The sequence below is a fragment of the Lissotriton vulgaris genome, chromosome 5, assembly GCF_964263255.1.
Source record: "Lissotriton vulgaris chromosome 5, aLisVul1.2, whole genome shotgun sequence".
Lineage (NCBI taxonomy): Eukaryota > Metazoa > Chordata > Amphibia > Caudata > Salamandridae > Lissotriton > Lissotriton vulgaris.
The window spans coordinates 1,781,362,157-1,781,433,309 of NC_141693.1; the positions used below are offsets into that span (position 1 = coordinate 1,781,362,157).

At 44.4% G+C, this 71,153-nt stretch overlaps 1 protein-coding gene across 1 annotated transcript; it reads right to left on the bottom strand.

Moving 5' to 3' along the window:
- Positions 1 to 28,518: 28,518 nt before the first annotated feature.
- LOC147717165 (uncharacterized) lies at positions 28,519 to 34,487 on the bottom strand. The gene is made up of 3 exons (XM_086920486.1): positions 33,869 to 34,487; positions 30,318 to 30,533; positions 28,519 to 28,836 (listed from the first exon to the last, which is right to left on the bottom strand). The coding sequence occupies exons 1-3, from the start codon at positions 34,304 to 34,306 to the stop codon at positions 28,552 to 28,554; spliced, it is 939 nt and encodes a 312-aa protein (XP_086776612.1). The 5' UTR covers positions 34,307 to 34,487; the 3' UTR covers positions 28,519 to 28,551.
- Between the last annotated feature and the right edge of the window lie 36,666 nt (positions 34,488 to 71,153).

Here is a 71,153-nt window from a genome sequence, read left to right on the forward strand (position 1 = left end):
TAATAAAATAATGTCAACTAGCAGCGACACACATATCGCTCACTCCTCAGAAAGCTGCTATGCCACCACCCTCTTCTTTAGTGAAAATTATAGATGGTCTGACAGCGTAACACCATGCCTCTTCATCTCTTAGAGCTGCCCCCAGGGCACAAGTCCTAAAAAGAGAAGTGGGGGGATTATTCGTGTTAGGCAGTATGCACGTGACATCATGGCGCGTGACATCTGAGCCGCATGACATCACGATGCGTGACATCGCACGAGACCACAGGATGACATCACAGGAAATGGCATCGAAACCCATGACCTCAGAGGAAGTGACATTACAAGAAGTGACATCAGATCTTAAGACCTCACACATATGTTTAGCAGGTCTAGCATGAGTATATTTGTGCACATTGCAAGATTTAAAAACTGAGATTTTGCGTCAGGTCGTACCAAAAATCAGACACAACCCCAGCGCAAAATCTGGGCTTCAACTTCAATATTTATGCTTTTAAATACTCGGCCACAAAGAAATTGGCAACACAGAGAAACTTGGCAGAAAATCTGTTCTGCTTAACTGGTTGCAAAGTCTGCATTTTAAAATATCTTATGGAGTTAAGGCACCTGTTGCAGATATTTGTTTATACAGGGAATAATAATAATGAAGATGAGATATCTCTGCAGGTAAATACATTTGCTGGAAGATCTGTGTTTTATCTAGTTTTAGTTTTGAATCAAAGTAGCATAGAGTACATCATGTAACATGCAGATGATAGAATTATGTTTTATGTAGATAGGTATGTAGATTGCTGCTTTGAACACATAAATCATTTTGTTACTTGCAGTTCATAAATTATAATCATTCTAATATAGCACAGTTGGCTATGAAGGACATTTGACTTACACCTTGTAACCCTCAAGGTCTTATGTAATACATCATATACATTGATTTTCATACTTAATATAATTGATTGTCAATGTATAATGTGTACTTGTGATGTGAAGCGCTCTGACACCCTACATTGGGATGAGAAGCGCTATCAAATAAATAAAACAAAATAGCGGTATTTCAATTGTTATTTGCGTAAATACTAGGACAGACCAACACATCTGACATTGTTACCGTGCAGGCATACCTCTTATATAGAGGGACTGTACAAAAGTATGCCTCGCTTAAGTACTTTTGAAGTGATAAGATGAGGGCCTTGTTTCTCCTCCATTGCATGTGCATTTAGGCATGAGGCCCCAAATAGCTCACAAACTGATACTCCAGCAATAGGCCTTTGTTATGGGCCCAGGTGGAATCTGATAAGCTCCCTTTCCCCTGCATGTTGCTGCTCAGAACGAAAGCAGACAATGTTAAGGCACTGCTGAATGTGTTGGAAAGGTACACCAGAACCAATTTAGTGTATTTCAATGGGGCCCAACTTCTTAACAGAGTGGAGGCCATCTACCCGCATGTACCGCTGACTTGTGCCCTGCCCACTCTCAATAGAATCAAGCAATGGTCAGCCTTCAAAGCATTGTCTATCCCAGACCTCATTGACACACTCAACTCCCTCAAAGCCACTTTTCTTTTGAAGAGGTCTTACCATCATACTTCATCAAAGCTCTTGCTGGGAATGCTCTCAAGATTTCAAGATTTTTAATAAAGTTTTAGATCTTCAAAGAGATCAACAGTAAAATAACATATAGGAATTAGAGACATATTACTTTAAATTAGATACATCTATGAAAATATTTTTTGTGAATGGATCTGCGTAATACAAGACTTAATACATCTTTTAAAAACGTTTACAAAATAAAATAATTCTATAGCACTTGATTTCATTAACTGGGCTGTATAACAACTGGGCAGCTGCTCCAGCGGATTCAAAGAAAGGGGCTTTAAAAACGGCATCTGGGGGATTTTAAAACAGGGCAAACAAATAGAACACAATCAACTGTCTGTACAGCACTCATGCAAAGATTACACCTCCTATCTGCCCAACTTATTCGCCGCCAATCATCTGTAACACAACTTCAAGGGAGGCAATTCAGTGTAAACATCAGCACACAGTGGCAGACACCTTGCTCTAAATCCCATCTTAAGTAGGGCTGCATGGCCGAAACTCTACCTGTCCGTATTAGTTCCCCCAGCCTCTTTAATCTTCCACAGAGGTGAATATCGTGTTCCATGGAGCTATGTTTCAAAAAGGATTTTAAAAGGCCTCTGAGAGTATGATAACTAATGATCTCAAATCTACCACTTTTTGAATAAAGTGCTCAAGCACATATAAAAGATTAGACATCAAAATATGATCACCCCTTGCAGAAGAAAAACATTCAACACTCACTAGCTTCTTCAAGGAGTTCTCCTTTAAATGAATAAGATGATAGCCCCAGCGTATTATACCTGCAAATCCCCTTACAAAGGTGCTCACCAGCCCCATTTCAATGCGTAATGCCTCAATTAGTGCCATTGCATTTAAGTTACAGATTGTATGCAGAATCTTCTCTTTTACTCTATGTATAAAGTGGCAGTAGTCAACTTTTATAATTTCTACAACAAATAGTATTGTAGGGGGGATTTTCATCTTGTATACAGTCAGTAAATGGATAAAGAGCCTTCAGCCTGTAGTGCAATAAAGTGCTTTAAATGCGTTTACATTCAACAGTGCATTATTGGTCAGGTGTGCAATATGTTCTTGGTCTGTTAAATCAGCCAAAAATTGTTCTCCTAAGTAGGGGTATGATTTAAGTGTTTCTATAAGTATACACAGGCGCGGTGCGTCCATTGGGGCGTAGGGGCGTAGCCCCACTAAGCCCCATGGACCCACCGCGTCGTCACTAAAATACAAATCAAAATATTAAAATAATCGCGCTACCCGCCGGCCGGGAATCCGGGAGACACACGACTTTTCCGGAGCGCGCGGGGGAGGTTGGTGGGGGAGAGGGGGGGAGGCTGGGCCTGCTGCAGCTGCGCAAATGGATTTTTGGGCAGAAACTAGCCCGCGCATGCGCAGATTGTTTTCCCTGTGCAGTTCCCCTTAGCGAGAGGACCAGGGGGCGGGTCGCAGCCCCGTGGTATAAGTATACGCAGGCGCGGTGCGTCCATTGGGGCGTAGGGGTGTAGCCCCACTAACCCCCTTTGCGTAGTGCCTTCCACTGTGCAGAAACGCATGTCGTCTCTTGTAAAAAAAAAAAATATTTAAGTAACTATTTATCCGTTTGAGCTAGAACACATTTTGTTTTGTTAAACCTGGAGGATTAGGATGCGGATAATAGATAATATGGCAAATGTGACAAATCCATAATTTATGCCAAAAAGCAGCTACTACAGAATTATATAATACATCTCCCTGCTGGGATTATTCTTCCCCTTGCCCCTCCACAGCCACTCCTGGCACACCTTTGCCACCTGACTTAAAAAGGTTGTAAACTGTGTGTTAAGCCCCTCGGAATAGGGAACACCATGTGGAATTCTGAATGGTAATTCAGTGTCTGCGCAGTTGTTGCCTATTTCGAGAGTGAAATTCCATGAGGGGATAAAACTCGGAAACGGTCATTCCAACCACCAACCGGAACTACCTCTTGGAATTGTGCCTAACTCGTAATAGAACTTTCAATGATTCTAACTTAATCAACTTCGCAGGTATGACGGTTAATACCACTTTATTATGGGATTTCAAATACAGAATGGGAAATCACTGTGAAACTAGATGTTTATAAAAGGATTTTTCCTCAGATATAGTCTGTCAAATAGTCCTTGGCGAAATGTGTCAAGTTGAAATCCCAAAGGTGTGGTTTTACTCACATTCCCGATTTTGGGGGGGGAGAAACCTGTTCAGACTGAGCTTCGATTACCGAGAAACCAGTAATGAGGGGAAAACTACCTGATTTGCCTGTAAGCCAGTCTGGCCAAAGTCACCAAAGTCAGATGTTCCGACATTTCAGAGGTTCGTTTCTTTGTTCCATCAGAGGCAAACAGCAGGAGTTGTGGCCAGCTTGTCATCCTTGCACACTCATGCGTTCCAGTTATGATGGCCCTTATTCAGCACTTTTTCTCAAAGCGCTTTAGCAAGCGGCCTCCCAACGAGAGACAATAACAGTGTCATGATAAGTAACGCTGATGGGTAATGTTTTTCCTAGAGAGAGATCAGTGTTTTGTGTTTTGTCTAATGGAAGTTTTGACTCATGGAAAGGTAGGGCAGAAGGTTATTGTGCATGCTGCAAATAACATTTACCTGATGCAGATCACAAAACGCACATGATGTAAAAAAATGCACTTTCACAATTGCTCTGCTCTCCCAAATTTGCTTGAAAATGCACAATTTTTCCACTCTTTTTTTCAAAATTTTCTCTAGGCCACCCTTAGGTTGATTGGGTTCGCTCGCTACGCATTCTCGCTACGGTGCAATATGACAATCATTTTACGCCCACCACTTTCAAATGTCACCATCCGCCCCTGGCCGTGAGGAAACTAATTAAGTGATTTGTACTATGTGGCTGTGGGGTGTATGGAAAGTTCTATTTGACTGCCCTGTGTAGGTATAGAGTGTAGAACAATTGCCGTGTTAGATGGACTGCGGGACGGAGGCTGTATGCCATAGTTCCCTCATATGCCTCAGGAGCCTTCTCAGGTATGGCTCAGAGGATCTGGAACTCCCTTACAAACCTCGAAGTCAGGGTGAACCCTTCCATGGTCCTCTTCAAAAAAGAAATCAAAGGGCTCCTGATGAAGACATTTTTACCTCAGTCAGGCTTCTCCATTTGATTCTGGGGCCATAGCCATTGATTTGTGGCCCAGCTGCTTGGCTCACGAGAATGTTCATTATAAGACTGTGAATTTTTCGTTTTGTTTATTTTGTTTTGTTTGCTTTTACCCTGCTTGATGCATAAACTGTAAAGCGCACTGATACTCTCGGTGGTCATGTTTGCGCTATATACAACTTACTAAATTAAAAAATAAAATACCATCTATGGTTCGTGTTCAAATGACAGCCTTCCTATGAAACATCATGATTTTACTTTTATTTATATTAACTTTTAAATAATGGTTATCAGCATAATTTGTTAGAAAGTTATGATATTTCTGCAAACCTTTAGGAGTCAGGTCAAGTAACACAATATTGTCTGCATAAAGAACTGTCCCAATTGGTTAAGACAATATCGTCCGCATAAAGAATTGTCCCCATCGGTTAAGACCCTTCTTTTGGTGGATCCCCCCTAAATGGTTAATTAACCCCGGCAGATCAGCAATGTATAAAGAAAAGAGAAGGGGCTCTAATAGACAGCCTTGTTTTAGGCCATTTTTAGTTTCAATTTTTCACGTGAGGCCATGAATACCACCAAACATTACATGACACCTCATGGCCATGTGCAAGGCTATTATCAATTTAAGTAGACCTTCTGGAATGCCCAAATACTTAAGTTACCTCCAAAGGGTATGACTGTCCACATGGGCGAAGGGGGGTAGAAAAATCAATAAATACCACGTAAACAGGCATACCCCGTTTCTGGACATACTTTTCCACAATAAGGTGCAGTGTAGTTATGTTATCCAAGGTGGAACAATTTGGTCATAAGCCAGCCTGTTCCAGGGGCATAATATTATTTTCTTCTACCCAGTCCTGTAGCTGATTTAATACACTCTTCGCAAAAATGTTCCCAGTTACATTCAGGAGTGTGATTTGCCTATAATTAGTAAGGATGTTAATTGGGCCTTTTTTAAGCAGTGGAAGTACGATACTGCCCCTCCAGGGGTCAGGTATCTCCCGAAATAGGTAGCAGAATTGGAACAAAGCCGCCAAATAAATGGGGCATAGATCAGCCTCTAACTTAATGACTGTAATAGGCAACTGGTCAGGACCTCTTGATCCTGTATACTTGGCACCCAGGAGAATCTCCTTAATTTGTTGGATAAGGAGGAGTAGTACAATCCATACCACTAAGCCTAGAATTCGACAAACTACAGCCCATTAGATTATTCTCTGAATTATTCTAAGCATATATTGAGGAGATGTAGTTGCGCAATTCTACATTAGAACTGTTATTAATTTTAGGCTTACATGTAGTACCACTACATTACCCAATAATTTTCAAGAAAGATCTATAATTTTTTTGTTAACATCTTTCGTGATGGGGGAGATGCTCACTTAAAAATACTTAACCATTGCCTCCTTCAATCAAGGCATCTTCCTAGAATCTCTCAAGACAAGCCAAATGCTCCCTCTTCTAAAGAAACCTACACTCGACCCTGATGACATCACTCAGTGATTGGGAGGGCGGGGTGCTCTCTTAGACCTACTTAACCATTGCCTCCTTTACTCAAGGCATCTTCCAAGAATCTCTCAAGACATACCAAATCCTCCCTCTTATAAAGAAACCTACACTAGACCCTGATGACCTCACCCACTACAAGCCCAAAACCCACCTACAATTTATTGGCAAGATTATGGAAAACAAAATTTATGTTCAAATCCAATTTCATATTAATGCTAACCATCACCTAGATGAGTACCAGACTGGATTCAGCTCAAGCAGTAATATGGAGACAGATATCATACATATTGGAGACAATGCCCTTTTGCCCACTGATAAAGATGACCACTACCTTTTGATATTGCTGAACCTCTGAGCTGTCTGCACCACAGTCGACCATTCCACCTTTGTATGCACCCTAGGGGCTCAAATGGGATCCACTGGAAATGTCCTTCACTGATTCTCCTCCGATCTTTCTAAGTGATACCAGTTTGTTCTCATGGGCACCTCCAGTTCACCAAGAGCCATGTCACCTGTTTACTCCCCCAGGGTTCCATAGCATCAACATTCACTGATCTGCCTCTGATACACAACTCCTCTCTGCAAATCTCCTCTGCTTCAGACTGCGTATGCCTCAAACAATGCTTGCACATCATCCAGACCTGGATGTAAACACTTACCTAAAGCTCAAACCAGCCAAGACAGAACTCCTATTTGCTAAGAGCAACAAACAGTACAAATCTGCTTCAGTGACATGAGCCTTGACTGCTTCAAACCCAAACGTTCACTGAAAGCCAAGTCACTTGGATTCATCCTGGACACCAACCTCACTCACATGGAACACACGGCAAAAAAGCACAAAGACAGCCTGGAATCAGCTCTTTCTTCTGAAGTCAAATCATTTTTTTTACAGAAAGCGTAATCAGAACTGCTGTTCAAGCTCCTCACTTCGGGCAGGCTGCGACACCATCGCTCCTTTAAAGCGCATCTCGTCCAAACGCCCCAAAGATGCTAACCGATGGTTCTCTGACGATCTGAAGACCCTAAAACTTAATCTCCGCCAAGCAGAACGCCAGTGGAGGCGGAACTATTCTCCGGTTTCTAAAACCCGTTATACTGACCTTTTAGTACAATACAAAAAATCCATATTGGAAACCAAAAACACCTACTTTTCATCCAAAATCCAGCTCGCGGAGAACCGGCCAAGAGAAATATTCTCCATTGTTCAAGACCTCGCTTATTCCGATAGAGCATCACTCAAATCTTCTCCCTCACAACCACTATGCGACTCCCTTAACTCCTTCTTTCTCGATAAAATCAGTAAGATCAAAGCTAAGATCCCCCCCCCTCTTCCCCGGCTTTCACTGACCCTTGCTGTCCTCCAGCTACAGCACGTCTTGATTCAATTCCTCCCCTCACGACCGATTCACTTTTCTCCATTCTCCCGCTGGTTAAATCCGGCTCCCCGTTAGATCCCTGCCCTGCTTACATTTTGAAGCAGATCTACTCTCACTGCCCCTCACCGCCCCTTACGCTTCTTAACAGCTCACTGTCCCAGGGTATTGTTACCCCAGCACTCAAATCGGCAGTGATCGTTCCGATCTTAAAAAAACCTGGGGCGGACCTCTCGGATCCAGCCAATTACCGCCCCATTTCTCTTCTGCCTTTCTTGGCAAAGGTACTGGAACGTCATGTAGTCAAAACCTTGAGCGACTTTGTGGAAAGAAATAGTGTCCTGGCTCCTAGACAGGCCGGTTTCCGCCCAGCTCATTCAACTGAGTCCGTAGTTATATCCGTCCTGGATAACCTACGACAGGGAATGGACACTAATCAACCTCAGGCCCTGGTCTTTCTGGATCTTTCCGCCGCATTCGACATGGTAGACCATACCATCTTACTTTCACGTGTCGAGGCGGCGGGAATCGGAGGGACAGCCCTGTTATGGTTATCCTCCTTCTTGAGCGGTCGGACTCAGGCGGTTCGCCTGGGTGAGTACTCAGCGGACTTTCGGCCCATCCAGTGCGGGGTCCCACAAGGAACCTCTTTGTACCCCCTTTTATTTAACCTTTACATTGCCCCCCTTATTTTTGCTTTACAGCAGATGGAGGTCTCTGTGTACAACTACGCAGACGATCTCCAGCTTATTTTCTCCCTCTCTTCCTCCCCGAGTCAATTTCTAATTTTCAATTCATCATGGCCTTCATCCAGGACTGGATTAACTTCAACCACCTGAAACTCAATCCTGATAAAACGGAATTGGTGTTGACAGGTGGTTGCTCCAGTCCCTGGTTCTCTTCTTTTTGGCCCTCTTCCTTAGGCTCCCCACCCATTCCTGTTCCTTCCGTCAAAACTCTTGGGTTTAAAATTAACAATCAACTCTCCCTACACTCTCAAGTTTCTGCCGTTGTTTCTTCAGCCTTTCTTTCTCTGAGGACAATACGCAAAGTTTCGCGATTCTTCTCCTCAGATGCGCTCAAGCTAATACTTCTGGCCATGGTAACATCTCGCCTGGATTACGGCAATGCCCTTTATCATGGCATGCCTGACTACCTCATGAGGCGTCTCCAATTGGTCAAAAACCAAGCCGCTCGGCTGGTTTTTAATTTACCAAAATCCCACCCCTCCTCGTCTCCCTGCACTGGCTCCCTGTCCGGCAGCGCGCCTTATTCAAGCTTGGCTGCACCATCTTTAAAGCCCGGACAGGCTCTGCCCCTTCTTTCATTAACACAGCCATTCAAGACTACTTTCCATCGAGAAATCTCCGTTCTTCCTCCCACCACCTTCTCGTGGTCCCTCGCTTCAAACGGAAGAAGTGGGGGGGCTCCAAATTCTCGACCACGGCCCCAGTTTTTTGGAACTCCCTCCCAATCTACTTGAGAACCTGCTCCCAGTACCCTCTGTTCCGTAAAGGCCTCAAGACCTTTCTCTTTACCCAAGACTTCCCCTCTTAAACAGTCACTTCCCCTAATCTTCCTGCCCCCTGAGTAGCAGTAGCCATTTAGCGCCAAGAAACCGCTAGGTGTACGAGCGCTCTACAAAACCCTTAAACTCAAACTCAAACTCACATCTGGATCGTAGTAATGCCCTACTCTATAGCCTCCCAGTCTCGACACTAGTACCACTTAGGGGCTTACTGCATTACACATTGTGTCTCATTCAGGGCCCAAAGAAATATGGTCACATTCAGATGGAACTCCATTGACTCCCCTTGCCGGCCCGCGCCATCTAAAAAACCAGCTGCATCATTTACAAAGTCTTCATTACTGCACTGCTGTTTATCTTTCAGACAAACTCACCATATCTGGTGGTTTTGGCACTGGTTCTCTGCACACCTGCAGTCAGGACACCAACAGACTGCACACTAAAAAAGAACAAAACAATGCAGGAGGTCTTTTCCATTTATACACCAAGGATCTTGAAGAAATCTCTGTATCCATTAGGACTACCCCAATGCTTCTCCAATTTAGGAAAAAGTTGAAAACTCACATCTTTAAACAGCACAACATCGCAATGCATTAACCATCCATAACCAGCTGCCTATCCTATCACCCGTTGTTATTATGCTAGTCTTTTACCGTGTACAGCTCTTGCTGCCTTCTGGCTAGGTTTGCCCTATTGAAATACCATGTTTATTCATACATGAAACATACATGCATAAATATATACATACAGTGTTCATTGATGCTTTCTAAACTCTGTAAGAAGGTGGGTACACAAGGAAAGGTATTCTGAGATACCGAAGCACATTTCAACATGCTAGATGAAAAGGTGAATATGTGTTCCTATAGAGCGCTTGCCTCTGCATATGTTGCTTTTTTGTAGCATCATCAATCACTGGTGTCAGCAATCAGAGATGTTTCTTTTATTAGGCTTGTATGAATGCAAGGATGAGCTGGCCATGCCAAGATACAGACCTCTGGATTCAGGTTAGGCACAGATCGCATACTGATAATAGATGTTCTTTCGTTCAGAAAAAAGACTTGGACAAGTACAAATTATCTCCTCCTTCCTACCTAAATATACTATCACTCAATGCAAGTGATGTGCGAATACAAATCTCTCTTTTGTCTGCCACAGAATCTCTCTGTTGGGTCTTTCTAATGGAGACACTTTACCCATTCTTCATTATGCATGTAGAGACGTGTCAGAACATGGTCTAGGATGGTGTCGCCAGTGCTAGCAAGCCGCAAGTAAGGATGGAGTTATTATTGGTGCAGAAGGTACAGAGCATCAAGAGACCAGGAATTCGAGAGGCCCACTGCACCCCAGTTATGGATGTATTTTACTATCCGCCTTCTCAGGCCGGTGGGAAAAGTCCCTTGATTCCATTATCACGTATGTCATCATGCTACTCCATTGGATCGGCCTCTACTTTCCTGAAGGTTCCCTGTCGGGCATCCTGCGGCTGTCAGTGCCTTGGCTGCCCTCATTGAGCAGTGGGTATTGGGCAGTGTCTGCCCAGCTGTGAGGTGTGCAGGAGATTGATGAAGCCCTCTGTCATGAACGGAAGATCCTCAGACCTTCCAGCTTTGGAATCATTTCCACAATCTGATTGTACGAAAAACAAGGGTTGGCGCCTTGGAGGGGAGTAGGTTAATGGAGAGGCAGAGGGGTTGCAGACACCCAGCGGTGTCCGAAAAGTCACACCCATCCTCTGCAATACCCGTGACACCCAATAATGAAGTACTCTGAAGTAGCTTCCCTTTCCCTGGATTCCTGCATTATAGAGATTGCACACACGAGCTGGAAACCTACTAAATGAAATGTTTTCCACCTTGCTTTACAGCTCATTATGTAATATTTGCTCCTTACTAGGTGACCATGTGTATAAGTCCCTCAACCATGTGCCTCATAGCAGCAATGTGTGAGGTGGCATGTATGGATCCTACAAAGGCAATTTTCAATGGCGAGGTCCATCAGGATCCCGAGACTTGCAAGTTAGCAGGCAAAGGATAGCACGCCCGTATAGCTCATCCTCAATAACAGAAGCTGGGACCTGCACATGCCCATTATTTGAGGCACTAACTTTATAACTACTAGTTGAGGACACCTCCATTTATCAAAATATATTAACTTGCAGTCAAAGACCATACTGCTTCGCACTGGTCTTGTGTCTCCAACGTTCTTTTGTTTTACCCTACCTGTTTATTCCCGTGCATCCTACACCACTCTGGAATGCTTGTCTTGATTCTTAGATTCTTATTTTCCAGTTCTTCAACATTGTCTCCAGTTGTTCATGTTCCACCGTTCCTCCTTTTTTTGGACTGATGAGTGCAGTGTTCAGTTGTATATTTTCCAGTACAAGTGGTTGGATATCGTTAGATAATTGTTTGTAGGATAGTTGTTTACGGGTACTATGAATAAATCCTTCCTCACGTCTACCTTGCCTAACACACAGGAATGTCTCATTGTTCAGCAAAACACACTGGGCATCAATCATTATTAGCCCATGAGAGTTTAAAGTCCAGCAGGTATCTGAAACTCAATCAAGCCTAAACAGAGGCCCAAATTAACCAAACTTTTGTTGATATTTACAAACTAACACAAATGGTGATTTGCATTGGTTTGTAACCAAAAGTAATGCAATGCAGTGCAATTCCTTGCATAACTTTGTTTCAAAGGGCCGTTGCATGAGTGGTGCATGGGCATTCCTGTGCATCCACCCATGGATATTTAATGCAAATCCATAGCTACAAAAGAAATGTAGACATGGATTTGCGACAAAATCATGTGCCTAACTGAAGATGGCCTCACAAAGAGAAACATATTTTTTTCCTTTTTTTCTCATTAGGAAAAAAGTAAATTACTTTAAATCATTGTTTATGTGCATGAAGGTACCCCTTCCTTCACAAAAACTAAGCTGACCATAATAATTGCCAAATATACACTTCATACATAATTCATAGATCCATTGATAAAAATAACCCAGTATTGGTACGTATAGAGCAGATCAGCTGTCCCAAAGTTTGGAAACCTGTATATAAATAGAGGGGTCAGGCTCACAACATGGTGTGGTAGAGTGAACAGAAAATGTGATGATTATCAAAAATAGGTAAAGTGAAAGACCAAGGGGGTAAGAAAGTTATAACAAAAATGGAAGGATATAATCACATTTCAAAATTCATGTGACAAGCAGACCCAATGGAATGGATTGCGACTAAATTCCACTGATAACAAGCATTAGAAATGCAATAGGTCTCGCAGCATTAGAGTTAGTGCTTTTAGAATTGTTTATAGTTTTTTTGTTGTAAATCTTTTGCATTTTATTTTTTTGTAGGCAATGCAAAAGAATTACAAATCAAAAAAGCAATAAGCAAATGTAAAAGCTTTAACTAAAAATCCTGCGAGACCTATTGCACTGTGTGAGGGTGAGGGGTTGAGGGTGAGTGAGGGTGGGGGTGAGTGAGGAGTTGAGTGTGAGTGAGGTGTTGAGGGTGAGTGAGGTGTTGAGGGTGAGTGTGAGTGAGAGTGAGTGAGGGTGAGGGTGAGAGAGTGTTTTTGTGAGTTAGGGTGAGGGGTTGAGGGTGGATGAGGGTGAGGTGTTGAGGATGAGTGAGGATGAGTGAGGGTGAGTGAGGGGTCGAGGGTGAGTGAGGGTGAGTGAGGGTGACTGAGTGTGAGTGATTGTGAGTGAGGATGAGTGAGGGTGAGTGAGGGTGAGGGTGAGTCAGAGTGAGTGAGGGTGATGTGTTGAGGGTGAGGTGTTGAGGGTGAGGTGTTGATGGTGAGGTGTTGAGGGTGAGGTGTTGAGGGTGAGGTGTTGAGAGTTATTGAGTGTGAGTGAGTGAGGGTGAGGTGTTGAGGGTGAGTGAGTGAGGGTGAGGTGTTGAGAGTGAGTGAGGTTGAGGTGTTGAGGGTGAGGATTTGAGGGTGAGGGTGTGAGGTGTTGAGGGTGAGTGTTTGAGGGTGAGGGCGAGTGAGGTTGAGGGGGTGAGGTGTTGAGGGGGTGAGGGTGAGGTGTTGAGGGTGTGTCATTGAGCGTGAGGCTGAGGTGTAGAGTGTGAGTGAGAGTAAGAGTGAGGGTGATTGAGTGTTTTAGTGTTAGTGAGGGTGAGGTATTGAGTGTGAGTGAGGGGAAGGGTGATTGTGGGATTGAGAGTTAGTGAGGGTGAGGTGTTCAGTGTTAGTGATGGTGAGGTGTTGAGGGTGAGTGAGGGTGAGGGTGAGTGAGGGGGAGGGGGAGGCGTTGAGGATGAGTGAGGTGTTTAGGGTGAAGTGTTGAGGGTGTGGGTGAGGAATTGAGGGTGAGGGAGGGTGAGTGTGGGTGAATGTTTGAGGGTGAGTGATTGAGGGTGAGGTGTTGAGGCTGATGTTTTGTGGGTGAGTGAGGGTGAGATGTTGATGGTGATTGAAGGTGAGGCGTTGAGGGTGAGTGAAGTTGAGGGTTGTTGAGTGAGGATGAGTGAGAGTGAGGGTGAGTGAGGAGTTGCGGGTGAGGTGTTGAGGGTGAGTGAGTGAGGGTGAGATGTTGATGGTGAGTGAGGGAGAGTGAGTGTGTGGTGTTGAGGCTGAGTGAGGATGAGTGAGAGTGAGGGTGAGTGAGCATTTGAGGGTGAGGCGTTGAGTGTGAGGCGTTGCGGGTGAGTGAGGGTGAGAGTGATTGAGTGTGAGTGAGTGTCAGTGAGGGTGAGGTGTTGAGTGTGAGTGAGGATGAGTGTGAGTGATGGTGAGTCAGGTGTTGAGGGTGAGTGAGGTGTTGAGGGTGAGTGAGGAGTTGAGGGTGATTGATGTTCAGGGTAACTGAGGGTGAGGGTGGATGAGGTGTTGAGGGTGAGGTGTTGAGTGTGAGTGAGGGGTTGAGGGTGACTGAGGGTGAGTGAGGGTGTGCAGTTGAAGGGGAGGCGTTGAAGGTGAGTGAGGGTGAGTGAGTGAGGGTAAGGTGTTGTGGGTGAGTGAGTGATGGTAAGGCGTTGAGGGTGGGTGAGTGAGGTTGAGTTTTTGAGTGTGAGGCATTGAGCGTGAGTGAGTGAGGGTGGGGTGTTGACGGTGAGGTGTTGAGTGTGAGGTGTTGAGGGTGAGCTGTTGAGGGTGAGTGTTGTTGATAGTTGTTGAGTGCGGATGATTGAGAGTGAGTGTGAGTGAGGTGTTGAGGGTGAGGTGTTGAAGGTGAGGGGTTGAGGGCGAGGCGTTGAGGGTGAGTGAGGGTGAGGGTGAGTGAGGGTGATGTGTTGAGGGTGAGTGAGGGTGAGTGAGGGTGAGGGTGAGTGATGGTGAGTAAGTGTGAGGATGAGTGAGGGTAGGGGTGAGAGTTTGAGGGTGAGTGAGGGTGAGTGAGGGTGAGTGAGGGTGAGTGTTTGAGTCTTAGTGAGGGTGAGATGTTGAGGGTGGGTGAGGGGGGTGTGTGAGAGTGTGTGGGTGAGTGGTGTGAGTGTTAAGGGTGTTGTGTATGAGGGGTGTTAGTATGAGGGATTTGAGGGTGAGGGGGTGAGGGTGAGTGTGATGGGAGGGTAGGCATAGTGAGTGATGTTGAGGGGGTAAGGGAGTGTAAGGGAGAGTGAGGGTGAGACTGAGCGGGTGTGAGCGGGTGAGTGAGGGAGTGTTTGAGAGTGTGAGTGAGGGAGTGTGTGAGGTGTTGTGTGAGAGCGTGAGTGATGGTGTGTGTGAGGGGTGTGTGAGAGGGTGTGTGAGAATGTGAGTGTGTGTGAGGGTGAATGAGGGGGTGTGAGGGGGGTGAGGGTGGGGTGTTGAGGGAGTGAGTGTGAGTGTGTGAGGGGTGATGTAGAGGGGATGAGTGTGAGGGTGTGAGTGTTAGGGGGTGTGAGGGGGTGAGGATGAGTGAAGTTGTTTGCGTTAGAGAGTGTGTGAAGTGTTGTGAGTGTGAGAGTGTTGTGATGATTTTTAGGGGAGCGTGTTTGTGTGAGGGTACGTTGTTTGAGGCTGAGGGGGTGTGTGTGTGTGAGGGTCATTGAGGGTGTGTGAGGAGTTGTTTTTTAGAGTGTATCTGAAGGTGTTTGACGGTGTGTGAGGGTGAGGTTGTATGAGTGTGAATTTGAGTCATTGGGAGTGAGTGGGGGTGTGAGGGTGATGGGGTGTGAGGGTGAGGGGGTGTGAGTGTGTGGGTGTGTGAGTGTGAGGGTGAGTAAGTGTGTGTGAGGCTGAAGGTGTGTGATGGTGTATGAGGGAGATGTTGTGTTAGCGTTATTGAGCGGGTGTGAAAGAGTGTGATGGTTTTGTTGTGTGAGGGTGATGTTATGAGTGTGTGTCTATGTTAATATTAAAAAAGTAATGTGCTGTTTTTAATAAAAGGTGTCACATGTCCCCTTTGTATGACTTCTGTCTAATGTGTATATTAGTATGTAATGTACGTGTGTATGTTTTGTAGTAAGTGTGTTATTTTTTGTTAACGTGTATGTGGAGTCCCTTTTTTATTTTTATGTTAAAATGGCCGACGTATTGCGTCACGTCGACGTCTGCTATGTTTAGCGGTCTAGTTTTTTTTTGAGTTGTGTGTGTTTTTTGTTTACGTTTTTTTTTAGCCAATCGGAGCGCGACGTTTTTGACGTAGCGTTCCGATTTGCATACGTCAACTGTGGAATTCCCCATAGTTCGAGAATGTTGGTGCGCGGAAGGCGTGTTCTTGTTCCTGTGGGGTTGCTGCGTCGTTTGACAGGTAAGAATGTAATCCTAAGTTTCTTTTAATGTAATGTACTGTAGTATATATACTATGTTAAAGTTAATTACTTGCGAAATGTATTTATTTAGCTGGTAATATTTGAAAATGTTTGTAATGTAACGTAAAGTTTTGTTTTTTATTGGCGATATGTAAAGCATATGTATTGTTAAACTGTAATGTAAAGTATTAATTTGTTTTTTGTGGTAATTCGACGTACAAAAGGTGTTTGTTTAATTTTCACGTGCTAAAAGTGTTTTATAATATATTGATGTAAGTTGTGTTTGCATTATCTATTTGATATGTTTTGTTAAACTGTAATGGAATGTATTATTTTGCTTTTTTGGGTAATTTGACGTACAAAAGGTGTTTGTTTAATTTCGAAGTGCTAAATGTGTTTTAATATATTGATGTAAGTTGTGTTTGCATTATCTATTTATGTGATGCTGAAGTAGTCGGATAATTTGTTATTGACGTACTTGAAGTATGAAATGAAAGTTTGTGTATTTGCTTACTGTAGTATTTTTAGCAATGTATGAACGACATGTACAGTGAAGTAATGTGTTATTCGTTTGCTTTTTGTGACTAAATAGTTCTATGTTCGTAATATGTTTTTTCTATTCGAACAAATTCTGTCTGGATAAATGCTATTGTGTTATGCGTATCTCTTTTTGTGTAAGTGTAGACTATTGTATTCAATGCGTCCCATTTTCCGGATGAATCGTTCTTGTTTGTTTCCCTCCGAAAAATTTGACTGTTTCCGAAATTTTTTTTTTTCGTCATATTTTATTTATATTACATGGAATTCCGTGTGAAGAAGTGCTATTGTTGTATGCGTCCGGTTTTTTGTGTAACTGTTGACTATTGTCTTTAATCCGTCCCATTCTCCGGATGAATAGTGCTTGTTTATTGGCCGGCGAAAAAGTTGCCTGTTTCACTGGTGTCTTTGTACATCCTCGTCCTCGCTTACTGACACATATTTATAATTCTTTCTTTTGTGTATTATTGTTGTAATATCGTACGAATTAGATGTACTTTTTGGCCCGAAGACTCATGAACATTGTTGCATCCTTTTAGGTCAATTATGTTAAGTTTTTTTTGTGTCTAACGTATCTGCTGCAGTACTCGGTCGACCCCTTTGTTTTCCGTTCTGAAATTTCTTTATGTGTAAGAAAATGGGCTAACATTCGTAAAATTGCAGAGTGGGTGAATGCTGCAGAGTGGGTGAATGCTGCAGAGTGGGTGAATGATGCAGATGGGTGAGGAGTTGAGGGTGATTGAGGATGAGGGTTGAATGAGTAGTTGAGGATGAGGTGTTGATGGTGAGTGATGTTGAGGGTGAGTTAGTGTTACGGGATGATGGTGTGATGGTTAGGGTGAATGATGGTGGGCGAGTGTGAGTTTGTGAGACTTTTTGAGAATGTGTGTGGGTGTGTGCGGAAGTGTAATTCTTTGTGAGGCCGTGTGTGTGTGAGGGTGGGGGTGTGTGAGTGTTGGAGCATGTGCAGGTGTTTTTTAGTGGTCATGAAGGTGAGTGTGGGTGAGTGTGAAAGAGGGTGAGGTGTTGAGGGTGAGTGAGCGTGAGTGAATTTGAGGGTGATAGTGAGTGTAGATGAGTGTGAAGTGTTGAGGGTGAGTGAGGGTGAGGGTAAGGTGTTGTGGATGAGTGAGGGTGAGGTGTTGAGTGTTATTGAGGGTGAGTTGTTGAGGTTGATTGAAGTTGAGCGTGATTGTGGGTGAGATGTTGAGGGTGAGTGTGTGTGACTGAGGGTGAGGGCTTGATGTTGAGTGAGGGTGAGTGATGGTGAGGGTGATTGAGGGTGTGGAATTGTGGGTGAGGTGTTGAGGGTGAAGTTAGTGTGGGTGAGGTGTTGAGGGTGAGGGTATGAGGGTGAATGAGGGTGAGGTGTTGAGGGTGAGTGAGGGTGATGTAGTGAGTTTGCACTATGATGTTTTTTTTTAGTCTGACTTGGCATAGTTTTGTGTTTGTTTGAACCGTATGTGACTTTTTTCGCCGTGATGCATTTTTTTGTGTGTGTGTCTTGTTGTAGTGAAAATTTTTATGTATGCACTGTTTATGTTCTCTTTGTGTGTTTTCTTTTTTATATTTTCTTCATTTCAGGAAATGAGCTGCTACGATCGACAGGTAATGACAATTAAATTTTCAAATTATGAAAGAGTGTTTTTGTGACTTTGATACTTGTGTTTATGCATTTGCTTATTGTAAAGCTAATGTAATTATAGTTTTAGGTCTTTGTGCTCGCATTTACTTTCTGAGTGGCTTCTTGCATTAGAGTGTTTTTGTGCATTTTCTCAATGGCTGCTATTTCGGTGTATTTGTTGCCATGGATTGAGTTCCGTTTTGCCGTACGTGTTTTTTGGTCGCACTTGGCGTGTATTTAGTATTTTTCTCGTCCAAGGGATCCCTGAAGTCCATTTCTGCAGCACACAGCAATCGCACATTATTAACATTCGGCACCCCCACAGTACCATTGAGCAACATCACATTATCACTTTTGCCCACTAGAGCCGTATTTAGTACACCCCCAGTGTCATTTAGATATAGTACTGCATTACTGTACAGCTGCAAAGCATGCTTCTTTTGCTGTAATTGTGTGTGGAAGGTAAAAAAAGTTGTCCTAAAGCGTGCACTTCTGGCTGGTGGTGTGTGTGACTGTTGAAAGCGTGGACTGATGCCTGTTTGTGTGCGTGTATGCATGTTGAAAGGATGCACTGCTGACTGATGTGTGTGTACGCCTGGTGAAAGTGGCCATTGCTATCTATTGGTGTATGTGCCTGTTAAAAGAGCACATGTTTTTATTGTATGACATTTGCCTGCTGAGTAATGCTGTAGTGGTAATGAGTGGTGCTTTGGTGTTAAATGTTTGTGTGTGGTTGTAGTGTGATAGTGTGTTTTTGTTGAATGATACTGTTTTGTTGGTCTAGAGTGATGTTGGTGTGTTGCTGAGTGATGTTAGTGTGGTGCTTAGTAATGCTGTTGTTGTGATGTGGTGTTCTGTGGTAGTGATGAGTGGTGCTGTGTTGGTGTTTAATAATTACCAGCACAGCATATCTCAGCACCACAACAGTTGCACTTCTCCCAACAATAGCATCACTGATGTCCACAAATGCAACACGCAGCAATTCCAATTTATCATTCTGCACCACCACAGTACCATTGAGCAACAATACAGCATCACTCTGCACCACCACAGCCCCATTTAGCTCCCGAACAGTGTCATTCATACATACTACAGCAGTACCGATGACTGTTGTGTATATACGCCTGGTGATAGAGTCCATTGATGTGTGTGTGTGTGTGCTTCTTAAAAGAATCCATTTTTTTATTGTATGAAGTTTGTCTGCTGAGTAATGCTGTAGTGGTGATGAGTGGTGCTGTTGTGGTAAGTGTTTTTGTGTGTAGTTGTAGTGTGATAGTGTGTTGTTGTTGAATGATGCTGTTGTGGTGGGGCAGAGTGATGTTGGTGTGTTGCTGAGTGATGTTAGTGTGGTGCTTAGTAATGCTGTTGTTGTGATGTGTTTTTCTGTGCTAGTGATGAGTGGTGCTGTGTTGGTGTTTAATAATTACCAGTACAGCATAACTCATCACCCCAACAGTTGAACTTCTCCCAACAACGCATTCACTGATGTCCACGAATGCAACACGCAGCAATACCACTTTATCTTTCTGCACCCCCACAGTACCATTGAGCAACAACTCAGCATCACCCTGCACTACCACATCCGTCTTTCACACAACAACAGTCTCATTTATACCTACTACAGCAGTACTGATGACTGTTATGTGTGTATGCCTGGTGAAAGTTCCCATTGATAGCTGTTGTTGTGTGTGACTGTTAAAAGCGTTCAAGTTTTTATTGTTTGACCTTTGTCTGCTGAGTCATGCTGTGGTGGTGATAAGTGGTGCTGTGGTGGTAAGTGTTTGTGTGGTTGTAGTGTGATAGTGTGTTGATGGTGAGTGTGGGTGAGGTGTTGAGGGTGAGGGGATGATGGTGTGAGGGTGACGGTGTGAGGGTGAGGGTGAGTTGTTGAGGTTGATTGAAGTTGAGCGTGATTGCGGGTAAGATGTTGAGGGTGAGTGTGTGTGACTGAGGGTGAGGGCTTGATGTTGAGTGAGGGTGAGTGATGGTGAGGGTGAGTGAGGGTGTGGAATTGTGGGTGAGGTGTTGAGTGTGAAGTTAGTGAGGGTGAGGTGTTGAGGGTGAGGGTATGAGGGTGAATGAGGGTGAGGTGTTGAGGGTGAGTGAGGGTGATGTAGTGAGTTTGCACTATGATGTTTTTTTTTAGTCTGACTTGGCTTAGTTTTGTGTTTGTTTGAACCGTATGTGACTTTTTCCGCCGTGAAGCATTTTTTTGTGTGTGTGTCTTGTTGTAGTGAAAATTTTTATGTATGCACTGTTTATGTTCTCTTTGTGTGTTTTCTTTTTTATATTTTCTTCATTTCAGGAAATGAGCTGCTACGATCGACAGGTAATGACAATTAAATTTTCAAATTATGAAAGAGTGTTTTTGTGACTTTGATACTTGTGTTTATGCATTTGCTTATTGTAAAGCTAATGTAATTATAGTTTTAGGTCTTTGTGCTCGCATTTACTTTCTGAGTGGCTTCTTGCATTAGAGTGTTTTTGTGCATTTTCTCAATGGCTGCTATTTCGGTGTATTTGTTGCCATGGATTGAGTTCCGTTTTGCCGTACGTGTTTTTTGGTCGCACTTGGGTTGTATTTAGTATTTTTCTCGTCCAAGGGATCCCTGAAGTCCATTTCTGCAGCACACAGCAATCGCACATTATTAACATTCGGCACCCCCACAGTACCATTGAGCAACATCACATTATCACTTTTGCCCACTAGAGCCGTATTTAGTAAACCCACGGTGTCATTTAGATATAGTACTGCATTACTGTACAGCTGCAAAGCATGCTTCTTTTGCTGTAATTGTGTGTGGAAGGTAAAAAAAGTTGTCCTAAAGCGTGCACTTCTGGCTGGTGGTGTGTGTGACTGTTGAAAGCGTGGAATGATGCCTGTTTGTGTGCGTGTATGCATGTTGAAAGGATGCACTGCTGACTGATGTGTGTGTACGCCTGGTGAAAGTGGCCATTGCTATCTATTGGTGTATGTGCCTGTTAAAAGAGCACATATTTTTATTGTATGACATTTGCCTGCTGAGTAATGCTGTAGTGGTAATGAGTGGTGCTTTGGTGTTAAATGTTTGTGTGTGGTTGTAGTGTGATAGTGTGTTTTTGTTGAATGATACTGTTTTGTTGGTCTAGAGTGATGTTGGTGTGTTGCTGAGTGATGTTAGTGTGGTGCTTAGTAATGCTGTTGTTGTGATGTGGTGTTCTGTGCTAGTGATGAGTGGTGCTGTGTTGGTGTTTAATAATTACCAGCACAGCATATCTCAGCACCACAACAGTTGCACTTCTCCCAACAATGGCATCACTGATGTCCACGAATGCAACACGCAGCAATTCCACTTTATCATTCTGCACCCCCACAGTACCATTGAGCAACAATACAGCATCACTCTGCACCACCACAGCCCCATTTAGCTCCCGAACAGTGTCATTCATACATACTACAGCAGTACTGATGACTTGTGTATATACGCCTGGTGATAGAGTCCATTGATGTGTGTGTGTGTGCTTCTTAAAAGAATCCATTTTTTTATTGTATGAAGTTTGTCTGCTGAGTAATGCTGTAGTGGTGATGAGTGTTGCTGTTGTGGTAAGTGTTTTTGTGTGTAGTTGTAGTGTGATAGTGTGTTGTTGTTGAATGATGGTGTTGTGGTGGGGCAGAGTGATGTTGGTGTGTTGCTGAGTGATGTTAGTGTGGTGCTTAGTAATGCTGTTGTTGTGATGTGTTTTTCTGTGCTAGTGATGAGTGGTGCTGTGTTGGTGTTTAATAATTACCAGTACAGCATAACTCATCACCCCAACAGTTGCACTTCTCCCAACAACGCCATCACTGATGTCCACGAATGCAACACGCAGCAATACCACTTTATCTTTTTGCACCCCCACAGTACCATTGAGCAACAACTCAGCATCACCCTGCACTACCACATCCGTCTTTCACACAACAACAATCTCATTTATACCTACTACAGCAGTACTGATGACTGTTATGTGTGTATGCCTGGTGAAAGTTCCCATTGATAGCTGTTGTTGTGTGTGACTGTTAAAAGCGTTCAAGTTTTTATTGTATGACCTTTGTCTGCTGAGTCATGCTGTGGTGGTGATGAGTGGTGCTGTGGTGGTAAGTTTTTGTGTTGTTGTAGTGTGATAGTGTGTTGATGGTGAGTGTGGGTGAGGTGTTGAGGGTGAGGGGATGATGGTGTGAGGGTGACGGTGTGAGGGTGAGGGTGAGTGATTGTTGGCGAGGGTGAGGCTCTGAGGCTTATTGAGAATGTGAGTGGGTGTGCGAGGATGTGTGAGACTGTGTGAGTGTGGATGTGTGTGAGGGTGGGGGTGTGTGAGCGTGTGGGCATGTGAGTGTGTGGTAGAGGTTATGAAGTTGATTGAGGGTGTGTGAGGGTGTGAGGGTGAGTGAGGATGTGTGATGTTGAGGATGTGAAGGTGTGTGAAGGTGGGGGTGGGTGAGGGTGCCTGAGTGTGATTGAGGGTGAAGCGTTGAGGGTGAGTGAGGGTGAGGTGTTGAGGCTCAGTAAGGGTGAGGGTGGGTGAGCGTTAGTGAGTGAGGGTGATTGAGTTGATGAGGGTGAGGTGTTGATGTTGAGTGAGGGTGATGTGTTGTGGGTGAGTCAGGGTGAGTAGTTGAGGGTGAGTGAGGGTGAGGGTGAGTAAGGGTGAGGTGTTGAGGGTGAGGGGCTGAGGGTGAATGAGGGTGAGGTGTTGAGGGTCAGTGAGTGTGAGGTATTGAGGGTGAGTGAGGGTGTATTTTGAGGGTGAGTGAGGATGAGTGAGAGTGAGTGATTGCGGTGTTGAGGGTGAGGTGTTGAGGGTGAATGAGGGTGAAGGTGAGTAAAGGTGAGGGTGAGGTGTTGAGTGTGAGTGTGAGTGGGGGTGAGTGAGAGTTTGTTGAGGGTGAGTGAGGGTGAGGGTGAGTGAGCATGAGGTGTTGAGGAAGAGGTGCTGAGTGCGAGTGAGTTGGTGAGGGTGAGTGAGGGTGAGGTATTGTGGGTGAGTGAGGGTGAGGTATTGAGGGTGAGTGAGGGTGTATTTTGAGGGTGAGTGAGGGTGAGTTGTTAAGGGTGAGTGAGGGTGAGGTGCTGAGGGTGAGTGAGCTTGAGTGAATGGGAGTGAGGGTGACTGAGGGTGTGATTGGCATATGTGAGTCTCGACCATGTGTTAATGTTGATTCTAATGTAAAAAAAAAAAATTTTCGTATGTGTATACGTTTGTAAAAGTATTTAGTGTATGTACTTAAAATGTGTTATATTTCTGTTGTAGTAAAGGGTATTACGCAATGTATTCCCTTTACGTTTGTTACGTAAGGGATGTTAGCGTTCTATTTTTTAGTTGATGGTGATGTAATGTTGAGCGCTACGTAATTTTTAGCCAATCGCAGCTCTACGTTGTGTGACGTAGCGTTGCATTTGACGTGCGTTAACGGGGCGTTTTCTACATTGGTGTGAATGTTCGTGCGTTAAAGGTGTGTTATTCCTCCGTGGTTGTTGCTGCGTCGTCTGACTGGTAAGATGTACATTTATTAACATTGAGTACATGAATTTGAATGTATTAATACTTGTGTGTATATACGTATTATTTATAATGTTTTATTAGGATGTATGAGTGTTTTATTTGTATTGTGCCTTGTGTATTTTCGATTTTCGAGTTACAATATTCTTTAGTACTGTTTTCAAAGATATATGTTTGATAAATGTTTTTTTTTCGAAATGTTACATAAAGCAATGTTTATTTTTGTATGTGTTATGTCTTTGACATTGCGTCCGTTGTGATTTCGCGCTCACTTTCCTTGTGTTTTGAATTTTTCTTGATCTTTATGCGACTGTTGGCTCGTGTTTAAGTTGATAGTTCGGGATGCATTGAGTAATCTTTGCTAGTGTCTTCCTGGAATGTAGTTTCCGGAGTTTCGTTTCGCCTGAGGTGGCACTGTGATGTTTATTTTTCCTCTGACTTAGCTTTTTCTTGTGTCATTTGTACCCGTATGTGACTTGTTTCGCCGCTATTCATTTATTTTGTTTGTTGCTTGTTGTAGTTAAAAGTATTATGTATGCACTGTGTATGTTCTCTTTTTTGTGTGTTTCTTTTATAATTTCTACATTTCAGGGAATGAGCTGCTACGATCGACAGGTAATGACAATTTTATTTCCTTATTATGAAAGAGTGCCTTTGTGAGTTCTTATACATTTGTTTATGCATTTCCTTTTCTTGATGTTACTGTAATTATTGTTTTCGGTCTTGCTTTGCTAGCACGTATTTCCTGTCTGGCTCCTCTCATTAGAGTGTGTTTAGTATTTTTATCAATGGCTGCTATTTAGTTTTATTCTTTGACATGGATTGAGTTTCGTTTTGCCGTACGTGTTTTTCGGTCGCACTTGCCTTGTGTGTAGTAATTTCCTCTTGCACGGCCTCCCTTATGTCCATTTCGCCAGCAATAGCACATTATTAACATTCGGCACCCCCACACTACAATTGAGCAACATGAGATCATCACTCTTTGCCAGTAGAGCTGTATTTAGAACTCCCCCAGTCTCATTTAGACATAGAACTGCAGTACTGTACAGCACCAAAGCATGCTTGTATAGCTGTGATTGTGTGTGCAACGTACAAAAAGTTGTTCTAAAGCGTGCACTTTGGGCTGTTGGTGTGTGTGACTGTTGAAAGCGTGGATTGATGGCTGTTTGTGTGGGTGTATGCATGGTGAAAGGATGCACTGATGACTGTTGTGTGTGTACGGCTTGTGAAAGTGTCCATTGCTAGTTATTAGTGTGTGTGCCTGTTAAAAGCGCACATGTTTGGATTGTATGTAGTTTGTCTGCTGAGTAATGCTGTAGTGGTAATGAGTGGTGCTGTGGTGCTGTGGCTGTAAGTGTTTGTGTGTAGTTGTAGTGTGATAGTGTGTTGATGGTGAGTGAGGGTGAGGTGTTGAGGGTGAGAGGATGATGGTGTGAGGGTGACGGTGTGAGGGTGAGGGTGAGTGATTGTTGGCGAGCGTGAGGCTATGAGGCTTATTGAGAATGTGAGTGGGTGTGCGAGGATGTGTGTGAGGGTGGGGGTGTGTGAGCGTGTGGGCATGTGAGTGTGTGGTGCTTAGTAATGCTGTAGTTGTGATGTGGTGTTCTGTGCTAGTGATGAGTGGTGCTGTGTTGATGTTTAATAATTACCACCACAGCATAACTTAGCACCACAACAGTTGCACTTCTCCCAACAATGGCATCACTGATGTCCACGAATGCAACATGCAGCAATACCACTTTATCTTTCTGCAGCCCCACAGTACCATTGAGCAACAACACTGCATTACTCTGCACTTCCACATCCGTATTTTGCACACCAACAGTCTCATTTAGATATAGTACTGCAGTACTGATGACTGTTGTGTGTGTATGCCTGGTGAAAGTGGCCATTGATAGCTGTTGTTGTGTGTGTGACTGTTAAAAGGGTACATGTTTTGATTGTATGACCTTTGTTTGCTGCAGTGGTGATGAGTGGTGTTGTGGTGGTAATTGTTTTTTTGTGTGGTTGTAGTGTGATAGTGTGTTGAGGGTGAGTGAGGGTGAGGTGTTGAGGGTGAGTGAGGATGAGGCTGAGTGAGGGTGAGTGATTGATGTTGAGTGTGAGGCTGAGGTATTGAGGTGTTGGTGAGGTGTTGAGGGTGGGTGAGGCTATGAGGGTGAGTGAGGCGTTGAGGGTGAGTGAGGGTGAGGTGTTGAGGGTGATTGTTGATGAGTGAGAGTGAGGGCAAGTAAGGTGTTGATGGGGAGGTGTTGAGCGTGATTGAAGTGGTGTTGTGGTGGTAAGTCTTTGTGTGTGGTTGTAGTGTGATAGTGTGTTGAGGTGTGTGTGAGGTGTTGAGGCTGAGGGTGAGGAGCTGAGGGTGAGGCATTGTGTGTGGTTGTAGTGTGATAGTGTGTTGAGGGTGAGTGAGTATGAGGGTGAGTGAGGGTGAGAGTGAGTGAGAATGAGGGGGAGGTGTTGATGGTGAGTGAGGATGAGTGAGGGTGAGGAGTTGAGTGTGAGTGAGGGTGAGAGGCTGAGGGTGAGTGAGGTGTTGAGGGTGAGGTGTTGAGTGTGATTGAGGATGAGTGATAGTGAGGGTGAGTGATGTGTTGAGGTTGACTGAGGGTGAGGCGTTGAGGGTGAGTGAGGGTGAGGTGTTGAGGCTGAGGGTGAGGAGCTGAGGGTGAGTGTGGGTGAGGCGTTGAGGGTGAGGCATTGTGTGTGGTTGTAGTGTGATAGTGTGTTGAGGGTGAGTGAGTATGAGGGTGAGTGAGGGTGAGAGTGAGTGAGAATGAGGGGGAGGTGTTGATGGTGAGTAAGGATGAGTGAGGGTGAGGAGTTGAGTGTGAGTGAGGGTGAGAGGCTGAGGGTGAGTGAGGTGTTGAGGGTGAGGTGTTGAGTGTGATTGAGGATGAGTGATAGTGAGGGTGAGTGATGTGTTGAGGTTGACTGAGGGTGAGGCGTTGAGGGTGAGTGAGGGTGAGGTGTTGAGGCTGAGGGTGAGGAGCTGAGGGTGAGTGTGGGTGAGGCGTTGAGGGTGAGGCATTGTGTGCGGTTGTAGTGTGATAGTGTGTTGACGGTGAGTGAGTATGAGGGTGAGTGAGGGTGAGAGGGAGTGAGAATGAGGGGGAGGTGTTGATGGTGAGTGAGGGTGAGAAGTTGAGGGTGAGTGAGGGTGAGAGGCTGAGGGTGAGTGAGGTGTTGAGTGTGATTGAGGATGAGTGATAGTGAGGGTGAGTGATGTGTTGAGGTTGACTGAGGGTGAGGCGTTGAGGGTGAGTGAGGGTGAGGTGTTGAGGCTGAGGGTGAGGAGCTGAGGGTGAGTGTGGGTGAGGCGTTGAGGGTGAGGCATTGAGGATGAGAGAGAGTGAGGTGCTGAGGGTGAGGGTGTGAGGGTGAGTGTGGGTGAGTCGTTGAGGGTGAGTGAGGCTGAGGTGTTGAGGGTGATTGAGGATGAGTGAGAGTGAGTGTGAGTGAGGAGTTAAGGGTGAGGTGTTTAGGGTGAGTGAAGTGTTGCTGTGGTGGTAAGTGTTTGTTTGTAGTTGTAGTGTGATAGTGTGTTGACGATGAGTGAGGGTGAATGAGGGTGAGTGAGGGTGAGTGAGGGTGAGTGAGTATGAGAGTGAGGTGTTGAGTGTGAGGTGTAGAGGGTGATTGATGATGATTGAGATTGAGGGTGAGTGAGGAGTTAAGGGTGAGGTGTTGAGGGTGAGAAGTGTTGCTGTAGTGGTAAGTATTTGTTTGTTGTTGTAGTGTGATAGTGTGTTGACGGTGAGTGAGGGTGAATGAGGGTGAGGTGTTGAGGGTGAGTGAGTATGAGGGTGAGGTGTTGATGGTGAGTTGTTGAGGGTGAGTGAGGATGAGTGTGGGTGAGGTGTTGAGGGTGAGGAGTTGAGGGTGAGTGAGGGTGAGGGACTGAGGGTGAGTGAGGTATTGAGGGTGAGGTGTTGAGAGTATTGAGGATGAGTGAGAGTGAGGGTGAGTGATGTGTTGATGATGAGTTGTTGAGGGTGAGGTGTTGAGGGTGAGTGAGAGTGACGTGTTGTAGCTGAGGGTGAGGGGCTGAGGGTGAGTGTTGGTGAGGCGTTGAGGGTGATGTGTTGATGGTGATTGAGGATGGTTAAGCGTGAGGGTGAGTGAGGGGTTAAGGGTGAGGCGTTGAGGGAGAGGTGTTGAGAGTGAGGGTGATTGAGTGTTTGAGGGTGCAGTGTTGAGGGTGAGTGAGGGTGAGGTGTTGATGGTGAGTGAAGGTGGGTGAGGGTGATGGTGATGTGTTGAGGGTGAGTGAGGGTGAGGTGTTGAGGGAGAGTGAGGGTGAGGTGTTGAGGGTGAGTGAGTGTAATTCAGGGTGGGTGATGAGTTGAGGGTGAGTGAGTGTGAGTGAGGGTGTGATTGGCAAATGTGAGTGTTTTGCATGTGTGACTCGTTATTTTAAAGTAAAGTGTGTTTGTGTTTTTGTATGTTGTTGTTGTAGAATGATGCTGTTGTGGTGGTGTAGAGTGATGTTGGTGTGTTGATGAGTGTTGTTAGTGTGGTGCTTCCTAATGCTGTTGTTGTGATGTGTTGATGATGAGTTGTGCTGTGTTAGTGTTCAACTATTACCACCACAGCATAACTCATCCCAACAACAGTTGCACTTCTCCCAACAACCTAATTTGTGATGTCCACCAATGCAACACGCAGCAATACCACCTTAACATTCGGCCCCCCACAGTAACATTGCTCAACAACACAGCATAACTCAGCACCAGCACAGGCGTATTTAGCTCAACAGTCTCATTCATACATAATACTGTAGTGCGTGCAAGCTACAAAGTATGTGTATTTTGTATATGTTTTTGTAATGTCAAATGGATTGGCTGAATGTTGTATGTGGGTGTGACTATGTTGTATAAATTGAGTGTATTAGTTATAATTTGCCTTTTGTATAGAAAAAATTACCATAGAAGTTGTAAAATTTGTATTCCACACTTTTTTATTTTTTTAAAAAAAACACAAATATTTATTGTTTAACTTTGTACAAAAAAAAGATATCCTGGCAACATGCAAAATTTAGTCAGAACATATTTCATCGTCTTTTTCTTTCAGAATCTTTATGATTTGCCCATTACAAAAGACAACTTCAAAAGTTTGTGGCAAAAAATGGACAAGGGCATCTCCGATGTTGTCAACTTCCTCATCTAACATAAACCATTTAATTAAGATCTCGTTTTCGATGGGCATCGATTGATATTCGTCTGTGTTTGTCACTTTTATTGTGATAATACTCGTTTGCTCAGTAGAGCTTTCAACACCATAAATTAGAATGTCCATCTTTTCCTCTGGTGGGGCTGTTACCTGTTGAGAGAAAACAAAAGCAACAATTATTTTTTAAATTTGTATACTTTATTTTTGTGTAAGGCCTATAGTGGGTGAAAGGGACAGAGTGGTTGAAAGGGACACATTGGGTGAAATGGACTGAGTAGGTGAAAGGGTCACAGTTGTTGATAGGGTTTGAGTGGGTGATAGGTCGAGAGTGGGTGATAGATGGTGGTAATAGTTTTTTTGTGTGGTTGTAGTGTGATAGTGTGTTGAGGGTGAGTGAGGGTGAGGTGTTGAGGGTGAGTGAGGGTGAGGCGTTGAGGGTGAGTGAGATTGAGGGTGAGTCAGTGCTTGAGGATGAGTGAGAGTGAGGGTAAGTAAGGGGCTGATGGGGAGGTGTTGAGGGTGATTGAAATGGTGTTGTGGTGGTACGTTTTTGTGTGGTTGTAGTGTGATAGTGTGTTGAGGGTGAGTGAGTATGAGGGTGAGTGAGAGTGAGAGTGAGTGAGAATGAGGGGGAGGTGTTGAGGGTGAGTGAGGATGAGTGAGGGTGAGGAGTTGAGGGTAAGTGAGGGTGAGGGGCTGAGGGTGAGTGAGGTGTTGAGGGTGAGGTGTTGAGTGTGATTGAGGTTGAGTGAGAGTGAGGGTGAGTGATGTGTTGAGGTTGACTGAGGGTGAGGCGTTGAGGGTGAGTGAGAGTGAGGTGTTGAGGCTGAGGGTGAGAAGCTGAGTGTGAGGGTGAGTGTGGGTGAGGCGTTGAGGGTGAGTGAGGGTGAGGTGTTGAGGGTGATTGAGGATGAGTGAGAGTGAGGAGTTAAGGGTGAAGTTTTTAGGGTGAGTGAAGTGTTGCTGTGGTGGTAAGTGTTTGTTTGTAGTTGTAGTGTGATAGTGTGTTGACGGTAAGTGAGGGTGAATGAGGGTGATGTTTTGAGGGTGAGTGAGGGTGAGTGAGTATGAGAGTGGTGTTGAGTGTGAGATGTTGAGGGTGATTGATGATGATTGAGATTGAGGGTGAGTGAGGAGTTAAGGGTGAGGTGTTGAGGGTGAGTGAAGTGTTGCTGTGGTGGTAAGTATTTGTTTGTTGTTGTAGTGTGATAGTGTGTTGACGGTGAGTGAGGGTGAATGAGGGTGAGGTGTTGAGGGTGAGTGAGTATGAGGGTGAGGTGTTGATGGTGAGTTGTTGAGGGTGAGTGAGGATGAAAGTGGGTGTCGTCTAGAGTGGGTGATAAGTCTATAGTGGGTGATAAGTCTAGAGTGGGTGATAAGTCTAGATTGGGTGATAGGCCTAGAGTGTGTGAAAGGGCCAGAGTTGTTGAAAGGTCCCGAGTGGGTGAAAGGTCCCGAGTGGGTGAAAGCTCCCGAGTGGGTGAAATGTCCCAAGTGGGTGAAATGTCCCGAGTGGGTAAAATGTCCAGAGTGGGTGGAAGGGGCAGAGTGGGTGAAAGGGCAAGACTGGGTGAAATTCCAAGAGTGGCTGAAAAGAGATAATTGCAAAAGCTTTTGTTTGTTGTGCTTACCTCCATTTTGCTATGGCGCGTTGTATTCAATATTTTTTGGCAATTGAATTCATGTACAGTGACGTGAGTCAGGGTAACATATTTGCCAAGATGTATTTTAAATAGTGACGCTTCTCTCCACAGTGTCACTTTTATATCATCAGTTGCATCTTTTATTGTAATGGATTTGAGTGGGGTATCTTGCCCATTGATAAACACCGTTTTTGCGTCCTCTTCCTACACAAAAAGAAAGCATTCTATTAAATAGTGATTGTAAAAACAGATATTACTAGTGCATTGTATGAAAGGCTATATAATGTATCATATTTAACGACCCAAATGAACATCCTTTCTAAAATATTGAATTGTTTATTGCAAAAAATGGCCTTGTAGATAGTACTTGTCTTTGTAGTATACACCAAAGCACTGCCATCTTATATTTTTCAAAACTAGTACTTGCTACTATGTGTGAAGAGTGTATAATTCTAATTTTTTTGAGTTAGTTATTGAAGTTACTAAAGGTGTAATGTGTGTGTAAGTCAACTATGCATATTTTTAAGTAGACATGATGACATGAGTGAGGGTGATGTTGAGTTATTGAGTGTGAGGTGTTGAGTGTGAGGAGTTGATGGGGAGTGAGGGTGAGTGAGGATGAGGTGTTACGTGAGGGTGAGGGTGAATGTAAGTGAGGGTGAGTGAGGGTGAGGGTGAGTGAGGGTGAGAGGGTGAGGGTGAGAGATTGAAGGTGAGTGAGGGTGAGAAGTTGAGGGTGAGTAACGATGAGGGTGAGTGTGAGTGAGGCTGAGTGAGGGTCATTTAGGGTGAGGAGTTGAGTGTGAGAGTGAGTGAGTGTTGAGGGTGAGAGATTGAGGGTGATTGATGTTGAGAAGTTGATGGTGAGTAAGGATGAGGGTGAGTGTGGGTGAGAAAGGGTGAGTTATTGGGTGAGGGTGAGGTGTTGAGGGTGAGTGAGGGTGAGGGTGAGGGTGAGGCTGAAGTGTTGAGTGAGAGTGAGGTTGACTGAGGAGTTGAGGGAGAAGGGTTAAGTTTTTGAGGGGGAGGTGTTGATGGCTAGTGAGGGTGAGTGAGGGTGAGGAGTTTAGTGTGATTGAGGGTGAGTGAGATTGAGGGTGAGTGAGGCGTTGAGGCTGAAGTGTTGAGGGTGAGGTGTTGAGGGTGAGTCAGGGTGACGTTTTGAGAATGAGTGAGGGTGACTAAGGGTGAGGCATTGAGGTAAAGACAGTGTTTTCGTTCTATTCCTAAACAAAAAGTAAGCATTGTATAAAATAGTTACTGTAAAAATACATCTTACTATTGCGTTGTATGAATGGCCATATAATGTATTATATTTAGCGACCCAAATGAACATCCTTCCTAAATGATAGCAATATTTATTGAAAAAACTGGCTTTGTAGAGAGTACTTGTATTTGTAGTATACAGGAAAGTGCTGCCATATTATAGTTTTCAAAACGCGTGTTTTTTGTTTAATTGTTAATGAAGTTACTAAAGGTGTACTGTGTGTGTAAGGCAAGAATGCATTTTTTTAGTAGACCTGATGACATGAGTGAGGGTGTGGGTGAGGGTGAGTGATTGAGGGTGAGGTGTTGAGGGTGAGTGAGGGTTAGGGTGAGTGAGGGTGGAGTTGAGGGTGAGTGAGGGTGAGTGAGGACGAGGTGTTACGTGAGGGTGAGTGTGAGTGAGGCAGAGTTAGGGTGAGGGGTTGAGGGTGAGTGAGAGTGAGGGAGTGTTGAGGGTGAAAGATTGAGTGTGAGAAGTTGAGGGTGAGTAAGGATGAGTGTGAGTGTGGGTGAGTGAGGGTGATTGATTGAGTGAGGGTGAGGTGTTGAGGGTGAGGCTGAGGTGTTGAGGTGTTGAGTGAGAGTGAGGGTGACTGAGGAGTTGAGGGAGAAGTGTTGACTTTTTGAGGGGGAGGTGTTGAGGGCTAGTGAGGGTGAGTGAGGGTGATTGAGTGGGAGGTGTTGAGGGTGATTGAGGGTGAGTGAGATTGAGGCTGATTGAGGCATTAAGGGTGAATTGTTGAGGGTGAGGTGTTGAGGGTGAGTGAGGGTGAGGTGTTGAGGGTTATTGAGGGTGAGAAGTTGAGGGTGAGTAAGGATGAGGCTGAGTGAGGGTGAGTGATTGATGTTGAGTGTGAGGCTGAGGTGTTGAGGTGTTGAGTGAGAGTGAGTGAGTATTTGAGGGAGAAGGGTAGAGTTTTAGAGTGGGAGGTGTTGAGGGCTAGTCAGGGTGATTGAGGGTGAGTGAGGAGGAGGTGTTGAGGGTGATCGAGGGTGAGTGAGATTGAGGGTGAGTGAGGCATTAAGGGTGAATTGTTGAGGGTGAGGTGTTGAGGGAGAGTGAGGGTTGGGTGTTGAGGGTGAGTGATGTTGACTGAGGGTGAGGCATTGATGTAAAGACAGTATTTGCGTACTTTTGGTAAACCCAAAAAGAACAATTCTACAAAATAGTGACAGTAAAAACACATAGTACTAGTGCGTTGTATGAATGTTAATATAATGTATTATATTTCACGACCCAAATGAACATACTTTCTACCATAGTGCATTATTTTTTGTAAAAATTGGCTTTGTGGAGAGTACTTGAATTTGTACTATACCCCAAAGCACTGGCCTATTATATTTCCCAAAACTCTTACTTTCTACATAGTGTGAAAGAGTGTCTAATGCAAGCTTTTTTGAGGTTGTTAGTGAAGTTCCAAAGGGCCCGATGTAGGTAAATCCCATTTTTGTATGTAGGTCCCAACATCTGGATTCATTACCGAATCCTTAACAATTCTTTAATTACCGAATCGGTAAATACCGAATAGGTAATGCCCATTCATTCCTATGGGCTTTGAAGCCCATAGGAATGATTAGGCATTACCGATTCGGTATTTACCGAATCGGTAATTAAAGAATTCTGAAGGGTGCAGGGGGTGTCACTTTGACACCCTCTGGCACCCCCAAAAAAGGCACAGGTGCCATGTGGCAAGCATACCTGCCCTAAGGGCAGGTCTGCCTGTCACATGCCATAGGTGTGCATGCACACATGTGCATGCACACCGCAATTGGTATTTTACCCTGGATTTGTATTCCATGGTAAAATACCGATTCTGTAAGCCATGTGCAGAAGGTACATTGCCTACCTACATTACATTTTCGTTAATTTTATTGAATCTGTAAATGTACCGATTCGGTAATGATACAGATTTGCTAAAGTTACCTAAAATGTGCCCCTACATCTCAATAGCCCTTTACCGATCGGAAACGGCCCAAAATCGGTATTTTTGGCCGATTGGGATCGGTAAAGGGCTACCTACATCGGGCCCCTAAATGTGTAATTTGTGTGTAAGCCAACTATGCATTTTTTTAGTAGACATGATGACATGTTTGCGTTCATACTTCTGGCACATATTGTCCCTGAAACAGTCATCAGACTATTTAGACTTGTAATTTCTAAAAGTCAAAAATACATAAGATATGTCATTTACAATACTAATAAGTCCAACTTTTCAAAAGCGAGACAATAGTTTTTTTAGTTGACATGATAACATGTTTGTGTTCATACTTACGGCAATTATTGTCCCTGAAACAGTCATCAGGCTTTTTAGACTTGCCCGTTTTATTTCCTTGATGGGAGAAGCCGATGGTGCAGGCGGATGCAAAATGTTGTTTGCTTGTTGGATCAGGCCCTCCTCGATTGTCATTGCGGGAAATTTGGTTACTTTAGTTTGCTTTGTAATTAAAATTGTTTTGTTTTTGATAATAAAGTTTCGTATCAGTAGTCCACAGTTTATTTTCGTTTGCTCATATAAATTTTCTTGGTAACAAGTACATTTTATTGTTCCAGTTTTATCTGCTAAAGCCAAATGGAATAAAATTTTCTGCTCTTGTTTAGCATTTTTGTACGTAGTTTTCCCTGAGCAGCTGATGACATTAACTCTTATTGGTTTCTGGTATGGTTTGTTGTCATCAGTATTAATGTTCATTATTTCTTCAATAGACATCATCTGAAATAGAAAATGTGATATAACATGTTAAATACAAACCCATATTGGTTTATGATCACTGTAATAGCATTCTAAAGTACCATAGTTGTGTAGTTGGTCATTTGTATATATATGATCTAAAATGGATTGGTAGTTAGTTGTGTAACTGTTAATGAGTTGTTGACATTGTAATTTTGTTTCAAAGAATCCAAGTAATTGCTTGCTGTTTGCATTTAGTTGAGATACATCCACATTGAAATCGCCTATAATAATCAATTTGTGCGTGGGGTAAAAATCCGTAATATTTGTGATGAAATCAAAAAGAGAAGTTATACTTTTTAGGGGCGGTTTGTATAAAATAATAATAAGGTAATCTGTGTTATCAATCTGTAGAGTAAAATGTAAAATGTCTATCCCTTCAAGTGTCTCATAAATAGGCAATATAAATAAATCTTTTTTGTAGTACATAATCATTCCATGGTTTGTGTTGTATGTATGAAATTTATCAAATATAATGTGATGATATTGTTCTATCGTGAAATCATTAGCTGTAGCATTTCTTGTAGTGTTGATCTCAGTTAAGCAAATAATGTCTGCTTGTAATATATTCCTATCCGCTACCATAGATGAAAAATTTTTCTGTAGTGATCTTATATTGTGTGCAATGATATTGAAATGTGCACTGTATGTATGTAACTGTGGGATATGTATTTCAAGTGGCATTTCTGTCCTTAATCTGTGCATTTCCTCATTAACTTGTGGATGTACTACAATTTTACGTTCATCAAAATTGTGTACATAGACATTTTGTATTGATTTTGCCCTGCTAATAGCAACATAATGCAAATGATGAATTTTGCTGTTATTAAAGTGTATATAAAGTGGTTCGAGAGTTGCACCTTGTGTGCGATGTATAGTGCGTGCTGATGCTTGGCGTAAAGGAAATTGCTTCCGTATAATGGTAATAAATTTCTTAGTGTATTGGAAATGTCTAGCTATAGCATGTATTGGTGTCCATGTATTTTGTATTTGTGAATGAAATAAGTGTTTATATTGTTGTCTGGTTGTTTGTCCTATAGTGGGATTGTCAAATAACAACCAAACAATAATAGGTGTATTGTTAATCAATTCAACTAATTGTACAACACCAGTTGCGCCATTTGTTAAACCATCATTGACATCCACATTGCAACTTAAATCATAACGAAGTTGTAAGGCAATGTGTAATGTATGTGAAAGGCCCATTGTTTTCTGTGGATCTTTGGGCAGTTGCTTAAGAATCGTTTTTTTCACATTTTCAGACAAATCAGAACTAACAGTATCGCTTGCTACTGTTATGTAGACAGGATAATCTTTGCAATGTTGTTCTAAAACCTTTTTGTTAATTTCATTAACTTCTAGATTAGTTGACATGATATATGGAATTGTTTCTAATAAAGTCTCATCAGGTTGTATTTCCCTTTGCTTAATTTGTGAAATATCTTCTTCAGTATGCTTGCCTTCTCTCAATCGGTTTAGTAATTCAGCAAATTGTAGATCTTCTTTTTGGCGCATAATTTTTGTTAATTCAAAAATTTTAAAATGTTCTTTCCATAAGTTAGCACTTAAAGGACCATACATTTGTGTAGAATCCTGAAAAATGTATCTGTCAAATACAGGTTTTAATTGGTAAAAGTCACCAATGGCTAAAATAGAAATTCCTCCAAATGGTTCATTAGATGATTTAATTTCTTGAAGCCTGTTATGTATAAAATTCAACATATTGTGCCCTACCATTGAAATTTCATCAATAATAACAACTCTAACATGCATCATTTCCATTTGTAGAGCAGTTCTATGTTCATGACTCAGTTGTTTATAAGTCAAACTTTGCGACACAGGTATTTTGAAAGTGCTATGCAGTGTTTTGCCATTAATATTATGGGCAGCCTTTCCTGTTGGAGCAGTAAGTAAGATATAAACATTATCAGGATTTTCACCGGCCTTAGTGTTATAGTAGCGTAGTAAAGTTTGATATAGTGCAGATATTACAAAACTTTTCCCAACACCAGCCCCTCCAGTGCAAAAAGTATAGCATGGAGTGCTTGTAGTTTTAAACCAATGCAAGTGATGGTAAACAAATTTAAGTTGTTCTTCCGTTAAGTTTTGCATAAGTTGTTGGTATTTTTCATTGGGTAAAATAACGTTAGTTAAGCTTTGTTCTTCAGTTGTAGTTCTAATTCCTAAATCTAGAGCCAAATCATATCTATTATTATGTTCTGGATTTTGGTCTGCTGTCTGTATATTAACAGTTGGTGATAGAGGAGGTGAAATTACATTTTCATGAGACTGTTCATGAATAATGTTTGTAAGTTCGCCATGCTGTTTGTTATAGATTTTTAGTTGTGTGTCAACAAATGTTTTAACTTCCAGATACCTATCATAGTAAGTTTCCTTGTTGATTAGTATTTTTTCTTCTTCCCTCCATGGATAGTGCAACATTAATATTTCTCTATAATACTCTTCTGGTTCATTATTTTTGCTAAATCTGCAAAAGCGTATTATTTTCCCTTGTCTGCGCTTATTTAAAGCATAATCATAATTATGTTTCTGTTGTTGTTTATTTCCGTCACTACATTCTATTTCTAATTCTTCCTCATCTGAGCTGTAAAAGTTTTGTTCTGCAAGTAAATCTTCGCAATCATTTATTTCTTTCCCATGTGTTTTTTTCTTCACATAGTTGAAATTAGCCGCATAGTCTGCTAACGTGCACATCTCTAATGATTGTGGCCGTTTGCAGTACTTAATAATAATATTTTCACATTGAATGTCAGTTGAATTTTCGGGCAAGTTATTAATAGTTTCGATATCACGCATTAAATAAGTTCTTTTCTCTGGACGGCTAGTATTAATAAATACAAATGATCGTGAGCTTTTCCGTAATGGTATTTGAAGAATTAGATATGCTGCTTCTTGAGCACTAATTTCTGTGCAGTTGAGGAATTTGTTTCCTATGTGTTTAAGTTGATCTTTGATATTACTATTGCTTGTTACCTCTTTAGCAGCTTGCGCTAGAAGTTTGCTAATTCCTCTTTGCGATTTACTGATATATGAGATAATATAGACTGCACAAGCATAAGGGTCTAGTATAAACTGCAAGTCTATGTTTGCTCGCCAAGCTTCTAAAAGAGTACTATTGTAGTTATTGATGAAGCATTCGCCTGGTGTTCTTTTTAAAAAAATAGTTGTTTTTTGTAAGCTAGTTTGTATAGAAGTAATATATTCTTTATCATCCATTTTAATGAAGTCTAAAAATTCCTCAAAAGAAAGTGTATTAAAAGTAGTATTATTCATAGCTTCATGTATTATTTTCATATTATCTTGCCATTGGTTATTTGTCTCCTCAAGTGTTAATGGCTCTAATATGAGCGTTCTTGACATTGGATATTTGGGATATTGATATTTGCATGTCCGTTGCTGTTTACGTCTGCAATTTTTGGTGTGACCATGCCTTTGTAGATTTATTAACGGTTGTAAAACAGGGTTCTCAGACTTATGACAAGTGATATATTTGTCAATAAAGCTATTGACTTCTTCCACTGGTGAAACACCATACAATGGTGCTTTGTTTACCCAGAGTAATGCATGTATATGTGGAGAACCTCTTTGTTGGAATTCGACTCTGTAAAAGTAGTCTACTATTTCCCCAATTGGATTAGTGCCATTCAGCAAAACACAATTAAAGAATTTCCTAACTTGATAGTCAAACTGTCTTGCACATGTTATTGGATCTTCTTGTATTAATTTACTTTTAGTTTCCCAAGACATGTTTAAGAATTCTTCCTCTGTACATTCCTTTAAGTTTCTAACTCTCAATAGTATATTTATTAAATGGTGCCATTTTGTTTCAGCAGCAGATAATGTCAAAAAGAAAGTGGGAATGCCAAGTTGCCTTATCATTGCAAAAATATCTTTTTTGCAACCTTCCCAATATGGAGGTGAACTGCGTATAGTTTTTAATACTTTGTACCCCTCATTAAACTGTAAAACATTGGCAATATTACATTTAATGTCTTTAGCAGTTATTTTATTCCCATCTGTAAAATGTTTTCTGATGGAAATGTTGATTTTACCATGGATCTGCTTAATATGTAATTTCTTCAGTTTAAAAAAGACATTAGTAATAGATTTAGCGACTCTTCTATCATAACTCCTTAACTCTGCTTGGCAAATAGTACTATAATGTACCGGTATGTGTCTTTCCTTATTGTTAGGCCTTCGTTCACCACAAAAAATAGTAGGGAAAGCCAAAAACTCTGAATCTTTATCCTCATATAAACCTCTTGGCGTGTTATGTTCAGCTGGAGCGAAACTTAACACATTCAGCGAATTACTAGTAATAGTTTCATTTGTTAACATAGTATCCAAATTCCCAGCTTCTATGTTGTCAGAACTATCAGATGAATTGTTTGTCTCAGAAGTCTCATTGTGAGATTCTATTTCTGGAGGTATATACTCCCAGTCAGGGTTAATCGTAACACCATATTCATTAAACATTGTACTATTTTTAGCTAGCCATGTAGCTGCCTTTTTTACAGTATTTGGTCTAATATTCTCATAATGTGTATATGATTTATAGATTAATTTCCTTTTTAATTTCACTGGGATTGTCATGGCGTCATTAATTTGCCTTGGTAAAATGGTAACAGTTGTCATAACATCTGCAGGTACATTAACTACTGCACCTGATAATGATTTTTGAAAACCGCGTGGCAGACTCCGAATTTGTAAGAATGGTATCCTAGGTGAAACTAATCTTTCTTCTAAATCATATAATTCTAATTCAACTGGTACATTTGGGAAGCCCATGCCATTTACAATAGAACATGGTGGTATTTTGTTTTTGCGAATGAAATAATAGCAAGTCTTACAAATAAAATTTGTTTTCTTGTTACTAATGTTACACGTGTTGAAAATTTCGGATTGGCTAACACTGCGTATATTTAGCAAAGTTTGTTTATGCCACAGTTGATTGCAAAGAGTACAAATGTACTCTGGGCCATGCAATATTTCCCGGTGGAATTTGCGAATGATTGTATGGATTTGTTTACCTCGTTTCTGTCTTTGGCCCTGCGTGAAGATGGGTATGTTATTATCAGTAGCACTTAGTTGACTGTTGGTAATGTCTTCTTCAGCTGTATTAACTTTTTTTCTTTGTACAACTGTAGTTGGACATGTACTTGAATCCCTTTTTCTTTTCCGAGACTGTTTATTTGTTCCCTGGATAGCTTTACTATTACCTGGTAATTGTGCTAAATGATTGCTATTGCTATTCCCTCCCTTACTTTTATTCTGTAAATCATCAGAAGACATTGATGTTGATGTTATCGTCTGATTAGGAGTACATTCAGTAGTATGTACCCAAATTTTTCTTTCTTGCGGTAGGTGACTATTTTTTTTGTGCACAGTAAGTGCTTTTGTAAAGGATTTCCTTTGAATGACTTTTATATCTATTGGTGTTAATTCAAATTGGACACATTGCTCAGCCTGATGTGTAAAGTTATATGCTAGTTTCATAACATATTGAATTAGCCCTTCAAACGAATTAAATGCAATTGTAACACATGTTCCGTTTGAATGAGGCATGCCTTCATGGTCCCTACTATGTGAATCAAATACAAAGTATGATTGCATATGTTTGAAAATAGCTATTACATAAACATTCATACAAAGTAGAACACCACAGTGCTTATTAATAGTAACATTTAATGCTGTGCTAATATCTGGGTAGGCTTTATCAAAACGTTTAAGGACATCACCGTAGTAAGCATTCCGTAGCAAAAGTGAATATATCTCTTGATTGTGGTCTATATACCTTGGCAGGTCATCTGGATGCATAAGTGTTTCTTTGTTAATAGAATGCATTTGGAGATATAAAGCGTCCCCACGGTCCATTATATAATGCAGATCATTAGAGTTCCAAGTAGTTACTGGCTTGCATAAATTGTGCAAGACAGCAAAAGCACTATTTGGTAAGCATTGCTTACCTTGTGATTTGCTATTAAATTTGCTATTCCCTTGATGGTAGCTTGCTTTCAAGCATCTCTGCATCTTATAAGTTATACTGAAATGTTGTTATCAACAAATGTAAATTAAGAAGGTTTGTGAACTAACAAATATTTTTGGGGACTGTAAGGTATGAACTTTTAACAAATTTTAAACTAAGTGGCAAAGTAGTATTTACCTTAACTTCTTTTTCTTTTGTTGTTGTTTTAATAATCTGAAAGGAGAAAAAAAACATATTGTTTAGAATATATTTTTCCGAATTTTTCCCATAAAGGCCACATTAGCATGTAAATAGTCTTTTAGCGACCTGTTAAGAGCTGTAGTGCTGCTGTGAGTGTATGTGCCACGGCTGGCACACAGGCAGGGTGAGATGATAGAGGGAGAGAGAGGGAGTGGGAGGAAAAGGGGGACAGAGAGAGAGTGAGTGAGTGCATGAAAAGTTAATACTGAGAGACGTTAAAAAATGTGTGTGTGTGTTATGTTGTAACTTGGACTGTTTAATGTGTTGCATTGAATCAGAGAATGAATGAGGTGTGAGGAAGGGAAAGGGAGTGAGAGGGAGAGTGATAGGAAGGGAGACGGGGATGGAGGGAGGGAGAGAGAGGGAGAGGGAGACAGAGGGATTAACAAAGTTAGAGTGAGAAAGAGGAAGGCAAGAGAGAGGGAGGGGGAGCTAGAGAGGGAGAGAGAGGGTGAGTGTGGGTGAGGGGTTGAGGGTGAATGAGGGTGAAATGTTGAGGGTGTGAGTGTGAGGGTGAGGTGTTGAGTGTTAGTGAGGTGAGGTGGTGAGGGTGAGGGTGAGTGAGGGGGAGGGGATGAGGGTGAGTGAGGGTGAGTGGTATTGAGGGTGAGTGAGGGTGAGGGTGAGGGTGAGTGAGGGTGACGGTTTAAGGGTGAGTGATGGTGAGGGTGAGTGAGGATGACATGTTGAGGGTGAGTGAGCATGAGGGTGAGTGAGCATGAGGGTGAGTGAGCATGAGGGTGAGTGAGCATGAGGGTGAGTGAGGGTGAGTGTGAGTGAGTGTGAGTGAGGGTGAGGAGTTGAGGGTGAGTGAAGGTAGGTTAGGCTTAGAGATTGAGGGTGAGTGAGGGTGAGAAGCTGAGGGTGAGTAAGGATGAGTGTGAGTGTGGGTGAGTGAGAATGAGGTGTTGTGGGTGAGTGAGGTGTTGAGGGTGAGTGAGGGTGAGGCTGAGGCTGAGGTGTTGAAGTGTTGAGTGAGAGTGAGGGTGAGTGAGGAGTTGAGGGAGAAGTGTTGAGGGTGTGTGTGTGAGGTGTTGAGGGCTAGTGAGGGTGGGGGAAGTGTTGAGGATGAGTGAGGGTGAGTGAAATTGAGGGTGAGTGAAATTGAGGGTGAGTGAGGTGTTGAGGGTGAGTGAGAGTGAGGTGTTGAGTGAGAGGTTGAGTGAGTGTGAGTGAGGGTGAGGGGTTGAGTGAGGGTGACTGAGGGTGACTGAGGGTGACTGAGGGTGAGTGAGGGTAAGTGAGGGTGAGTGAGGATGAGCGTGATGGTGGGTGAGGGTGAGTAAGAGTGAGTGAGGCTGAGGATGAGGGAGAGTGAGGGAGGGCGAGGCATTGAGGGTGAGTGTTGGTGAGGTATTAAGGGTGAGTGAAGGTGAGTGAGAATGAGGGTGAGTGCGGGTGAGGGTGAGGCGTTGAGGGTGAGTGAGGGTGAGGGTGAGAAAGGGAGAGGCGTTGAGGGTGAATGAGGGTGAGCTGTTAAAGGTGACTGAGGGTGATGCGTTGAGGGTAAGTGAGGGTAAGGTGGTGAGTGAGGGTGAGGGTGAGGCGTTGCGGGTAAGTGAGGGTGAGTGTGTGTGTGAGGCTTCAAAAACTAAAGACACCCTTAAAGTAGTGTCGTTATTTGTATTCGGAAAATAGTTTAGAATTGCTGAGGATGTGGGACTTGAATGTGTCTGTTGTTAGTTTTAAAAGCTGGAATTGTTGTTGGGGATGGAGAGGGAGTGAGTGTGTGCGTGAAGAGTTAATAGTGCGAGACGTACCGAAAAATGTGTGTGTGTGTCACTTAGATTACTTCCTATATTGCATTGAATATGAAAATGAATGCGGTGTGCGTGTAATATTGAAAGTGTACCCAGTTAGTGTGCAAGTAATGTAGAGAGATAGAGAGGGAGTAAATGGGAGACAAATGGAGAGTTATGTACAAAGACAGAGAGGAAGGGAAAGTTAGGGAAAGGAAGGGAAATGGAGGGAGAGGAAGAGAAAGGGAGTGAGATGCAGGGTGATAGGGAGGGAGACGGAGAGGGAGGGAGAGAGGAGGAAGAAAAGAGGGGGAGTGAGACAGAGGGAGGAACACAGTTAGAGTGAAACAGAGGAAGACAGGAGAGAGGGAGGGGGAGCTATAGAGAGGGAGAGAGAGCTATAGAGATGTAGGGAGACCGAAAGAGAAAGAGAGCGAGAAAATTATGTGTATGCCGGGAGGGCTCAGTGCACGAAGCCTTCGGCTGCAGGGTCCTGTGATTAACCTCATGGTCAGTTTAATGTTGTTGCTGTCGCCCCGACCCTTAACCACTAACCCTGCCCCCACCGATGCGGTCCTTGGACACAAAGTAAACAGTAAATTTGTCACCTGCTTGAAAGATTGTGAGTAGCCATGTAATAGAGGGTGTGGGCGAAAGTCCCCTTGATAGTGGATTGTGTGTATGAAAAGTTTGTTGTGGTGTGGCGAAGTGTTGCGAACGGATTATGACTGTACTATTCCCCCTAATGTTCCAATGTGCCTGTGAATAGTGTAGTAAGTGTAAGGTCCATTTTTTTTTTGGGTAGGCAGCTAATCCTGGCTAATGTGTTATTGGATGTGTGCTTGTGAAAATGTAATACTAGTAGTTGTACGAGTGGCTGTTTCTGTGTGTCAGCTTGTAACTTGGATTACTAACTGTGCAAGTAAAGCTACGAATGAATGCATTGTGCGTAAATGTTGTAAAGTGTTGCCTGTTTACGTGCAAATTAATGTGCAATTAGAAGTTCTGACTAAAAGTTTGGTGCTGTAGTGGCGAAGTGCTATGATGTTACATTGCGTAGGAGTTGCACGTGTTGTATAAGGGTGGCAGTCAGTGTTTTGCCTAATGTGACAGGCTGTGTGTGATTAGTGTAAGATGCAGTGTTTTGCCTAATGTGACAGGGTGTGTGTGATTAGTGTGCTATAGAGAGGGAGGGAGACGAAGAGAGAAAGAGAGCGAGAAAATTATGTCTATGCCGGGAGGGCTCAGTGCACGAAGCCTTCGGCTGCAGGGTACTGTGAATAACCTCATGGTCAGTTTTATGTTGTTGCTGTCGCCCCGACCGTTAACCACTGACCCTGCCCCCACCGATGCGGTCCTTGGACACTAAGTAAACATTAAATTTTGCCCCTGAGAGAAAGATTGTGAGTAGGCATGTAATAGAGGTTGTGTGAAAGTGTCCTTGGTCGTGGAATGTGTGTATGAAAATTTTGTTGTGGTGTGGCGAAGTGTTGGTGTACCCAGTTAGTGTGCAAGTAATGTAGAAAGATAGAGAGGGAGTAAATGGGAGACAAATGGAGAGTTATGTACAAAGACAGAGAGGAAGGGAAAGTTAGGGAAAGGAAGGGAAATGGAGGGAGAGGAAGAGAAAGGGAGTGAGATGCAGGGTGATAGGGAGGGAGACGGAGAGGGAGGGAGAGAGGAGGAAGAAAAGAGGGGGAGTGAGACAGAGGGAGGAACACAGTTAGAGTGAAACAGAGGAAGACAGGAGAGAGGGAGGGGGAGCTATAGAGAGGGAGAGAGAGCTATAGAGATGTAGGGAGACCGAAAGAGAAAGAGAGCGAGAAAATTATGTGTATGCCGGGATGGCTCAGTGCACGAAGCCTTCGGCTGCAGGGTCCTGTGATTAACCTCATGGTCAGTTTAATGTTGTTGCTGTCGCCCCGACCCTTGACAACTAACCCTGCCCCCACCGATGCGGTCCTTGGACACAAAGTAAACAGTACATTTTTCACCTGCTTGAAAGATTGTGAGTAGCCATGTAATAGAGGGTGTGGGCGAAAGTCCCCTTGATAGTGGATTGTGTGTATGAAAAGTTTGTTGTGGTGTGGCGAAGTGTTGCGAACGGATTATGACTGTACTATTCCCCCTAATGTTCCAATGTGCCTGTGAATAGTGTAGTAAGTGTAAGGTCCATTTTTTTTTGGGGTAGGCAGCTAATCCTGGCTAATGTGTTATTGGATGTGTGCTTGTGAAAATGTAATACTAGTAGTTGTACGAGTGGCTGTTTCTGTGTGTCAGCTTGTAACTTGTATTACTAACTGTGCAAGTAAAGCTACGAATGAATGCATTGTGCGTAAATGTTGTAAAGTGTTGCCTGTTTACGTGCAAATTAATGTGCAATTAGAAGTTCTGACTGAAAGTTTGGTGCTGTAGTGGCGAAGTGCTATGATGTTACATTGCGTAGGAGTTGCACGTGTTGTATAAGGGTGGCAGTCAGTGTTTTGCCTAATGTGACAGGCTGTGTGTGATTAGTGTAAGATGCAGTGTTTTGCCTAATGTGACAGGGTGTGTGTGATTAGTGTGCTATAGAGAGGGAGGGAGACGAAGAGAGAAAGAGAGCGAGAAAATTATGTGTATGCCGGGAGGGCTCAGTGCACGAAGCCTTCGGCTGCAGGGTACTGTGAATAACCTCATGGTCAGTTTTATGTTGTTGCTGTCGCCCCGACCCTTAACCACTGACCCTGCCCCCACGTCGGAGTGTTAGGAACGGAAGTAAAAATTGTGTAGAAGAGTGAACAGTTGGCTGTACTTACATGATATATGTTGGTGCGCAGTTTCTTTCCCCCTATCAAGGAAATGTTGAAAGCGTACCAATAACCTACAAGAGATAACGATAAAAAAAACAATATGTATCTGTTGGTTTAAACCAAGGTATGACCTGTTTAAGAAAGTACGTAGTCCTTTGCTAAGTATTACCATAGAAAATGTAGATTTGCAAACACACATGTCGCAGAATAATTTAACACAGGTGCAATGTTGATATAGTAACAGTTCTAATAAACGCAAGTAAATATATCAATACTGTCCCTTAGATGTATAGAAATAACACTTGCATGCACTTACGTTCTAAGATTGAATGCCGTAATTTTTCAGTGGCTGTTGGTCGATAGCAGCAAGTACAGCGCCGTTCTGTAAGTCGAAGTTCTGTCCTCGCTGGTAAAAAGAGAGTATGACTTAAAGTGACCCGTCCCTCTGCTTAAATAGGGGGTAACGATGCAAGAATCTTTTTTTTTTTTTGGGTTTAAGAAAGGATCAAAGCTTTTAGTCCTTCCCTTGCCCCAAGGAAAAGTCACACTAGCTGATGTGCGCGACTTGGAAGTGTGAATGTTTGAATGTGTATGCAGATGGAGTTTCGACATAGGCGCGCCAGTAGACTTCACTGGGCAACTCCCTTAAGGCCATATAAGATTTTGCTTGGAACTAACAAAGCAAAGGGCCTTTTTTTTTACGTTAGTGTAATTGGACTTCAACTGTCTGCTCGAAGTTACACTTAAAAATGGCATATATAAAGCATCAAAAGTATACAAAGTTTCACTTTAAAACATACTACTCTTGTAATATACTGGCTCAAAGTTGTGCCGTTTAGGTTTAGTATGAAAATACTGAAAATTGCTGCGGATGCGTCCATTAATGTGTGTGTGGCAACGTGAAAAAAAAGTGGGTGAATGAGAAAGATGGTCGATGATTTTGTTTGGCAAAAAAGAAATGTAAAGACAGGTGTGGTGCTGAACGGGTCAGAGGCCGGATGCAATATTTGCCATAAAAGTTGTGTTCTTCGTTTTATTATGAAAATAGTGAACATTGCTGCGTAAGTGGCCCTTAAATGTGTCTGTGGGTATTTTTAAATGCTAGGATAATTTTGGCTGTGTGTGTACGTGTTGTAAATACAGAATTTCGCTGCGGGTGCGTCCCTTAATGTAAGTCTTGTAATATACAGGCTCAAAGTTGTGGCGTTTAGGTTTAGTATGAAAAGACAGGACATTGCTGCAGATGCCTCCATTAATGTGTGAGTGTCACCATAGAAATACAGTGGGAGACTGAGAAAGATGGTCGATGATTTTGTTTGCCAATAGATAAATGTAGCGATAGGTGTGGCGAAATGTTCTGAGCTGATTTATTTGCCATCAAAGTTGTGTTGTTATTTGTAGTATAAAAATCGTGAGCATTGCTGAGGATGCGGCCCTTGAATGTGTCTGTGGGTAATTTTAAATGCTAGGAATTATGTTGGTGTGTGTGTACGGCATGGTATGTAAAGTATAGGAGTTTTGTTAACGTTTCCAGACACCATTTTCTCCTTTAATGTAAATCGACTTGAACTGTCTACTCAAAGGTACACTTAAAAATGGCATGAGGGGTTGAGGGTGAGGATGAGTGAGGGTGAGGCTGAGGTCTTGAGTGTAAGTGAAAGTAAGAGTGAGGGTGAGTGAGGGGTTGAGTGTTAGTGAGGGTGAGGTATTGAGGGTGAGTGAGGGGAAGGGTGATTGAGGGATTGAGAGTTACTGAGGGTGAGGTGTGTAGGGTGAAGTGTTGAGGGTGTGGGTGAGGGGTTGAGGGTGAGGGAGGGTGAGTGAGGGTGAATGGTTGAGGGTGAGGGGTTGAGGTGAGGAATTGAGGCTGATGTTTTGAGGGTGAGTAAGGGTGAGATGTTGATGGTGAGTGAAGGTGAGATGTTGGGTGAGGCGTTGAGGGTGAGTGACTATAGAATTTTTCTACCTTACTGTCATTCGACTTGAACTGTCAGCGCCAAGTTACCCTTAAAAATAGCATGAGGGGTTGAGGGTGAGGGCGAGTGAGGGCGAGGCTGAGGTGTTGAGTGAGGGTGAGGGGTTGAGGGTGGGTGAGGGTAGGTGAGTGTTGAGGGTGAGGGTGAGGGTAGGTGAGGGTTGAGGGTGAGGGTGATTGGTTGAGGGTGAGTGGTTGAGGGTGAGTGGTTGAGGGTGAGTGGTTGAGGGTGAGTGGTTGAGGGTGAGTGGTTGAGGGTGAGTGGTTGAGGGTGAGTGGTTGAGGGTGAGTGGTTGAGGGTGAGTTGTTGAGGGTGAGGTGTTGAGGGTGAAGTGTTGAGGGTGAGGCGTTGAGGGTGAGGTGTTGAGGGTGAGATGTTTGAGAGTGAGATGTTGATGGTGAGTGAGAGTGATGTGTTGGGTGAGTGGTTGAGGGTGAGTGGTTGAGGGTGAGTGGTTGAGGGTGAGTGGTTGAGGGTGATTGGTTGAGGGTGAGTGGTTGAGGGTGAGTGGTTGAGGGTGAGTGGTTGAGGGTGAGTGGTTGAGGGTGAGTGGTTGAGGGTGAGTGGTTGAGGGTGAGTGGTTGAGGGTGAGGGTGAGTGGTTGAGGGTGAGTGGTTGAGGGTGAGTGGTTGAGGGTGAGTGGTTGAGGGTGAGTGGTTGAGGGTGAGTGGTTGAGGGTGAGTGGTTGAGGGTGAGTGGTTGAGGGTGAGTGGTTGAGGGTGAGTGGTTGAGGGTGAGTGGTTGAGGGTGAGGTGTTGAGGGTGAGGCGTTGAGGGTGAGGCGTTGAGGGTGAGGCGTTGAGGGTGAGGCGTTGAGGGTGAGGCGTTGAGGGTGAGGCGTTGAGGGTGAGGCGTTGAGGGTGAGGCGTTGAGGGTGAGGTGTTGAGGGTGAGATGTTGAGAGTGAGATGTTGATGGTGAGTGAGAATGATGTGTTGGGTGAGTGGTTGAGGGTGAGTGGTTGAGGGTGAGTGGTTGAGGGTGAGTGGTTGAGGGTGAGTGGTTGAGGGTGAGTGGTTGAGGGTGAGTGGTTGAGGGTGGGTGGTTGAGGGTGGGTGGTTGAGGGTGTGTGGTTGAGGGTGAGTGGTTGAGGGTGAGTGGTTGAGGGTGAGTGGTTGAGGGTGAGTGGTTGAGGGTGAGTGGTTGAGGGTGAGTGGTTGAGGGTGAGTGGTTGAGGGTGAGTGGTTGAGGGTGAGTGATTGAGGGTGAGTGGTTGATGTGTGTGTGGGAACGTTAAAATAGAGTGGGCAATTTAGAAAGATGTGAGATAATTTTGTTTGGCAATACCTAAATGTTGAGACAGGTGTGGAGAAATGTTATGAGCTGATGTATTTGCCATCGAAGTTGTTTTTTTTTTTTACTATAAAAATTTTGACCATTGGTGAGGATGCCGCCCTTGAATGTGGCTGTGTGTAATTATAAATGGTGGGATTGTTGTCGGTGTGTGTGTACGGCATGGTATGTAGACTATAGGAGTTTTGATAAAAAACCATAACGTTTACAGACGCCATTTTCAACCTTACTGTAATTTGACTGTAACTGTCTGATCCAAGTTACGCTTAACAAATGGCATGAGGAGTTGAGGGAGAGGGTGAATGTGAGTGAGGGTGAGGTTGAAGTGTTGAGTGTGAGTGAGGGTAAAAGTGAGGGTGAGTGAGGCGTTCAGTGTTAGTGTGGGTGAGATATTGAATGCGAGTGAGGGTAAGGGTGATTGAGTAATTGAGAGTTAGTGAGGGTGAGGGGTTGAGTGTTAGTGATGGTGAGGTGTTGAGGGTGAGTGAGGGTGAGGGTGAGTGAGGGTGAGTGGGAGGGGTTGAGGGTGAGTGAGGTGTTTAGGGTGAAGTGTTGAGGATGTAGGTGAGGGGTTGAGGGTGATGGAGGGTGAGTGAGGGTGAGGGGTGGAAGGTGAGGGGTTGGGGGTGAGGGTTGGGGGTGAGGGGTTGAGGGTGAGGTGTTGAGGGTGAGTGAGGGTGAGATGTTGATGGTGAGTGGTTGAGGGTGAGTGGTTGAGGGTGAGTGGTTGAGGGTGAGTGGTTGAGGGTGAGTGGTTGAGGGTGAGTGTTTGAGGGTGAGTGGTTGAGGGTGAGTGGTTGAGGGTGAGTGGTTGAGGGTGAGTGGTTGAGGGTGAGGCGTTGAGGGTGAGTGGTTGAGGGTGAGTGGTTGAGGGTGAGTGGTTGAGGGTGAGTGGTTGAGGGTGAGTGGTTGAGGGTGAGTGGTTGAGGGTGAGGCGTTGAGGGTGAGGTGTTGAGGGTGAGGCGTTGAGGGTGAGGCGTTGAGGGTGAGGCGTTGAGGGTGAGGCGTTGAGGGTGAGGCGTTGAGGGTGAGGCGTTGAGGGTGAGGTGTTGAGGGTGAGATGTTGAGAGTGAGATGTTGATGGTGAGTGAGAATGATGTGTTGGGTGAGTGGTTGAGGGTGAGTGGTTGAGGGTGAGTGGTTGAGGGTGAGTGGTTGAGGGTGAGTGGTTGAGGGTGAGTGGTTGAGGGTGAGTGGTTGAGGGTGGGTGGTTGAGGGTGGGTGGTTGAGGGTGTGTGGTTGAGGGTGAGTGGTTGAGGGTGAGTGGTTGAGGGTGAGTGGTTGAGGGTGAGTGGTTGAGGGTGAGTGGTTGAGGGTGAGTGGTTGAGGGTGAGTGGTTGAGGGTGAGTGGTTGAGGGTGAGTGGTTGAGGGTGAGTGGTTGAGGGTGAGTGGTTGAGGGTGAGTGATTGAGGGTGAGTGGTTGATGTGTGTGTGGGAACGTTAAAATAGAGTGGGCAATTTAGAAAGATGTGAGATAATTTTGTTTGGCAATACCTAAATGTTGAGACAGGTGTGGAGAAATGTTATGAGCTGATGTATTTGCCATCGAAGTTGTTTTTTTTTTTTACTATAAAAATTTTGACCATTGGTGAGGATGCCGCCCTTGAATGTGGCTGTGTGTAATTATAAATGGTGGGATTGTTGTCGGTGTGTGTGTACGGCATGGTATGTAGACTATAGGAGTTTTGATAAAAAACCATAACGTTTACAGACGCCATTTTCAACCTTACTGTAATTTGACTGTAACTGTCTGATCCAAGTTACGCTTAACAAATGGCATGAGGAGTTGAGGGAGAGGGTGAATGTGAGTGAGGGTGAGGTTGAAGTGTTGAGTGTGAGTGAGGGTAAAAGTGAGGGTGAGTGAGGCGTTCAGTGTTAGTGTGGGTGAGATATTGAATGCGAGTGAGGGTAAGGGTGATTGAGTAATTGAGAGTTAGTGAGGGTGAGGGGTTGAGTGTTAGTGATGGTGAGGTGTTGAGGGTGAGTGAGGGTGAGGGTGAGTGAGGGTGAGTGGGAGGGGTTGAGGGTGAGTGAGGTGTTTAGGGTGAAGTGTTGAGGATGTAGGTGAGGGGTTGAGGGTGATGGAGGGTGAGTGAGGGTGAGGGGTGGAAGGTGAGGGGTTGGGGGTGAGGGTTGGGGGTGAGGGGTTGAGGGTGAGGTGTTGAGGGTGAGTGAGGGTGAGATGTTGATGGTGAGTGGTTGAGGGTGAGTGGTTGAGGGTGAGTGGTTGAGGGTGAGTGGTTGAGGGTGAGTGGTTGAGGGTGAGTGTTTGAGGGTGAGTGGTTGAGGGTGAGTGGTTGAGGGTGAGTGGTTGAGGGTGAGTGGTTGAGGGTGAGGCGTTGAGGGTGAGTGGTTGAGGGTGAGTGGTTGAGGGTGAGTGGTTGAGGGTGAGTGGTTGAGGGTGAGTGGTTGATGTGTGTGTGGGAACGTTAAAATAGAGTGGGGGATTTAGAAGATGGTACATAATTTTTTATGGCAATAAATAAATCTAGAGACAGGTGTGGCGAAATGTTTTGAGCTGATGTATTTGCCATCAAAGTTGTGTTGTTTTTTGTTATAGCATGCCTACATTAATGTGTGTGTGGGAACGTTAAAATACAGTGGTGATTATCCAAAAGAAGGCAAAATCGGAAATGTTTCAGTGAGGCAACATAGAAAATCTTTAGTCTGTAAAAGCGCCATAGTCAACAAACTAGGAATAGAGGTTGGCTGCAAGTTACCCTTAAGAAAATAGAAAGAGAGGTTGATGGTGAGTAGGTGTGGCGAAATGTTAAAATACAGTGGTAGATTGTATTTAAAGTATAGGAGTTTTGATGTAAAAAAACATAACGTTTCCAGACGCCATTTTCTGCCTTACTGTAATTCGTCTTGAAATGTGTGCTGCAAGTGACCCTTAACAAAATAGCAAGAGAGGTTGGCTGCAAGTTACCCTTAACTAAATAGAAAAAAAGAGGTTGAGGGTGAGTGAGAGTGAGGCTGCTGCGGATGCGTCCCTTAATGTGTGTGTATAAGAAATATGGTGGTTATCCAAAAGAAGGCAACATCTGAATTTTTTCACTGAAGGCAACATCGAAAATCTGTAGTCTGTACAAGCGTCGAAGTAGAATAGGCCGATGTTACATACTACGTTGTACCACAAAATTGTGAAATACTAGGCCTGGTTATGTAAACTAAATAAGTTTTGTTAAAACAAATAACGTTTCTAATGTTCGTATTTACGTTCAGTGGGATTGTTTAAGTTTAGCGAAAAAACTTCACGTTTCTACAGTTTTTTTTTGGGGGGGGGGGGGGGGGGTTTGTTGTTGTTCTCGAGCTAACACCCGGCTCGCAGTCCTTCCCTTGCCCCAAGGAAAAGTCACACTAGCTGATGTCCGCGAATTGGAAGTGTGAATGTTTGAATGTGTATGCAAATGGAGTTTCGACATTGGCGCGCCAGTAGACTTCCCTGGCCAACTCGCTTAAGCGCACATAAGAGTTAGCTCGGAAATGACAAAGTAAACTTTTTTTATTTTTGGTTTGTTTTATTTAACGTTAGTGTCATTGAAGTTCAACTGTTTGCTCGAAGTTACCCTTAAAAATGGAATATCTAAAGCTTGTAAAGTATACAAAGTTTCATTTTTAAACATAGAACTCTTGTAATATACAGGCTGAAAGATGTGCCGAAGTTGTGGCGTTTATGTTTAGTATGCAAATACTGAACATTGCTGTGGAGCCGTCCAGTGGGCGAATGAGAAAGATGTGTCTGTGGGTATTTTTAAATGCTAGGATAATTTTGGCTGTGTGTGTACGTGTTGTAAATACAGAATTTCGCTGCGGGTGCGTCCCTTAATGTAAGTCTTGTAATATACAGGCTCAAAGTTGTGGCGTTTATGTTTAGTATGAAAAGACAGGACATTGCTGCAGATGCCTCCATTAATGTGTGAGTGTCACCATAGAAATACAGTGGGAGACTGAGAAAGATGGTCGATGATTTTGTTTGCCAATAGATAAATGTAGCGATAGGTGTGGCGAAATGTTCTGAGCTGATTTATTTGTCATCAAAGTTGTGTTGTTATTTGTAGTATAAAAATCGTGAGCATTGCTGAGGATGCGGCCCTTGAATGTGTCTGTGGGTAATTTTAAATGCTAGGAATTATGTTGGTGTGTGTGTACGGCATGGTATGTAAACTATAGGAGTTTTGTTAACGTTTCCAGACACCATTTTCTCCTTTAATGTAAATCGACTTGAACTGTCTACTCAAAGTTACACTTAAAAATGGCATGAGGGGTTGAGGGTGAGGATGAGTGAGGGTGAGGCTGAGGTCTTGAGTGTAAGTGAAAGTAAGAGTGAGGGTGAGTGAGGGGTTGAGTGTTAGTGAGGGTGAGGTATTGAGGGTGAGTGAGGGGAAGGGTGATTGAGGGATTGAGAGTTACTGAGGGTGAGGTGTGTAGGGTGAAGTGTTGAGGGTGTGGGTGAGGGGTTGAGGGTGAGGGAGGGTGAGTGAGGGTGAATGGTTGAGGGTGAGGGGTTGAGGTGAGGAATTGAGGCTGATGTTTTGAGGGTGAGTGAGGGTGAGATGTTGATGGTGAGTGAAGGTGAGATGTTGGGTGAGGCATTGAGGGTGAGTGACTATAGAATTTTTCTACCTTACTGTCATTCGACTTGAACTGTCAGCGCCAAGTTACCCTTAAAAATAGCATGAGGGGTTGAGGGTGAGGGCGAGTGAGGGCGAGGCTGAGGTGTTGAGTGAGGGTGAGGGGTTGAGGGTGGGTGAGGGTAGGTGAGTGTTGAGGGTGAGGGTGAGGGTAGGTGAGGGTTGAGGGTGAGGGTGATTGGTTGAGGGTGAGTGGTTGAGGGTGAGTGGTTGAGGGTGAGTGGTTGAGGGTGAGTGGCTGAGGGTGAGTGGTTGAGGGTGAGTGGTTGAGGGTGAGTGGTTGAGGGTGAGTGGTTGAGGGTGAGTGGTTGAGGGTGAGTTGTTGAGGGTGAGGTGTTGAGAGTGAGGTGTTGAGGGTGAGGTGTTGAGGGTGAAGTGTTGAGGGTGAGGCGTTGAGGGTGAGGCGTTGAGGGTGAGGTGTTGAGGGTGAGATGTTGAGAGTGAGATGTTGATGGTGAGTGAGAGTGATGTGTTGGGTGAGTGGTTGAGGGTGAGTGGTTGAGGGTGAGTGGTTGAGGGTGAGTGGTTGAGGGTGATTGGTTGAGGGTGAGTGGTTGAGGGTGAGTGATTGAGGGTGAGTGGTTGAGGGTGAGTGGTTGAGGGTGAGTGGTTGAGGGTGAGTGGTTGAGGGTGAGTGGTTGAGGGTGAGTGGTTGAGGGTGAGTGGTTGAGGGTGAGTGGTTGAGGGTGAGTTGGTGAGTGGCTGAGGGTGAGTGGGTGAGGGTGAGTGGGTGAGTGGGTGAGGGTGAGTGGGTGAGGGTGAGTGGGTGAGGGTGAGTGGTTGAGGGTGAGTGGTTGAGGGTGAGTGGTTGAGGGTGAGTGGTTGAGGGTGAGTGGTTGAGGTTGAGTGGTTGAGGGTGAGTTGTTGAGGGTGAGTGGTTGAGGGTGAGTGGTTGAGGGTAAGTGGTTGAGGGTGAGTGGTTGAGGGTGAGTGGTTGAGGGTGAGTGGTTGAGGGTGAGTGGTTGAGGGTGAGTGGTTGAGGGTGAGTGGTTGAGGGTGAGTGGTTGAGGGTGAGTGGTTGAGGGTGAGTGGTTGAGGGTGAGTGGTTGAGGATGAGTGGTTGAGGGTGAGTGGTTGAGGGTGAGGCGTTGAGGGTGAGGTGTTGAGGGTGAGGCGTTGAGGGTGAGGCGTTGAGGGTGAGGCGTTGAGGGTGAGGCGAGGAGGGTGAGGTGTTGAGGGTGAGATGTTGAGAGTGAGATGTTGATGGTGAGTGAGAGTGATGTGTTGGGTGAGTGGTTGAGGGTGAGTGGTTGAGGGTGAGTGGTTGAGGGTGAGTGGTTGAGGGTGAGTGGTTGAGGGTGAGTGGTTGAGGGTGAGTGGTTGAGGGTGGGTGGTTGAGGGTGAGTGGTTGAGGGTGAGTGGTTGAGGGTGAGTGGTTGAGGGTGAGTGGTTGAGGGTGAGTGGTTGAGGGTGAGTGGTTGAGGGTGAGTGGTTGAGGGTGAGTGGTTGAGGGTGAGTGGTTGAGGGTGAGTGGTTGAGGATGAGTGGTTGAGGGTGAGTGGTTGAGGGTGAGGCGTTGAGGGTGAGGTGTTGAGGGTGAGGCGTTGAGGGTGAGGCGTTGAGGGTGAGGCGTTGAGGGTGAGGCGTTGAGGGTGAGGTGTTGAGGGTGAGATGTTGAGAGTGAGATGTTGATGGTGAGTGAGAGTGATGTGTTGGGTGAGTGGTTGAGGGTGAGTGGTTGAGGGTGAGTGGTTGAGGGTGAGTGGTTGAGGGTGAGTGGTTGAGGGTGAGTGGTTGAGGGTGGGTGGTTGAGGGTGGGTGGTTGAGGGTGAGTGGTTGAGGGTGAGTGGTTGAGGGTGAGTGGTTGAGGGTGAGTTGTTGAGGGTGAGTGGTTAAGGGTGAGTGGTTGAGGGTGAGTGGTTGAGGGTGAGTGGTTGAGGGTGAGTGGTTGAGGGTGAGTGGTTGAGGGTGAGTCGTTGAGGGTGAGTGGTTGAGGGTGAGTGGTTGAGGGTGAGTGGTTGATGTGTGTGTGGGAACGTTAAAATAAAGTGGGGGATTTAGAAGATGGTACATATTTTTTTATGGCAATAAATAAATCTAGAGACAGGTGTGGCGAAATGTTTTGAGCTGATGTATTTGCCATCAAAGTTGTGTTGTTTTTTGTTATAGCATGCCTACATTAATGTGTGTGTGGGAACGTTAAAATACAGTGGTGATTATCCAAAAGAAGGCAAAATCGGAAATGTTTCAGTGAGGCAACATAGAAAATCTTTAGTCTGTAAAAGCGCCATAGTCAACAAACTAGGAATAGAGGTTGGCTGCAAGTTACCCTTAAGAAAATAGAAAGAGAGGTTGATGGTGAGTAGGTGTGGCGAAATGTTAAAATACAGTGGTAGATTGTATTTAAAGTATAGGAGTTTTGATGTAAAAAAACATAACGTTTCCAGACGCCATTTTCTGCCTTACTGTAATTCGTCTTGAAATGTGTGCTGCAAGTGACCCTTAACAAAATAGCAAGAGAGGTTGGCTGCAAGTTACCCTTAACTAAATAGAAAAAAAGAGGTTGAGGGTGAGTGAGAGTGAGGCTGCTGCGGATGGCTCCCTTAATGTGTGTGTATAAGAAATATGGTGATTATCCAAAAGAAGGCAAAATCGGAAATGTTCCGCTGAGGCAACATAGAAAATCTTTAGTCTGTAAAAGCGTACACGTACAATAAGACGATTTTACATACCACGCTGTAGAGGAAAGTTGTCAAATAATAATCATGGTTATGTAAAGTAAATAAGTATTGTTAAAATAACTACACGTTTCTAGTGTTAATATTTGCGTACAGTGACATTGCTTACGTTTTGCAAAAAAGTATCACGTTTCTAGTGTAAGTATTTCCTTTCAGTCGGTTTTTTGGGGGGGGGGGGGCGTTTGTTGTTGTTATCGAGCTAACACCCGGCTCGCATCCTGCTGTTCTAAATTAGCACATCCCCAAAGGAACTTCACAAGTGATTACAATCTTGGCGACGGCGCTTAAAGTAGTCTAGCATCCTGTAGTTTTCGTGACGAAAGCCTTGGAGTCTGTGGCCTGACTTTGTGTTCATGTAAATGGGACGACTAAAGAATGGTTTTTTTTTAGATGCAATGCTAGAGATACAATCGGTATTTTTAACGTAGCACGCTTTATTTCGTGGTGTAGACGATTTCAGTTGTAGGCCTGCAGATTAGGGAATGTACAAGCCGATGTAACTTTTAATGCGTATGTCATTATCTCGTGGTGTAGACGATTTCAGTTTAAAGTCTTTTTGTATTCGGAGAGCATAGATGGGTGCAGGGACAGAGAGGGGAGGTCCTGGCGTCTGGAGAGGGGGAGTTGATTTGCGAGCCTGGCTGTGTACGGGAACAGAGGGGGGAGGTTCGGGCGTTTGTGGGTTGTAAGCTTAACTTTTTTAGGTGCAATGCTACGATGTAGCTTGTAATGCGTCTGTCATGATTTTTTTTTGTCGACCATTTCAGTTTAAAGTCTTTTTTTGTGTTCGGAGAGCCTGGATGGGTGCAGGAACACAGAGGGGAGGTCCTGGCGTCTGGAGAGGGGGAGTTGAAATGCGAGCATGGCTGTGTACGGGAACAGAGGGGGGTGGTTCGGGCGTTAGTGGGTTGTGGAAGACATGTGGAAGGCTGTACAAATGTTTGGTAACAAATAAGTATGTTTCATTGTCCAGTAAAATAAATTTGCCGAAGTTAGCGTTGAAGAGGAAAATGTTTTCTGAAAGGAAATAGGTCGTGGTAATGGTAAGACTTTCGTGTGCCAAACAGTTTCACGGTGGTAGACAAAATGGGGAGGGGGCGGATCCGGAGGTGCGTCTGGAGAGGGGGAGTTGAAATGCGAGCATGGCTGTGTACGGGAACAGAGGGGGGTGGTTCGGGCGTTAGTGGGTTGTGGAAGACATGTGGAAGGATGTACAAATGTTTGGTAACAAATAAGTATGTTTCATTGTCCCGTAAAATAAATTTGGCGAAGTTAGAGTTGAAGAGGAAAATGTTTTCTGAAAGGAAATAGGTCGTGGTAATGGTAAGACTTTCGTGTGCCAAACAGTTTCACGGTGGTAGACAAAATGGGGAGGGGGCGGATCCGGAGGTGCGTCGTGAGGGGGAGTGGAGAAGGAGGGGGGAGTAGAGTAGGGGAGGCACGGCCTAACAGCCGTGCAATCAAAAAGTGAGGAGGCGGAGCTGGGGGAGGCTGTCAGAGAGAGAGAAGGCAATGCAGGCGGATGGGGGCTTGTGCACGCGCTTTGAAGCTGTTTGCGCATGCGCATTGAGCTTAAATGTCTCGTGCACTGCAAGGAATCGCCACGATTCCTTGCAAGTTGGATAAAGAGTGGATAAGCCCCCATAGTCTCGCAAGCTCGATGCGCATGCGCATCGACAGGCGAGACCTAACAAACCGCTGGTCTGTGGTTCTGGCTGGAAAACATCAGACAGCAGAAACCAATAAGCTCTCCCCCCTAAAAAAAGTGAAAGTGAATTAAACAGCAGTGCTGACTACATCACACAACAAGACTGTAGAAAAAGGTCATGCTGCATAGTTGTATCAGCCATATCCTATATGGGTTGTTCACTCTTCCCCACTATTGAGCCCATATGGGATTTGGGGTTGAGCTCGATTATATATCTTGATTCAGTGACATGTAACAATTTCTCTCTGTCCCCACCCCTGGGGTGCTGTAGAATTCTATCAATCCCAAAGAATACAATCAATTTGCTGTTACTTTGATGTTTCTCTTGGAAATGTCTGGCCACAGGATAAGTTAGATCTAAATTAGTGACTGCCCTCATATGTTGCAAGATTCTGGTCTTCAGTTGTAATTTGGTACTTCCAATATATCTAAGGGCACTAAAGTACAAATACGACATAGTCACAAGTGCACGTTATGAATTTAGTAATCTATTAAATTTTGCCTATTCATGTACTGTATATGTCCCTGCTACTACTGTAAATGTAAATGTAAATGCCAAGGTATTTGTAGAGCGCACTGCCACCAAGCGGTTTCCTGGCGCTATTACTCATACCGCTGTGGAACCCTTCCTGGCTTTCCCTGTGATGTGTCCACTTCTGGGCACCCCCAGGGTGAAGCCAGACATCCTAGCGCTGTTGGGGCCGGTGTGGAGGTAAAGCAAGCTATTGCCCAGAGTTGCAGCATGGGGCCCATGATTAGAATAGGCACTGAGGCGAGAATTGTCAGGCCCGAGGAAATTGAGCCCAAGACCCGCCGAGGCGGGAATTGAACCTTGGTCCCGGGCCAGACCTCTGCATCAGGGTCTGCCGCTCTAACCATTGAGCCACACTCCTCCACTGCCTGCATGCTTTGCATGCATTGCATTTAATAAAGCCTTTAGTTGTTCCCAGCCAGGTGTTGATAATAGGTTTACTTTGATGCCTGTGTACTAAATGGTCCCTAAGGGATTTGGATTTCCTATAGGTAATATAGGGTGTTTTGCCAATGCTGGTACCAATTACAGGATCTGTTTCCAATAAGCCCCTGTGGCGTTTCATTATTCGCTTGATGATATTGGATCTGGTGTTATATGAGATCATCTTGGGGGCCTTACTATCCGTAGTTTTGTCTTTCCTAGGGGAAATAACACCTCATTGCGTTTATCTCCTCTGACTTTTTTAAATGGCTGCAGATATTACTTTTTTATTGCAGCCACGCTGGACAAATCTCTTTTCCATAATCTGTTGCTCTTTCCTATAGCCCTCCTCAGTGCTACAATTTCTGCGGGCCCTGAGAAGCTCCCCGTATGGAATACAGGTTGCGTAAAGGCATAGGATGGTTGCTATTTGCGTGAAGCAGGGTATTGCCAGCCATATCTTTCCTAAACAGGCTTGTGACCATCTGTTTGTTTTCAATGTTGATGGGTACATCATGAAATTCACAGTATGAGGAGCTAATTTTATGTTTAAAACTCAAATTGAGTCGATTACTCCCCAATTTGTTAATGAATTCTTGTGCCAGATCCTTGGGGCCATCCCATTTCAGGAACAGGTAATCAATATACCTGATCCAGATACGAATGTGTTCTGTATACCTTTCATTTTACTCAACCCACAGGATTTGTACCTCCCACCAGCCCAGGAAAAGGTTTGCCAGGGTGGGGGCAAAACATGTGGCCATCGCGGGTCCCGACTTCTGTCGATACAGCGTTTTATCGAAAAATAAAATGTTATCATTGAGGCAATATAGCATCATTCTTTCCAACATGGTAGTATGTTCCAAGAGGGATGTGTGTCTCCATCTGATGCTTCCACACCTTGCTGCTGATCGATGTAGGTGAGCAGAGATTATACATCCAATGCTATCATAAGGTAACTATCTTCCCACCTGACATAGTGCATGCGACGCAGGAAATCAGTGCTATCCCTTCAGTTTGATCTTAAGTTGGTAACAAAGTGTGATAAGAACAGATCTAGGAAGATAGAAGTATTTTCCAGAAGCCCACCATTTGAGGACACTATAGGCCTTCATGGTGGCCTGGTGGACTGTTTGTGGATTTTCGGTAATAGACAGAAACACGGAACCCGTGGATTATCTGTCTTCAAAAATTGATATTCATCTCTATACAAGCCAACATCCCACCACCCTTACAGTAAATCATGATAGGTACTAATGGAAGACCTATAAGTGTCCCAGCTGATTTCTTCATAACAGTTTGTGTCTCCCAAATGTCTATGGGCTTCATTGTTGTACTGTTCTAAATCCATCACAATTACATTTCCGACTTTATCTGATGGCTTCAAAATTATGCTGGGATCATTCATCAGGGCCCCCAGGGCATTTCTTGGTTTAATTAATATATATTAACGAGACGTCGTGCACTTTACTGCTGGCCCCTGATGAGGAAAATAAATTTCCGAAACGCGTCGGGCCTATTACAAGCACGCAACTGCCCATACCAACTAACGCCTTGGGGAAGGCGCACGCAGGCTCGGGTGCTACCCGTTACTTGGACAACCCCACGGAGCGGAATATATTAGCGGCGGTCCTGCCGCTGGGTAGCATCACCCCGAAGAATCGGGGGCCACAAGACCCTCTATCCAAGGAGTCTCACATGTGGAGCTGCGCGATGAATGAGGACAGGAGTGATGTTTGGGGGCTCATGTTAGAGCCTTTGGAACGAGCAGTAATTTGAAAGTGCATCCATCCAGGATATATGGACTACATCTCCCATAAGCACTTGCTTGTTTTCATAAAGGGAGATGGTAGACGTCGTGCACTTTACTGCTGGCCCCTGATGAGGAAAATAAATTTCCGAAACGCGTCGGGCCTTTTACAAGCACGCAACTGCCCATATCAACTAACGCCTTGGGGAAGGCGCACGCAGGCTCGGGTGCTACCCGTTACTTGGACAACCCCACGGAGCGGAATATATTAGCGGCGGTCCTGCCGCTGGGTAGCATCACCCCGAAGAAACGGGGGCCACGAGACCCTCTATCCAAGGAGTCTCACATGTGGAGCTGCGCGATGGATGAGGACAGGAGTGATGTTTGGGGGCTCATGTTAGAGCCTTTGGAACGAGCAGTAATTTGAAAGTGCATCCATCCAGGATATATGGACTACATCTCCCATAAGCACTTGCTTGTTTTCATAAAGGGAGATGGTAGACGTCATGCACTTTACTGCTGGCCCCTGATGAGGAAAATAAATTTCCGAAACGCGTCGGGCCTATTACAAGCACGCAACTGCCCATACCAACTAACGCCTTGGGGAAGGCACACGCAGGCTCGGGTGCTACCCGTTACTTGGACAACCCCACGGAGCGGAATATATTAGCGGCGGTCCTGCCGCTGGGTAGCATCACCCCGAAGAAACGGGGGTCACGAGACCCTCTATCCAAGGAGTCTCACATGTGGAGCTGCGCGATGGATGAGGACAGGAGTGATGTTTGGGGGCTCATGTTAGAGCCTTTGGAACGAGCAGTAATTTGAAAGTGCATCCATCCAGGATATATGGACTACATCTCCCATAAGCACTTGCTTGTTTTCATAAAGGGAGATGGTAGACGTTGTGCACTTTACTGCAGGCCCCTGATGAGGAAAATAAATTTCCGAAACGCGTCGGGCCTATTACAAGCACGCAACTGCCCATACCAACTAACGCCTTGGGGAAGGCGCACGCAGGCTCGGGTGCTACCCGTTACTTGGACAACCCCACGGAGCGGAATATATTAGCGGCGGTCCTGCCGCTGGGTAGCATCTCCCCGAAGAAACGGGGGCCACGAGACCCTCTATCCAAGGAGTCTCACACGTGGAGCTGCGCGATGGATGAGGACAGGAGTGATGTTTGGGGGCTCATGTTACAGCTTTTGGAACGAGCAGTAATTTGAAAGTGCATCCATCCAGGATATATGGACTACATCTCCCATAAGCACTTGCTTGTTTTCATAAAGGGAGATGGTAGACGTCGTGCACTTTACTGCTGGCCCCTGATGAGGAAAATAAATTTCCGAAACGCGTCGGGCCTATTACAAGCACGCAACTGCCCATACCAACTAACGCCTTGGGGAAGGCGCACGCAGGCTCGGGTGCTACCCGTTACTTGGACAACCCCACGGAGCGGAATATATATATATATATATATATATATATATATATATATATATATATATATATATATATATATATATATATATATATATATATATATATATATATACACACACACACAGCCTTGGCTCAAATTTGCGGTCCCATGGCGCTCTTTCCACCGGTGCTTGGACTTCTCAGCAGAGCCCCACTTTCATATATTCCATAAATCCCTTGTTGTAAGAGAATAAGTCAGCACTCACAATATATATATATATATATACATAATTTTTTTTCACACCAATTCCTCGGGTAGAGGAAAAACGGGACGCACTCCTGTAATCTTCTCAGCAAACGTTATTTATTTTTCACCATATTTGCATTCAAGGACAAAAAGCGAGATGATCTACGCGTTTCGATATCCCTGATACCTTCAAGGTTGAGGGCAGAGGCTTAAGTATCATTTATGCAGCAGGTGCAGTGGCACAAGAGACTTGAGAGGCCTACTAAACTCTGATCATTGCTGTATTTTATTTCACAACCAGCTGTAAGAAGGCCCATGTTGCTTGCTTGCACGAGAGCCCACTGCACCCTGGCTATGCCACTTGCTGAGACAAGCTTTCACGTTTTTTTTTTCTAAAACCCCTTAAACGTTATGAAAAACCACTCAAGGGCAGTGATGAAGTGGCTGATAAAAGTGGGGGCGGAAATGTTGCTTTTCTTCTGTTATTTTACAGAGCAGAGTGAAAACTGCCAGTCTTCTTCCCTTCTCTACTGTAGAATAAGTACATTGCCTACTTCTTAAGGCGAAAGACATGATTTCTTATCAGAAATGTCAATAGTTCGAATTGCTTTTACTTGCTCCATCCTATAAAGTGTTTATATTAATAGGCAGATTCCTCTGGCAGGTGACACCAAACAGTAGCGACTCTAGGGGTGTATTTTAGAGGAAGCACACATTGGGATACAGATAAAACTGGCAGGATCACCTTCAAAAGATTCAAAAGTTCACCTCTGGCAAAAGAGACTCACCCATACCATCCTCCAACTGGCAGTGCTCATGAAGATCAATAAACAGCTCCTTGCTAACAGAACATCTCAAGACCTTTCTACAGGTGCTCCCGTCTCCATCCTTTTCAATCCAGGGTCTTCCCTTCATTAGTTCCTCCCTTCCGCTACAGGAATGCAAACAATACACTACTTCTGTCTGGGAACATAGCCCTCACACTCCATCTTGTTAAATGCTAGGCCTGGGGCCTTGAGAATGGATTTCATTTGCCTACGTTGCTCAGAATCACTCTCACACACAGCTTATCACTAGCGCTCACCATAGACACAGGATGCCCGCTCAAGGTTCTGGGCATACGCGTAATAGTAAAACTGTAGTGAAGTGGGCCAGTACGTGTCACTTCCAGTAACACAGATAAAAGGTAGTGGATACCACTGCAGTATGCACTACACCCAGAAAAGGATACCAATTTATACATGCAACTGGGCAATCAGGGCAGGGGAACACACCTGTATACTATGCAAGGGGCATGCTCATCCCAACACCGGCTGATTAGGATCTAGCCGGATCAAGTCCCACTACTGAGGCCACCCTGACAAACAGAGCCCATCTAAGGACGCGTACACTTTGGACTGAATGCTTACTCTCTTGAATTCCAAGTCTGGGCTTGTACCTATAACTTGCTCCCCACCTTACTGATCTGTAGAACAAATCCTGCTAAATCCACTATCAATGCATTCAGCTACTGCATTCACTCTTCCCTTCCCTCAATCAAAATTCCATTCTTCTTTTTACCTCGGCACGCCCAGGCATATAGTGCCCCTTCATTTTACATTTCAGACAAACCTGTTATATTGTAGGGCAGCTGTTCTCCAGAGATAAATGTTCCTTGTCAGATTCACACTAAGTTGGAATTATTTCTATCTGTTTTTCCCTTAGTCTTCCTCGTCACCCTTATCAATTTCTGGACTTTTCATGTTTTTTGCCTTGCTCTATCTCCTCTCCCTCGTCAGCGGTATCTGGCATTTTCTTCTATCTTGACTACTGTTGCTATGGTAAGCGCTCCAATACCTTGGGGTCGAGTTCAGGCGCATAAAATGGCGCAAAAAAAATCTAAATCGTGGATTCGTGATGTCTCTTCCATCACCTCTAGCGTTATGGTGAAATAACGACCTTGGTTTGCAGGCCAGATTTAAGTGATAAAAAAGTACACTCGTGCAATACAATCACGCCTATCCCATATTGAATTCTGACGCATTTCGAGCTCCTTTGAGGCTCCGCCCTGGGTTCTTGAGATTGCCTTCCATAGAGCCAGCAAACACGGCGTTATCACCCGCGGCCCCGAGCCAAATGGGGCAGCGTGATTAGCCACCTGAGAAGCGTCTTATCGCTGCTGCTATGGTAACTGATTGGTCAATTACCTAAACACGCTGGAGACACCGGTTCAGAGGGGTTTGGTGGTGTCTTCGATATGACGGTGCGAGGACGGATTTTCCCGCAGTCGCCTTTCTTCGTATTTTCCAAAGAAGTCCGTCTGTCTGGTCTTTACGTTGATGTAAGCGCGTCATTAGGGCGCTACCCTTTAACCCCATTGTCTCACCATTTTCGTTATTTACTTATTGCAGTTTTACTTAGCGCCAACTCTACCCGCAGCTATTGAAGCGCTTTACATGAGCACCAGTTGTGTTACATAGGGACGCATTCATTTTATTTTTCTCACGGGGATATTTAGTAATTTGCTCTGAATCTCCGGATGTTGTGCCCAGGCCTAGACTCCAAACTGTTTCCCCAGTTCCAAAGTCGGCAGCGCTGGGCATTACGCCACATGAAAGCTATTTCTCCCCCGTAGGGAGGACACTCTTTCCCTTTATGAACCAAGCGTTCATAATGCGACTTTTAAATCGCAGTATGAACGCTTGGTTCAAACATAACAACACGCGTGTATGTATGCAGGCTTCCAGAGACATGAAATTTAGCACTTAATAACTAAACTGTACAATAGATATGGAACGCAGTGTTTAATTTGCACCGGTTGTTTGCACCCGTTTTTGTGGACTGTGATTTTATTCTTCATTATCAGACTTTTACCCAGAGCAAGAGAGAACAAGCATTTGCAATGCAATAGGCCTCGCATTAGGAACGTTTGAGCTGTTGGTATTGTAAATGACAAATTTTATATTTATCTGTTGGTTTTGAAAATACCAAAATTAATAGCTTTGTCATTTACAATGCCAATAGTTTTAACTTTCGCAAATGTGACACCTATAGCATTTGTAATGCAATATGTGTTGTATTTACGTGACCTAGATGTTGAGTGCAGTGTAATTATGTGGCGTGTAATTATGTGGCACTGAGTGGTATTTGGAGTGCATGTTGCATTGAGTGCAGTGTAATTATGTGGCGTGTAATTATGTGGCACTGAGTTGTATTTGGAGTGTATGTTGCATTGAGTGCAGTGTAATTATGTGGTTTGTAATTATGTGGCACTGAGTTGTATTTGGAGTGTATGTTGCATTGAGCGCAGTCTAATCAGTAGAGTGTAATTATGTGGCGTGTAATTATGTGGCACTGAGTGGTATTTGGAGTGTATTGTATGTTGCATTGAGCGCAGTCTAATCAGTAGAGTGTAATTATGTGGCGTGTAATTATGTGGCACTGAGTGGTATTTGGAGTGTATGTTGCATTGAGCGCAGTCTAATCAGTAGAGTGTAATTATGTGGCGTGTAATTATGTGGCACTGAGTGGTATTCGGAGTGTATTTTGCATTGAGTGCAATGTAACTATGTGGCATGTAATTATGTGGCACTGAGTGGTATTTGGAGTGTATGTTGCATTGAGTGCAGTGTAATTATGTGGCACTGAGTGGTATTTGGAGTGTATGTTGCGTTGAGTGCAATGTAGTTATGAAGCATAATTATGTGGCACTGAGTGGTATTGTGTGGAGTGTGTTGCATTCAGTAGAGTATAATTATGTGGCGTGTAATTATGTGACACAGTGGTATTTGGAGTGTATATTGCGTTGAGTGCAGTGTAATTATGTGGCGTGTAATTATGTGGAGTGTATGATGTATTCAGTAGAGTGTAATTGTGTGGCGTGTAATTATGTGGCACTGAGTGGTATTGTTTGGAGTGTATGTGCACCCCATCCCTGCAATGTAAAGCACCTCAAACGGAAAGATGCCTGGAGCATCAACACATCCGAAATGGTGAGATTCATTGCTTCACATTCAAGCAGAGAGAAGGGTTCTATGATAAATACAGATATACAGGATGTAAAGAAATCTCATTACTCAAAACCTGTCTGTCATCTGTGTGGAGAAGGTGAGGATGCGAAGGATTTGAGACTAAGCACGTGCCAGCGGTGCTGTACAGGACATATATTATATTATATTCGAAATAGCCAGGGCATAACGGGGACGCACACTGCTAGCAGCAATAATGTATTTTTCTAGTGTTCATTAATGATATGTTTTCTGCAGAACCTTCTGAGGGTTGCGGACTGGTGTTAGCGTGCCCGATGTAGAAAGTCTGTTTAGGGAAAAATAAATGGCAACGTTAATGGATACAAATAAGTTAACATGGGGGTTGAATTTTGAGGGACAACCATGCATGTGACAGGTTAATCTTGCATGAACCACATGACACTTCCTCAGTAGGAAGTGATGGAGAAAGCTACTTGGTTTATTAAAAGCTCCATTATCTGTGGACAGTATATATACTCAACCTGAGAAGTATGTTTGTAAATTATAGAGGTCCATCAAGCTAATAAAAAGAAATCCTCCACCCACTAGCTTAGAAGTAGGCCAGGGTGGTATTTTATAAACACAGGCATATTCTTGCAAAATTTTCAACACTAACGTTACAAATGCCTGAGATTAGGCCAGTACGCCATGCTGTGAAATTGAGACTTCTTTCGAGTAAAAATCCTATCGCAGGAGTATGGGAAGAACAGAATAGAGGGTGCCTACCGCTGTTGCCCCCAAAAGAAATCACCGCCGCAGCCCTGCTCTGTGAAAACCGGAAGTCAGGCACTTTTGGCCGAGACGGGGGCGGGGCCTGCAATCCAGCAGGAAGTTCCGCCCGCCGCCGCCGAGGAAGCAGTGAAGCCGGCCGACTCCGACCAGCGCTGCAGAGGAGACACGCCGAAAGAGCCCGGTGAGTGGGAGGGGAGGGGAGGGGGGTGTATGCGTGTGTGTCTGTTCGAATGTGTCTGTGTGTGTGCGCGTGGGTCTGCGTGTGTGCGCGTGGGTCTGCGTGTGTATATGCAGTGTGTGTATGCAGTGTGTGTGGCTGGGTATGTGCGCATGCGTGACTGTGGAGTGTGTTTGCGCAAGGGAATGAGACACGAGAGGGGCAAGGCGACGTGCGCGCTCACGAGGTGAAATCCGCGTCTGCGTCGTGCCCCTCTCGTGTCCACTCTCCCAAATACGGGCAACATTAGTTGTCTTCGCTGACAGCTTGCAATGTTTCGCATTGCAAGCTACGTCAGCTCGCCCTAAAAAAGCAGAAGAGGGAGAAGGAAGGAGGATGGGAAATATAGTGTAGAGGCATAGAGAGAAAGAAGAGATGCAAAGAAAACCTGCAAGAATGAGATAAGGAGACAGGAAGGGTAGGATGGAGGGAGACAGGGGCATGCCATGGGAGACGGGGGCATGTCATGGGAGACAGGGCATGCCACAGGAGATGGGGAATGCGATGGGAACCAGAGCAGGCAGTTTTGGTACTTGGCAACCTCGACCTTTCATAGCACCAGCGATGGGCTTCTAAGGAAACCTATAGGCCGAAACCCCCACTCAATTAAGCACGGGCCAATCTTATTACATGGAGTGGAGGGGTGGACTTCGGGAGACGTTCATGCTTGAGGGGGTGGCAGTCTTGGTTTAGGCACACAAAATGTGCTGTATTTTCTGACTACTGTGTTTGAAAAGGTTTGGCGTTTATGACTTTATAAACATCCGTGCAGAGTGTAAAAGAAGAAATGTGAGCATTGACTGCTAACTGAATGAGCAAGATGGCCGCCAAATTCTTCCTTGCCATAGAAATGGACCTACATAAGCATCAGTCCAAATATTTCCCCAAATTGTTACTTTCATGTAAGTATTAAAATCTAGCTTGGAAGTATAGAGTCCCTTCCCTTTACGCTGTCCCATTTCCCCTTCCTCCGCCTCCCCCTCCCCATCAGCTTTGCTTCGCTTGCTCTATCCTTTTTCCTGTCCTTATAATCTAATAATCTGGTGAAAGCTGTGAAACCAAGAAGGTACTAAGGGAGTTGGGCACACGGACACTGCACAGACCTGGTGGTGGCCGGTGCCATTGGTGAGAGCTGGTGAAGGTGTTTAATCAGCTGTTGCAACTAATCAGATCTGACCATGCTGACGCAGGTGCTACAGGACAGGAACAATCATTGCATATCAATTGTGCAACCAAACCAGTGTTCATTGCCCTGGACTGCTTATGAAACGGCTGCACTGCAAGCGGAATGCAGGTCTGGCATCAAGGGCCTCTTACTTGGGAAAGGTCATTGCCATAGTGGACACTTTTCAGCTTCTAGTCCAGTGGGGCATGAGGTACGCCCTGGGCTCTCTCCCAGAAGCAGGCGCGGTGGCCCAAAAATGAAAAAAGAAACTAGCCTTGGTGAAGGCTGTGGAGAGCAGTCAGGGCCAGTTTTCCCAGTTCTAGACATCTGGGAGGGGTTTTGTCGGTGATTTGTATTAATGTGCCACTCTTTATAATTTTCATTATGCATCCAGACAGGTTCACGTTACATAAGAGCTATGAAAATGACACTCACCTGTGTATGTGGAATACATTAATAAAAACATGGTGTGAAATGAAACAAGCTATGCTCAGCTTTGATGGTACCTTTTTATAGTGCAGTAAGAAACATATTTGATCATGTTATCGAGGTGCAAGTATTTGTAGAAAGCTGCTTAAAGGTCACGTGACGCCAGAGCCCCACACCCCTTCCAAAACGAGGCAAATATTTCAACAATGGCACCCAGCAGTTACTGGGGAACAACTTTCCAAAACACTCTTGCGATTTCTGTAGGATGATAGATGACATTTCTTGAAGGTGAGCTGCAAAACATGATACATACTCTGTGAGACGACAAGAGAGTTAGCAGCACGGCTTCCTAATTTGTGCAATATTTAGTTATCGAAGGAAAATCATGTTCTAGTACTGTGCTTCACTAATCTTTTTTGTGAAATATGTGAGTGCCTAGCAACCGGCTGACCGCCACTATTAAGCACTTTGAAGACAAAACTTGGCCTTTCTGTTCTGCCACGAAGCTTCAAGAAGAAATAGTGTTTGCAGAGTTTGCCTCTCCGTCCACTTGTGTGGACCTTGACTCAATTTAGAGATGGGCCAGGTGACACTCATGCACAAGCGTGCTGCAATGGTGTGGCTGGCTCAGTGCAAATCAGACATCTAACACCACCTGTATAACAATGCACTGCTTTGCGCCCCATTTTCTATATGGTTTGTGTAGGAAAGTAGGATCACCTTTCATGGTCACCCCCACTTTTTTGCATGTGTCATTATGTTTTCGGACTAGTCTGACCGGGATCCTGCTAATTAGGACGTGAGTCTCTGTGCTTCTTCCCTAAAATGGACTATGATGAGTACTTAGGTACCCCCCAGATTGGCTACTGGTGTACCCTTGTAAGTCCCTATTGTCAAGCCCCTCCTGTGGGAGGGGACCCCTGATTCGTCCCAACCCTTTCCTTAGGGTACTTAAGGGCTTACCTGTGGTTGGTTCTTTAGATGTTCAGTGGTACAAGATTCAGATCGAAACCACCTCATCTTCAACCGTCTGGGCACTTTGGACTTTGCTGGACTTTGTTTTGGGAACCGAGACTACAACTAGGAAGACTCCTGCTGCTCCTGGGCTTATCATCCTGCCAATCTTCTGCGTCGTCTGTGCAGTGCTCCATACAGGTTCTTCTACGGGTGTCATGGACATACAAGACACCCAAAAGAATCTATCTTGAAATGAAGGAGTCACTTCCCTGCACCTGCAGGCACTGCAACAAAGCTGACCCGTCTGTTGACCCCAAGCTCCTACGGACTCCAAAAGGTTCTGCAACATAGGTGGTGGTTCTGCAACTCCCTGGAGGGCTGCACTCTCCTCACAGCAAGTTTGAAGCCAGTATCCTTGACAGCGCCTTGAGACACTCGCGAGTGAGTAGCACGGTTTATAAATTCCTAATTGAGTGATTATCTCTCGTCGGGATAGCTGGAGCAGTACCCCTTTGCACCGGGTTGACTTTCCGTTGCCAAGGCTTGTTGATTCTCTTCACCAGAGATCTTTGGGCTCCAAGAAGCTCCAGCCTCAAGCATCTCCTGCAGCCAAGATCTTCGCCTGCACTGCATCATCTGCACCATGGGCCTTCATCCTGTGGTGAGCTGTTCTAGGTTATCTTGCGACTCCTGTGCCTTTGGCCCATGGGTCCTCTTGAGGGTCTTATTTGGCTCCATAGGAATTGCCTGCTCTGATATACCTGCTCATGGTGAGTCACTTGGACCTTGCTGGTCCCGACACTGCACCTTCTTTGAATACTACGTTGGTTGCCGTTGCCAAGACTTGTTGGTGCCCCTGTCGGATACTGACCCCTGGCTCTTGACATCCGATGTGGAACAGCTTGTGAACGACTCCTGATCTTCCACAGCTGCAACTTCAAGGGCCCATTCAACTCACCTGAGGCTTCAACATCGGAGGGCATTCGTCTTCCGTGCCTCCTGGTCACTCCTTAGTGGCATAGACGCTGTCCCCTCTGTTTGCAGGTACCTCGCATCTTGAACCCATCTTTGGGTTCCACCGGACTCTTTCACCTTCTTCGCCAGCAGCATCTTCACTGAAGTTCTCCATTGTGGTCTACAGCAGTTTCTGATGTCACTTCACACCTATGCACCCGGCTTGATCCTCTTGTCCACTGGAAGCCAGTGCAGGGTTCTCAGACAGTGGGAGACTGGCTAGGACCTGGGGTATCTAGCAGTAGTCTAGCTGCTGCATTTTGGAGACACTATAGCCTCTGTAGAGACTGTATTTGGATGCCCATGTATAAAGCATTACTGTAGTCCAGTCTGGATAGGGCTAATGCTGTTATAAGTGTTTTCAGGGATTTGGGTGGGATGAAAGGCCGGATTTTCCGGATCATTTTTAAGATGAAAAAAATGGTTGAACTGAGTGTACTGATTTGATTTTTGAATGTCACTTTATCATCAAAAATGAACCCTAGGTTTTTTACCTTTTGCACTGGGACCTGAAACTCCCCCAGGCTGGGGTGCCACCATCTGGGTGAACAAAAGGAGGTGTCAGTGCTTAACAAAAGGACCTGCATCTTTCCGCCGTTCAATTTTAGGCGGTTGGACCTCATCCACTGGTTTACCTGCTTCATGCAGCTATTAAATCAAACAGCTGTTTCTTTAACTTTGCTCGAAACTGACACAACTAACTGGGTGTCATCAGCATATGAAAACACAGATAAGCTGTACTGGCTGATGATTATAGCTAGCAGTTTAACATAAAGGTTAAAAAGCGTAGGGCTCACGGACGAGCCCCGTGGCACCCCACAGGGGAGTTTAAATTGCTTGGACAAGAAGTCCCTGGACTCTACTGATTGGACCC

What these genes read in the sequence shown, in the direction of transcription:
- LOC147717165 (XM_086920486.1), bottom strand. Translation starts at nt 34,306, where the DNA reads ATGATGTCTATTGAAGAAATAATGAACATTAATACTGATGACAACAAA. An exon ending in TTTCAGGGACAATAATTGCC is followed by an intron (nt 30,534 to 33,868) that starts GTAAGTATGAAC and finishes CTTTTTGTGTAG; the next exon opens with GAAGAGGACGCAAAAACGGT. An exon ending in CGCGCCATAGCAAAATGGAG is followed by an intron (nt 28,837 to 30,317) that starts GTAAGCACAACA and finishes TTCTCTCAACAG; the next exon opens with GTAACAGCCCCACCAGAGGA.